This window comes from Erythrolamprus reginae, chromosome 1 (assembly GCF_031021105.1).
Source record: "Erythrolamprus reginae isolate rEryReg1 chromosome 1, rEryReg1.hap1, whole genome shotgun sequence".
Lineage (NCBI taxonomy): Eukaryota > Metazoa > Chordata > Lepidosauria > Squamata > Dipsadidae > Erythrolamprus > Erythrolamprus reginae.
In genome coordinates this window covers 141900230-141972318 of record NC_091950.1, presented here as the reverse complement: position 1 = coordinate 141972318, position 72089 = coordinate 141900230, and the positions used below count along the sequence as shown (strand labels likewise).

Genomic DNA, 72089 nt, shown 5'->3' with positions numbered 1-72089 from the left:
AGGCACTCTAGTGCACTTGTACTCGCTCCTTACTGACCTCTTAGGAATCTGGATAGGTCAACCGTGGATAATCTAAGGGTAAAGTGTTGGGGGTTGGGCGATGACACTATGGAGTCCGGTAATGAGTTCCACACTTCGACAACTCGGTTACTTTTACATTCAAGTTTGGAGCGGTTAATATTAAGTTTAAATCTGTTGTGTGCTCTTGTGTTGTTGTGGTTGAAGCTGAAGTAGTCGCCGACAGGCAGGACGTTGCAGCATATGATCTTGTGGGCAATACTTAGATCTTGTTTAAGGCGTCTTAGTTCTAGGCTTTCTAGGCCCAGGATTGAAAATCCTTGATGCGTACTGTGACTTCTTAGATTTGATCTGCCCTTCCACTGTTCAGTTTTGCTGATTTGACCCCAGATTTTCACTACTAGTATTAGCTACTATTGTTGGATGCATCAGAAAAGAGGATAAAATTGACAGTAAATAAATAGAGAGTACTAAATTGCATGGAATAAGTTACATTTCAATACCTCAACTTATTCAGGTTCATCTCATCATGCTTAATTAGGGGCAACATTTAGTAGATCCCGAGGTTAGCAGATCTCAAAAACTATCCAGAGTCTGATCTGGCTAATATTAGGATGTGACGGTGCAAAGAAAAAAAAGGGGAAGTTAAAACAATTTTATTTAGTCTTCAGAAAAACAACCAAGCTTAGAAAGCACTGAAATGCAAGCAGTTAAAAATTGCTGTGTTAGGAAAACAAAGTTCTTGAATAAAGCTTTCATTTTAGATTGAGAATGTCTTACCTAAGATTTAGAAAGATCAGTCATTTAAAACCTATAGACAGTCAATTATTTCTTGTATCTTACTGAAAATACTGTATGTTAATATGTATATATGCAGAGCAAATTAAATGAATGAATCCGATAAGTTATTTCAGACATTATTTCAGAAAGGAGACTTCTAGTCATTAGAATCAGATGTAATGTACAGCTCTGACAACAGCCATTTCATCAGGAACAGTAATAAATGTTTCCAAGCAGCATACATAATGCTTAAGATGGATTACTCAGTGATTATTTCTTAAAATATCATATGGGTGAGCGGAAAGGTCATTCAAACAGAAAGGAGGCAATTGAAAAAGTCAGCAATTGTGGGTTGCAACCAAGGAAGGGCCGCTCTTCTTTGGCACTACCGGTGTGGTCTCCGAGACTAGCGCGGGTGCGCATGTGTCCAGCAGGCATGCATGCGCCCGTCAGCGTGAGATTTGGCTTCTGTGCATGTACAGGAAATAAAATCTCACGTGAGGACCTGCACATGAGGGAGATTTCACCGATTTTCACAGATATTTTTGCTTCCGCGCATGCGCAGAAGCAAAAACCTGCCGAAATCTCCCTCATGTGCAGATCCTCATGTGAGATTTCACTTCCTGTACATGTGCAGAAGCCAAATTCCACAAGGGGACATGCATGTGTGTGTTGGGGCATAAATGTGCGCATCGGGGACTCACAGCTGTATACGCATCCTAGAATTTCCTACCGGGACGGAGCAGTGGACCATAGAAACATAGAAGATTGACGGCAGAAAAAGACCTCATGGCCCATCTAGTCTGCCCTTATACTATTTCCTGTATTTTATCTTAGGATGGATATATGTTTATTCCAGGCATGTTTAAATTCAGTGAATGTGACCATGTAAGCAACAGCCCATCACAGATTGTAACCAATAGTGGGTTGCTACTGGTAGGGATCAGGACGCCTCGCCAGCAGTGAAAATTGAGCTGTGCACATGGGTTCGTGTCCTCGGCATGCGTGCACATGCGTCTGAGTGAGATTTTGCTTCTGCTCATGCATAGGAAGCAAAATCTCATGAGGAGATATGCACATGCATGAGATTTCAGCAATTTTTTGCTTCTGCTCATGTGCAGAAGCAAAAAATTGCTGAAATCTCTCTCGTGCGCACGTGTCCCTCACGAAATTTTGCTTCCTATGCATGCTCAGAAACAAAACCTCGCTCGGGCATGCGTGTGTGCACACCAGAGATGTGAAGCTGTGTCTAGTGCACTGGTAGCAGCGGGAGTGGCAACCCCCACCTGGTTGTAATCTACTGCCATTTTTGTTGTTAGGTCTGCATGGGTACACACCCGGGGTGGGGTTCTCTTACCTTCCCTACTGGTTCAGAAGTGTGTGGGTTGCATCGGAAGTGCCCACTTTGCACGTGTCACATCCAGGCACTGACCCTCTGCATATGCGCAGGAGCATCAATCAATCAATCAATCAATCAATCTATCTATCTATCTATCTATCTATCTATCTATCATCTATCTATCTATCTATCTATCTATCTTTCTATCCATCATCTATCTATCTATTTATCTTTCTTTCTATCTATCTATCTATCATCTATCTATCTATCTATCTATCTATCTATAATCTATCTATCTATCTATCTATCTTTCTTTCTATCTATCCATCATCTATCTTTCTTTCTTTCTCTCTATCTATCATCTATCTATCTATCATCTATCTATCTATCATCTATCATCTATCTATCTATCTATCTATCTATCTATCTATCTTTCTTTCTATCTATCTATCCATCATCTATCTATCTATCTATCTTTCTTTCTTTCTTTCTTTCTATCTATCTATCTATCTATCTATCTATCTATCTAAATTTATAAATTTTTTGTAAGCCTAGGGGGAGGAGAATATCTCAGTTCTCCCATGCCTGACGACAGAGGTGGGTTTTAAGGGGCTTACGAAAGGCAAGGAGGGTGGGGGCAACTCTGATCTCTGGGGGGATTTGGTTCCAGAGGGTCGGGGCCGCCACAGAGAAGGCTCTTCCCCTGGGTCCCGCCAAATGGCATTGTTTAGTCAACGGAATCCAGAGAAGGCCCACTCTGTGGGACCTAACTGGTTGCTGGGATTTGTGCGGCAGAAGGTGGTCCTGGAGATATACTGGTCCGGTGCCATGAAGGGCTTTATAGGTCATAACCAACACTTTGAATTGTGACCAGAAACTGATCGGCAATCAATGCAGACTGCGGAGTGTTGGTGTAACATGGGCATATTTAGGAAAGCCCATGCCACACTTCTCCTTAGATTCAGGGCGGCTTACAACATGTTAGCAATAACACTTTTTTAACAGAGCCAGCATATTGCTCCCACAATCCGGGTCCTCATTTTACCCACCTCGGAAGTATAGGTGGCTGAGTCAACCTTGAGCCGGTGATGAGATTTGAACCGCTGACCTATAGATCTAGCAGTCAGCTTTAGTGGCCTGCAGTATAACACTCTACCTGCTGTACCATCCCGGCTCTTGGCACATGTCCAGAGGGTTATTTGCCAGCCACTTTCAAGCCGCAGTGACTGGGTTACCTCTTCGGGGGCGTGGCAAACTGGCCTTCACTACCGGTTCAGCAACCATGGCCAAATTTCTGCTACCAGTTCACGTGAACCAATCTGAACCAGTAGCAACCCACCGCTGGTTTGCACACACAATTTTTAAAATACAATGCAGTGACCTTTAGATTTTTCTCAATCAATTTGGTACCTTTGGGACCAGAGAAGGCAATCATCAGTTCGAAGAAATCAGTGAGTTTGGTTTTTCTCTGACAATGCTACAGTGAATAAATCACACTCAGTTTCCATAGCTTAAACTATGTATTTTGCTCTGAGGGGGGGAAACTTTTTTGCTTATCCGCTTCTCTGTTCCATGATTGTGATGGATAACTTCACGGCTCTTTTTTCTTCCATCTTATAATTCTTCATTTTCAAATTACACTTCAACCTGAAGGGGCTTCGAAGGCTGAATTCTTCTCTACAGAATAAGCTTCCTATAGCCAAAGCCAAATTATTCTGCTGCAACAATATTTTCGGGGGTGACCACCTTTTATAGTTCAGACCTGATGCGCCACCTGGTGTTGTGTACCATGATTACTAATGCTACAATGTGTGTGTGTTTGTGTGTGTGTGTGTTCCCGATCCTTCAGACAACAAAACAGGATCACACTGTCGGTTTCATTGCAAAGTGTGTAAACTACCCAGTTGTATCTGTTTAGGAGATAATCCTTAAGTTCTCAGCATGTGTAAATTTATATATATAAATATATATATATATAAAATATATATATATAAATATATATATATATAAATATATAAATATATATATAAAATACTTCATGTCTATTCTCTTCAATATGTATTGTGTATTGGAGAAGAATGGAGAGAGAATGAGAGAGAGTGAGAGCAACAGAGCAAGATAGAGAGAAAGTGAGAAAGAGAGAGAGAGAGAGAAAGAGGGGGGAGAGAAAGAGAGAGAACAAGAGAGAGAAAGAGTGAGAGAAAGAAAACAAGAGAGAAAGTGAGAGAGAGGGAGAGAGAGAGAGAAAGAGAGAGAAAGAAAGAGAGAGAGAAAGATGAGAGAGGAAGGAAGAGAGTGAGAGAGAGGAAGAAAGCAAGAGAGAGAGAGACAGACAGAGAAAGCAAGAGAGAGAGAGAAGAGTGGAAGGAAGTGTGAGAGAGAGAAATGATAGAAAAAAGGGGAGAAAAAAAGAGAAATGAGAAAATGATTGAGGCAGAGAGTGACAGGAAAGAGAGAGAAACAGAAAGAGAAGTGACTCTTGATTTAAAGCATATGGTAAAAGCACTTAAATAATAACAGAGAAAAAATACCCCAGTCCTCACCTGTTTTTATTAATACCGGTAGTTATGTTTTTGGTTTTGCTGGTTGTTTTAGTTTTAATAGTAATGGATTTTAGTTTTTTAAAATTATTAATTTCTTTTAATAAAAAAGAAGGGATTTTTTTTCTTATCTATCTATTTATTTATTCATGTATACTTCTATGCCGCCTAGTCCCAAGGGGACTGCCGCTCAGACACTATACTTTTCTGCCCACACTGAAAAAAAATTAGAGGGAACATTGCTCACCAGTATGGAATTCATACTGCATTATAGACATTAACACAATCGAAGGAGTCCAGAAATACTTCACAAGAAGAGTCCTACACTTTTCCTTACGTAACAAATTACCTTATTCCTCCAGACTTCAAATACTACGTTTAGAAAATTTACAACTACGTCGCCTCCGAACTGATTTAACTGTTGTTCATAAAATCATACATCATAATGTACTCCCTGTGAGTGACTACTTCACCTTTAACAACAACAACACACGAGCATGTAATAGATACAAACTAAATGTAAATCGTTCCAAACTAGACTGCAGAAAATTCAATTTCAGCAATAGAATGGTCAACACCTGGAACTCATTACCTGATTCTGTTGTTGTTTTCTCCAACCCCAAAATCTTCAATCTTATATTATCTACAATCGACTTCTCCTCTTTTCTAAGAGGCCTGTAGGGGGCGTGCATAAGTGCACTTTTGTGCCTACCATCCCTGTCCTATTGTCTTATTATCCTTTCTACCACTATGTTCTACTTATGTTATGTTATGTTATGTTATGTTAATACATACTATAATACTATACTTGTTTGACAAATAAATAAGAAGCAATACTAGACTCAGCAATTGTCTTAATCTCATCTTCTGCAAAGTTTACACTCAATTTATGGACTAAAAACAATAGAGCCCTTTTCCAGTGGTGACCATAGTATGACTGATTTTTGTCTCAATATATGTCCTTACAAAAACAACTACAATAAAAGTATAACCAATTACAATTTTTAAAAAGCCAACTATGATATCTTAGTTGCTGACCTTTCATCTCTTGATTGGCAAACATTATTTTCTGACTGTAATACTGCTGAAGAGTACTACAATATATTTTTGCTCAAAATGCAGAGTCATTAAATTATATGTAACACTAATTATCACCAAAACCAAGAAAAACAAATTACCATAAAAATAAGGAAGCTCAAATCCAAAAAAAAAAAAAAAATCCCTTTGGGGAGGTGGGACAACCCTGGCTACCGTTAACTTTAAAAGCAGCTACAAAGATTGAATGTATCAATTAAATGTATTAAAGATCGAATATATCAGTTATCACATCAATCAAGAAGAAAACTATGCACAAATTCCACACGCACCTTCTGCAACTTTGTAAACAACAAAGATCAAAGACTTGAGATCCATCCCACCTCTCAAAGGACCAAATGGTAAAGAATATAATCATAATTTTTTTATTTTTTCTCCAACACAAAGAATATAATGAGGAAGCTGTTAAAGCCAACCTCTTTAATACATTATTCAGCTCCATTTTTGTAAACAGCAATGACTCATGCCCAATATTTCCTAATTGCATCGCAAACAATTGCAACGATCTAACACAAATCGATTTTACAAAAGATAATGTCAGAAAAACATTACACAACCTAAAACCATCTCTATCCATTGGACCTGATGGTCTACGTGCATATTTCTTTAAAAAGCTCTCCACAACCATAGTGGAGAGCTTTTTAAAGCATCTAAGCATAATTTTTGAAAAATCCTTCAGGACTAGCCTCTTACTCACCTTATGGTCACTAGCCATCCCTATATTTAAAAAAGGATATCCAAGTAATGTTGAAAATTACAGGCCAATCCAGAGGGGGGTTCCTCCCAGGGCAATCTGGTACGCCCACTGGTGATGTCATAGTCGCGCTTGCAGTGCCAAAAAATCTTTAAAAAGAGGTGAAAACAATATGATGACACATGCGGAGTTCAGGAAACATGGCTTCTACACATCCACAAAAGATAAAAAACACGGGGGGAAATCCCCCCCTCCCACAAAAAAATTCCCCCAAAATGATGACGGCACCCATGGACCGGCACTGATAGAACTGGTTCTGTGATGCCACTGTAACATCACCAACCGGTCACTGCTGGTTCGAACAAACTGCTCTAACCTCAGCCTTCAGGAACAAATCAGCTTCACAATTATGGAGGAGAAGGCAACTCAATGTCCTTTATGGTTCTTATTTTCCAGAAGCAGAGAAAAATTGCGGACAATAAGTAATTGAACTTCAAAGGCAAGGAGAGTTAAAAGGTAGTCTGCACAAATCAATAATCTTAGAACTTCATACAAAAAGGCGTTAGTCACCAGCCGCAGATTATCTGCTGTGAGAAAGCAACTCAGACACTCTGATTTTTAATGGAACTATAGTACAGGCATGTAAATCTGTCATGGCTCCATCCAATCCCAGTTCCGAAGAGGAGTTGGAGTTGAAACCTGGACCGTCCCATGGAGATGGCACCTCTCCCCTGGAATGTTTGGAGAGGCCAGGGGCTGAGCACAAGGCTGACTCAGGCCCCTCAGGCATTGTGGGAATTAGCAGTACAATAAAGGTCCCTAATGAAGCCTGCTTCTGCTTAGGCAATCTGGGTCATAACAAGACCTTTCATTGGCTTTTACTCTCCGGGGCTGCTCACAGGGCTTAGAGATTGGAGGCAATATGTTGCAATGATTTGCTGTTACTTGAAATGGTCATTCAACGGTTAAGATATGTGCTTTATAGTGAATCAGAGGTGAGTTCCTGCTGATTTCAACCAGTTCTATAGAACCGGTAGTGAGAATTTCCGCCTGCAATGGCTGATTGGACACACTCCAGAACCAGCTCTCTTGGTGGCGCCATAGGTCCCGCCATCTTGTTTTTTGCTTTTGCACAGAAGTTGGATATTTAGCACTGTGCATGCGCGCGGAGCGCATGAGGAAGCAAACTGGCAGCAAGGTAAGCTAAAATCCACCCTGCAGTGTATCATTACCCCAGATTGTCCATTACTGTTGGCACCACTCTTGTCTCTTGACAGAAGGGCCCATCTTGAAAGTCGCAATATTTTAGTATTATATAAAGTCTCAAGAGTCTCATATTTTTGTTTCGACAAAACATGAACCTAACAAATAAATGAACATATCATTATCAGAGAAGGAACACCTTACACGGATGTTCCCCAATGTCGTTTTTTTTAAAAGAAAGAAGTTTTTCACTTCCGTTATACCATTCATGTGACAGTTCAACAAAATGCAGATGTGTGGTTTCCTGAAAGAATCCTGGCTATGCAAATCTCTTTCAAACTAATCAGAAGGATGTGGAAACCCTGCCATATGATTGGCTTTTTGGAGGAAATTACTGCGTGACCACAGAATGTTTTGCAGAAGTCCTGTGTGCATTTGCTACTAGAATCTGCATTTCCCCCCTCTCTTCCAAGTAGGGGTCCTTGGAGAAAATGAGTAAAGGAGTACCTGGTGAAATTCTCCCTTTTGTACAGCAATTAAGGTAGCCGCATCTTGGGAGTAAGATGTTGCCAAACGGACCAAACATTCTATTGCAAATTACTTTCCATAATATTTTTATGGCGTCCCAGCAGGCTGGAATGTGTATTGAGATACTTCCTAATGTTGCCAACAAATGCATTCCTAGTAGGTCTTCCAGGGACCACTTTTGAAGACACATGTCTGGTGCTGCCAGTCTGGCTGCTGGCATTGCAGCTCCCAGACTGCCTCAGATGAAGCTTTCCTGGTTTTTTATGGTTTCAGAATCGCAATGTGTCTGTTCTGGGAGATCAATCTGACCAGTGGCTGTCAAAAATGAATGATTCACATGACTTATGAGGCAGCCCTCTGCTCCCATTGTACCGAAGAGCTGACTTTCATCATGCACATCCCTTTTTCCAGAGCTGAAAATGGCACCATATTTTTTAAAAATACTCCAACTGAAGGAATGCCTCTTAAAGTTAGAACATTGAAAATCCATGTCAAGGTTTTCATCTCTGAGAGAAGGATCAGAAAGGCTTCAGCTTGCAGGCCAAATGCCCAATACTGCCTTGATCATAAAGTTTTCTAAAAGAAAAAGCATGTGGTGTGAAAAGGTAGGTGGATTGGCTTTACGTGATGAAGACCTGCTGCTAGGAGATTCCCAGGTTGGTGGCAAATGCAAGCTGAAACAACGGGTGGAGTTAAATATCCACTGATACAGGTAGCTCAACTCCAAAGTGGGCATGAGCATGGTGTCCTTCAAGGTAGTGTTCTAGGACCAGCACTATTATTTCTGTAAATAAACAACCTTAGTGATCATATTATAAGTAACTGCATTCTCTTTGCTGACAATGTTAAACTTACAAGTACAAGTATACGAGGGTATGTCACAGAGAGGAGGGGATCACTTTATTCTTCAGGGCACCAGAGGACCGGACGAGGAACAACGGCTGGAAGCCGTTTCCAACTCTCTATAAAGAGGCGCTTGTGCACCCCCTCCTCAAGAAGTCCTCCCTGGACCCAGCCATACTTAATAACTATCGTCCAGTCTCCAACCTTCCCTTTATGGGGAAGGTTGTTGAGAAGGTGGTGGCGCTCCAGCTCCAACGGTCCTTGGAAGAAGCCAATTATCTAGGTCCCCAGCAGTCGGGTTTCAGACCCGGTTACAGCACGGAAACTGCTTTGGTCACGTTGATGGATGATCTCTGGCGGGCCCGGGTGAGATCATCCGAGGGCATGGGGTGAGGTATCATCAGTACGCTGATGATACCCAGCTTTACATCTCCACCCCATGTCCAGTCAACGAAGCAGCGGAAGTGATGTGCCGGTGTCTGGAGGCTGTTGGGGCCTGGATGGGTGTCAACAGACTCAAACTCAACCCGGATAAGACGGAGTGGCTGTGGGTCCTGCCTCCCAAGGACAATTCCATCTGTCCGTCCATTACCCTGGGGGCGGAATTATTGACCCCCTCGGAGAAGGTCCGCAACTTGGGCGTCCTCCTCGATCCACAGCTCACATTAGAGAACCATCTTTCAGCTGTGGCGAGGGGGGCGTTTGCCCAGGTTCGCCTGGTGCACCAGTTGCGGCCCTATCTGGACCATGACTCATTGCTCACAGTCACTCATGCCCTCATCACCTCGAGGTTCGACTACTGTAATGCTCTCTACATGGGGCTACCTTTGAAAAGTGTTCGGAAACTTCAGATCGTGCAGAATGCAGCTGCGAGAGCAGTCATGGGCTTACCTAGGTATGCCCATGTTTCGCCATCACTCCGCAGTCTGCATTGGTTGCCGATCAATTTCCGGTCACAATTCAAAGTGTTGGTTCTGACCTTTAAAGCCCTTCATGGCATTGGACCAGAATATCTCCGAGACCGCCTGCTGCCGCACGAATCCCAGCGACCGATTAGGTCCCACAGAGTGGGCCTTCTCTGGGTCCCGTCAACTAAACAATGTTGGTTGGCGGGCCCCAGGGGAAGAGCCTTCTCTGTGGTGGCCCCGGCCCTCTGGAACCAACTCCCCCTGGAGATTAGAACTGCCCCTACTCTCCTTGCCTTTCGTAAGCTCCTTAAGACCCACCTGTGTCATCAGGCATGGGGAACGAAGACATCTCCCCCGGGCATATACAATTTATAAATGGTATGTGTGTATGTATGTGTGTTTAGAAAATGGGTTTTTTTAAATGTTTTTAGTAGAAATTTAGATTTGTTGTAAATTTTTTTCACTTTGTTGTGATTCGCCCCGAGTCTGAGGAGAGGGGCGGCATACAAATCTAAATAAACATAAACATAAACATCTCTGTGCTAGTGTCCTATTATCCAAATTTATCTATACCTACTTGCTTTCGTTTATGTTTATGCCATACCTATTATCTTTTGATAAACAAACAAACAAATAAAAGAATGTTTATCATAAAGAACTATAAGTGTTGTGTTCCTATGTAAATATTCAGTATGTAAATATCTTATGTTAATATGGTATATTAATCTACCTCGTTGACATACCAGCCGCAGATTGGTTAAACCTCGGCCGGGAAATTCGAGTGGCTGTCAAAGCTGTGCCTACGGGGGAAAAATACTTTAAAAATGCAAACCTGAGCTGCGCGCTTTGTCTTTTGCCGCAAACTTCAACAGTATACTTTGTTGCTTGTTTTGTTACACACGAGCCAATTCCTAATAAAGAGGAATCAGGCAACCATTTGTCTTGCAAGTTTTTCCGAACTTAACAATACATTTAGAGAAAATTTCTTGAATTGTTTAGATCAGGGTGGTCGAACCTTACCAACTTTAGGACTTGTGATTTCAACTCCCAGAATTCTGCTGGGAAGGAAATGCAGAATTCATGCTGACTGGAGAATTCATGGAAGTGAAATCCACAATTCAAGTTGGCCAAGCTGGACACCCTTAATCCATATCATAAATGGCAACTGTGCTGTAGTTGCACAAAGTCCAGGAAACACTGATTGAAAACATTCAGAGAAACTCCACCTTAATTAACTCTGTAAAACATGAGCCTGGGGTTCCTCTTTGATAAACAAACAAATATCTTCGGGACCGCCTCCTGCCGCACGAATCCCAGTGACCGGTTAGGTCCCACAGAGTTGGCCTTCTCCGGGTCCCGTCGACTAAACAATGTCGTCTGGCATTGGGGAAGAGCCTTCTCTGTGGGGGCCCCGACCCTCTTGAACCAGCTCCCCCCTGAGATTAGGATTGCCCCCACCCTCCCTGCCTTTCGTAAACTCCTTAAGACCCACCTTTGCCGTCAGGCATGGGGGAACTAAAACACCTCCCCCTTGCCCATGTTGTTTTGTTGATTGATTGACTGTGTGCCTGTTTTTTATATATACTGTTTTTTATGAGATTATTAATTTAAATTGGAACTGGATGGGTGGGCATTGGATTTGGTATTGTGTACTGTACTGTTTTTTATTATTGTTGTGAGCTGCCCCGAGTTTGCGGAGAGGGGCGGCATATAAATCCAATAAACCTAACCTAACCTCTTGCAGTTGCCAAGATATTGCCCTTTGCGCCTAAAAATCTTTGTTGACTTCCACATGATCCTTACCCACTTAATTAGGCCAGATACTATGAAGCTTGGCAGTGCCCTTCTGAGGGCCAGTCTCCTTATGCTCAAGCCAAACAGCTGAAGTATTTTTCCAATTTTGTTTTGTTTTCTGGCAGCTCAGGGTCAATATTAACTTTTTATTTATATATTGTCCTGGGAATATTGATTTTCTGGAAAATAGAGAGAGATCAATATTGCCTTAACAAAAAATAACCTGTAGTTTTTGTAGTTGTCATACTGAAATCCCCAAGAAATATCTTTGGGGCTTTGATGCTCCTTCTAGTAGCAAATGCACACTGGACTTCTGCAAAACATTCTCTGGTCATACAGTAACTTCCTCCAAAAAACCAATCACATGGCAGGGTTTCCACGTCCTTTTGACTAGTTTGAAAGAGATTTGCATACCCAGGATTCTTTCAGGAAACCACACATCTGCATTTTGTTGAGCTGTCACATGAATGGTATAACAGAAGTGACAATCTTTCTGTGAAAAAAAGAAGACATTGTGGAACATTCGTATAATATGTTCCTTCTCTGATAATGATATGTTCATTTATTTGTTAGGTTCATGTTTTGTTGCAACAAAAATGACTGTTGAGATTTTATATAATACTAAAATATTGTGACTCTCAAGATGTGCTCTTCTGTCAAGAGACAAGAGTGGTGTCAACAGTGATGGACAACCTGGGGTAATGATACACTGCAGGGGTGGGAATTGCCGGTTCTGGAGTATGTCCAATCAGCCATTGCTGCTGGTTTGGCAAGCAGGTGGAAATTCCCTCTACCTGTTCTATAGAACTGGTCCAGATAGGCAGGAACTCACCTCTGATTCACTATAAAGCACCTATCTTAACCGTTGAATGACCTTTTCAAGTACTGTAACAGCAAATCATTGCAACATATTGCCTCCAATCTCTAAGCCCTGTGAGCAACCCTGGAGAATAAAAGCCAATGAAAGGTCTTGTTATGACTCAGATTGCCTAGGCAGAGGCAGGCTTCATTAGAGACCTTTACTGTACTGTTAATGCCCACAATGCCTGAGGGGCCTGGGACAGCCTTGTGCTCAGCCCCTGGCCTCTCCAAACATTCCAGGGGAGAGGTGCCATCTCCATGGGACGGTCCAGGTTTCAGCTCCACCTCCTCTTCGGAACTGGGATCGGATAGGGCCATGACAGATTTACATGCCTGTACTACTGCAATGGAAACTGCAGTTTAATGTTTCCAAATGTAAAATAATGCACTTGGGGAAAAGGAATCCTCAATCTGAGTATTGCATTGGCAGTTCTGTGTTAGCAAAAACTTCAGAAGGATTTAGGGGCAGTGATTTCTGACAGTCTCAAAATGGGTGAACAGTGCAGTCAGGCGGTAGGGAAAGCAAGTAGGATGCTTGGCTGCATAGCTAGAGGTATAACAAGCAGGAAGAGGGAGATTGTGATCCCGCTATATAGAGCGCTGGTGAGACCACATTTGGAATACAGTGATCCCCCGAGTTTCGCGATCCCGATCATTGCGAATCGCTATATCGCGATTTTTCCACCCGATGATGTCACTCCCTTCCTTTCTCATCTTTCTTTCTCTCTCTCTTTCTCTATCTTGCTTCTTCCTCTCTCACACTCTCTTCCTCCCTCTCTCATCTCTTTCTTTCATTCTCTCTCTTTCTCTATCTCTCCCCCTCTTGCTCTCGAGCGGCAAGCGAGCAGCCGGGCGGGCGAACGGGCAAGCGGCAAGCGAGCAGCCGGGCGGGCGGGTGAACGGGCAAGCGGCAAGCGAGCAGCCGGGCGGGCGGGCGAACGGGCAAGCGGCAAGCGGCAAGCGGCAAGCGAGCGGCCGGGCGAGCGGGGTGACGGGCAAGCGGCAAGCGGCAAGCGATCTTGGGGTTTCCCCTTTGCCTGGGCGGCGGGAAGATCCAGGGAAGGTTCCTTCGGCCGCCCAACAGCTGATCTGCTCTGCAGCGCGGCAGCAGCGAGGAGCCGAAAATGGAGTTTCCCCGTTGCCTGGGCAACGGGGAAACCCCATCTTCGGCTCCTCGCTGCTGCCGCGCTGCGGAGCAGATCAGCTGTTGGGCGGCCGAAGGGTCTTCCCCGCCGCCCACACGCAAACTCCACCATCTGCGCATGTGTGGCCATGGAAAAAGGGGCGCGCATGCGCAGATGGTGTTTTTACTTCCGTGCCGCTACATCACGAGTTATCGATTATCGCGAGGGGTCTTGGAACAGAACCCTCGCGATAATCGGGGGATCACTGTACTGTGTTCAGTTCTGGAGACCTCACCTACAAAAAGATATTGACAAAATTGAACGGGTCCAAAGACTGGCTACAAAAAGGGTGGAAGGTTTTAAGCATAAAACTTATCAGGAAAGACTTAATGAACTCAGTCTGTATAGTCTGGAGGACAGAAGGAAAAGGGGGGACATGATCGAAACATTAAAATATGTTAAAGGGTTAAATAAGGTTCAGGAGGGAAGTGTTTTTAATAGGAAAGTGAACACAAGAACAAGGGGACACAATCTGAAGTTAGTTGGGGGAAAGATCAAAAGAAACGTGAGAAAATATTATTTTACTGAAAGAGTAGTAGATCCTTGCAACAAACTTCCAGCAGACGTGGTTGGTAAAGCCACAGTAATTGAATTGAAACATGCCTGGGATAAACATATATCCATCCTAAGATAAAATACAGGAAATAGTATAAGGACAGTCTAGATGGACCATGAGGTCTTTTTCTGCCGTCAGTCTTCTATGTTTCTACTGTTCCATTAAAAATCAGAAAGGGCGTCTGAGTTCCTTTCTCACAGCAGATAATCTGCAGCTGGTGACTAACGCCTTTTTGTATGAAGTTCTAAGATTATTGATTTGTGCAGACTACCTTTTAACTCTCCTTGCCTTTGAAGTAACTTTGAAGTTCTATTACTTTAAAAACAATAAAATATAATCTTTATTGAAGATAAATGGGGGAGGGGATACAAAAGGCAAAAGGACTATTAGTACATATTAGTACAAACGTATATGAATTTAGAGTATACAGTTATAAAACAAAATGCACGCTTACACGGGGGAAGAAAATAAAGAGGAAAAGCTAAAGAGAGAGAAAGAAAAAGAGAGAAAAGGGGGAGGAAAAGAGAAGAGGAAAGTTAAAAATAAAAAAAGAAAGAAAGAAGAAACCTTTTAACTCTCCTTGCCTTTGAAGTAGCTTTGAAGTTCAATTACCTTTTGTCTGCAATCATTCATTTTTCTCTGCTTCTGGGAAATAATAAAGGACCTTGGGTTTCCTTCTCCATTATTGTGCAGCTGATTTGTTCCTGAAGGCTGAAATTAGAGCAGAGGTGGGTTTCTCCCGTTTTGCATCAGTTTGCTCGAGCCAGTAGCGACCCACTGGTGATGTTACAGTGACATCACAGAACCAGTTCTGTCGGTGCTGGTCCGTGAGTGCTACCATTATTCTTTTGGATTTTTTTTTTTTTTTTTGCGGGGGAGGAGGTGTTTCTGGGTCTTTTTATTCTGTGCATGTGCAGAAGCCAAGTTTTCCTGCCCTGCGGTGTAGCCCCTGAGCGCAAAGGTTTTAATCTCCCTTATTTGGACCAGTGTTAAAGTAACAACTCCATACATCTCCATCTAAAGACCATTCAAACATGTTCTGGAGCTTGGGTGGAGATTCAAAATCGGCAAGATGGCAGATGGCTTCATGATGCCCTGTCTATGTGGTATTTGTATCCCAATCCTCCACCCACCACCTTGCTGATTCTGAACTCCCCATGTGGAGTCACTCTAGGCAAGTGATGGTGAACCTATGGCACAGGTGCCACAGGTGGCACGTGGAGCCATATCTGCTGGCATGCGAGCCGTTCCCCTAGCTCAGCTCCAACATGCATGTGTGTGTCAGCCAGCTGATTTTTGCCTCCCACAGAGGCTCTGGGAGGATGTTTTTACCTTCCAGAGAGCCTCCAGGGGGATGGAGGAGGGCGTATTTACCCTCCCCTGATTCCAGGGAAGCCTTTGGAGCCTGGGGAGGGTGAAATACGAGACTACTGGGCCCACCAGAAGTTGGGAAACAGGCCATTTCCAGTCTCCAGAGGGCCTCCGGGGAGTAGGGGAAGCTGTTTTTGCCCTCCCCAAGCATTGAATTATGAGAGTGGGCTACGATAGTGCTCACGCATGCTCTTTCGGCACCCGAGAAAAAAAAGGTTCGCCATCACTGATCTATGCAATGATGAGTCAAATTTACAAAAATAAAATTAAGCATTCTTTTTTGGATAATTTATTGCAAAAGCTGTCCATGTGCTTCACAGAAAAATATGGAGAGACTGGCAGTGGCCCATGCATCATGATTTTTCTCTACTTATTTATCAAATGTATATGCTGGCTGTCTCACTATTCAAAGCAACTTGGAGTGTTCAAAGAGCTTTCTTGTGTTAGACGGCAAGATGCAATTGGAATCTGTGTCATGACATGCCGGTGTGTTAATGTCATTCTGACATGATTTCTATTTTGCTGTATGAATTTATCAAACGTTTACTAGAACTTGGCAAAAACTGTCATTATCACATATGTAAATGCAAATATGTAAATGTATGTAAATATTTATATAAATATATTTTATGTAAATATGGACATAAAATATTTACAGACACCTCACATACTGGACACAAAACTGTTTCAATTCCTACCCTCAAAACAACAGAGCACTGCACACAGTGTAGGGCTGCAAAAATTTTAACTACCACACTGTGGGTGTGGCTTATTTTGTGGGTGTGGCCTATTTTGTGGGTGTGGGTTGCCGGCCACGTGACCAGACAGGAGTAGCTTGATCATCATGTGACCGGGGGTAGCTTAAAGGTCATGTGACTGGCTTAAAGGTGGCCAACTTGACGTCACTCACGCCAAGGGTTTGAGTTAGGGTTAGGATGTCTGGCCTCTCCTCACCTCAAAGAGATACAATTTCCCTATCTATTTACTATTAATGAACATCAAAAATATACTCTTTAATTCTATGTATATATGCCATATGTGTACATACATATTACACACAGGCACACAAAGAAATACATTATCTACTATATAAACTGTATGTGTATGTACACACACACACACAGAGAACTCTTCTAGAATTAAAATTCAACCTCATTTACTGCAATAGGAAAAACATACCCAGAGCCCAGAAGGGGAAAAAAAAGGAAAAAATTCAAAATTTTTCTACCGGTTTTGTGTACCTGGCCGTACCCGTAGGAGCCCATCGCTGACTGCAAACCAGAACAACTAGAAACAAGAACAATTTTTCCCAAACAACATCACTCAGCTAAACGAAACAAATAATTCTCTCAACACTGTCAAACTATTTCCTAAATCTGCACTACTGTTAATCTTCCCACGGTTCCCATCACCCGTCTCCTCCCACAAATGACTGTAACTCTGTTGCTTGTATCCTTACAATTTATCTTGACTGGTTCCTAATGTGATTTGATTGCTTATTTGTATCCGGACTATTATTAAGTGTTGTACCTTGACAAACCTATCTTTTCTTTTATGCACACTGGGAGCATGTGCACCAAGACAAATTCCTTGTGTGTCCAATCACACTTGGACAATAAAGAATTCTATTCTACAAAGAAGACCAAGGTCTGGACTCTGATTTATTTCTCGGATGTTAATTGGAACGCTGACTGCAAGAACCCTTCCACCTCTGTTAAAGCTGAAAATACGTAAAGCTTTTTTTCTTCTTCAATGCTGTAACTTTGAAGAGCTTGTGGCTAGTTCATTCTCTCAGTATAAGAGTGGAATGAATAGTCGCTGTCATAATAGTAGAAACATTTATTTTTACTTGCCTCCTGGCACTTGAGTTTTGAGCTTTCAAAGGTAAATGTGTGGTTGTGTGAACCAGGTGTCTGGTGGTTGGTGGAGAGTTATACTGTTCTGTCTGGGTCCGTCCAGACGCCAACACCAACTAAAAAGAGTAGCCAGACACACTGGTAAAAAGCAAAGGCAGTTTATATATTTGAAAGCAAACACAGGTAACAAAAACTGTTCTTACAGACAGGAACGTTATGAAGCTTCACAGAGGTTTCACGACAGCCAGGCAATAAAACAGGATTCTTGCTGGCAAAAACAACACTGGAGGTAATAAAACCCACGCCTCCCCCAAGTCTTCAGCCTTCGAAGCCACAAGCCAGGATCAGAGATGCCAAGAATCAAAGCAAGGTCACAGGACTCCCAATTGATAACTCTCCACAATACAGTAAGGGCGGGCCTGCCTTTTCAACCCTGCTGAGGACAACCACACCCAAACCCAGCTGTTACCAATTCAGGGATGGAAATACCTTGCTAATTGGCCCCTTCTTTGGGCTGCCCGTCTCTGCCTCATATCTATGATAGCCTGGGCGTCTTCATCTAATGAATCCAGGCTACTCGCTGGGGAGAGCCCTCCCCCCAGGGGGTCTCAGGCTGCTCTCCCTCCTCCTCTTCCTCTTCTGCCTGGTGCTCCCCCTCCTGTTCATCGTCCTCCCCCTCTGAGCATGGATCCGGCAGAGTTCCAGCCGTTCCCTGAGGAGCCTCAGGCTGAATCACAACACCTATAAGCAACTATATTTTATTTAGCTATGGCAAATGCTAGACGGGCTCATCTAACAAGAAGTAAGGAAATGGAGGGAGGTTTTGAAACGATTCTTTTCCCCCTTCCTTTTTGTGAGGGGTGGAATGACTGATTCCACCCCACCACCCTCTTTTTTTTAAAAGAACCTGTGGCAATTTGTGGTTCTAAAAAGAATGTTTGATGTTCTTTATTCATTGCTCCCAGTCTTTTGAACCTAGCAGGAGTAAAAATAATTGTAGATAATCTCAAAACTGCTTTTGAAGGATGGAAGGGGTAGAACTAGTACTGCAATGTTCTCACAATCATAGAGTTGATCACTGGAATATCTTAGCTAAGATAAATCCTATGTATGCATATTATGCATATATACGTACTTATGTATGTACGTTCATTTGTCAGGATCCGAATGAAGTTCTGGCCACAAAGTGCACTGGTGTGCCTTTCGTCCCCTGTCCAATTGTCTTTTCTTTCTCTCACTTATCATATATATATTCTTTCTTTCACATATCCTTTCCTCTAAGTTCACTTTACCCTTACGTATATTACTACATGTCTATTTTTCTTCCTATGTATTTGTGTATTGGACGAATGAATGAATGAATGAATAAATAAAAGTGCAGACTGAGACATCAGAGGGAGCAAACTTGGGTATTGATTCCTAATTCAATAGACCTCAAGGTCTATTTCACTTAATCACATTTTAATAATTAACATGCCACTTCAAAGTTTTACTTTTACTAATTTGAATGCAGTATTGCGGGCTAACACTGCCAATAGCCAAGGATTCGATCCTGAGTGGCTCAATCTTTCTGAGGTCAGTAAAATGAGGACCCAGATAGTTAGGGTCAATATGCTGACTCTGTAAACCTCTTAGAGAAGGCTGTGAAGCACTATGGGCCAATGTATAAGTCTAAGTGCTATTGCTATTTACGTTGGCATCTCGGTTATCAGTCTTTTCTAGCGTGCTGCTTTCAATATCAGGAAAGAAAACTCCTGAGAGCAAACAGTCCTATGTGCCTTTTGTCTCAACATGCTTCAAAATTTATGATGGTAGGTTGCATGTGTGTGTGATTATCATATTATTTTATTACCTTTTGTTTGCATCACTTTTAATCATTTTTATTGCCAGACTGCAATAAACCTGCTCATTTTCCCTGCAAAGGGTTGGACAGCGGGCTTGGTTAATGAGTGGGAATTAAGCCCTGAGGATTTTCTCATAATTAATGTGCACCGTGATTTATGAGTCATAATGTGCTCTAAACTTGGTCTGATTCTGACAATTCCAAAAATGTAGGTAGCACATTTTAATCCTAGCCTGCAGTTCTGAACAACCGCTGCTTGAGGACGTACAACATGCTCACTACATTCCTGAAGCCTTTTTGCTAGAATTCCTTTTCAGTTTCATTTCTCACTTGGTTTAAGCATCCATGTGTTTAATGTTCTAAGATTTTGCCCTTGGCTTCATGTACTGCCTTCTGAGTTGCTTCAGAGAAGAGGTGCAAGTCTTCCTTTACTCTTGAGCAGGTGTCCATGAAAACCCATCATCTGGCCAGTTTACCAACAAAGTCAGCTTTTTTTAAAAAAAGCTAATACTTGCCAATATAGTGCAATGAGTATCTACCTTTTTTTGCTTGCATGGGCCACACTGAGTAGAATTACTTTGGGTTGCTTATTTATATATATATATGTCACATGTTTTGGGGGTTTGTTTTGCTAAATTTGAAAATTAAGGGAGACTAGGATAGATCTATTTCGGCATTATTTTGGCTTCATCAGCTAGCCATACCCTCACTGGGACTTGAACCTGCAACCTTTGCCTTATAAGGCAGAGAATTAACCTCTAGGCTACAGTATCCAATCCCTTCAGCTCTGCACCAGGGAAGAGTTACATATTTTTATGTCGAATCACCCTGGTGTATTGAAGGAGTCTTCGGAGAGGGGCGGCATACAAATCCAAATAATAAAATAAAATCACAGCTCCTTTTTTGCCTCTCGGCCCAACCTAGAGTCATGTATATATTTTATTTTTTTAATTTTATTTAGTTTGTTAAACATGTATGAGATAAACATGGATACGAGCACATGAAATGAGTACAAATACATGGGGACACTATGACAGGGACAGTAGGCACGCTGGTGCGCTTATGCACGCTCCCTTATAGATCTCTTGGGAATGGGGTGAGGTCCAGAGTAGAGAGTTTCTGGATTAAAATTGAACTGACTGGTGGTAGTTCCAGGAGATAAAATTACGATAAGGAGGCAGCACGAGATAAAATATATATATCAAAAGTTAATATATTGCATAAGAGATTTTGAAAAAAGAAGAACAAGTATGAGGGTTAAGAGCCAGAGAAACATTTTAATCTGTTATGTATGATAATAGAAATATCCACTTAGGGAAGGATTTAGAGGGTGGATGGAAAGTAGTAAGGAAGGAGAGAAAGGGAAGATAGTAGAGAAAGAGTAGAAAGAAGGAGGAAGGAGAAGGGAAGTTTAGTAGTAGAAAGAGGGAGAAGTAGTAAGAAAGTAGGTAGTAGAAGTGGAATGGTCACCTAAGATAGGAGGGAAGTGCATTGAAGAAAGTTGGATATAGATGAAATAATATACAACTAATCTGGAATGTGATTAAGCCTACTGTATTTGAATAATGATATATGTATACTAAGATGTATTGAAGGTATATTAAGTTGTATGTTGAATGTAGAGAAATTTTAAAAATATTTTTTTTTTAAAAAAGAATTACTAAGGGAGGCAAGAGAAATGTTTTCAGCCTTCTTTTAGATCTCATGAAGATGTTGGTGTATTGTGGAGTTGTATGTGTGTGTCCACAGATGTACCAATAACATGCAAGTATAAATTATTGCCAAAGAAGTTGCAGTGATGGGAGAGCTAACATTGTGAAATATGTCAGACACACATATTATGAAAACAAATAAATCAGCATTTGGGAGGCAGAACTCATTGAGAAAGCTATTGCTGGAATGAAGTGACACCAGGGTCTATATGGTATACTTCCTACCACAGTAACCACCAAGAATAAGTGAAGAAAGATATTGAATGCTGCCGCAGAAGTATTCCAAAAGGTACTTATCATATGATCATTTATGTTGGTCTTGCTCAGTGGCAAGAAGATATTGGAATACGATTAGGATTTGGATAAAAGAAATGACAAACTGTGAAATAGAATTAAGACCAGAGACATATTTACTAGGGATTGTTAGAGGGCAACATACTAAGGCAAACCAATATTTGATTATACACATTTTAACTGCGGCTGGATTAACTTTTGCACAGACCTAGAAGGATGGAAATCCCCCAACAGAGAGTATGATAATTAATAAAATGATGCATTGCGCCAAAATGACAAGACTTACTTTAGAATTACAGAATCGTCGAGAGAGAAAAAAAATTATTGTGTGGGAAAAATTCTATAATTGGCTAGAAATAATAATAAAAAAGTAATCTTATAAAATTGTAAACTTTGAGATCAATATAATTTAATAATGTGATAGATTGATATATATGCATACCAATTTTATGCTGATGACACAGAAATGTAAAATGTAATTATGCTTGTGTGTTTCGGTCTTGGTTTTTTTTCTTATTGTTTTTTTTTTAAATGAATGAAAATTATTATTTTTTTAAAAAAAGATGAACTTTGGTTATAACATTTATTTGCTGCCCATCTCATATCCAATAATTCTGGGCATTGGAAGACAGCTTGGGTAAAATCATACTAGAGGGAAAATGCCACAGTCCACATCAGATGCGTGTCAGGGTTCCAAGTTGTAAATCCATTGTAAGCAAAACTCCGAGGCAGATGAATTCCTCACAGAACAGCTTTACTGGAAGTATCACATTAGCACCTATCAGTTGAAAATCAACTCTGAGGGGCCCCTTGGTTTTCACCTAAATAAAAGTTTTTCCCCGAGCCCCCAACAATCAGTTACATGGACTGATCACTGCACTGTCTGCTAGTCAGGTGACTGTCACGCTGTGTATTGACAGCCTTCAAAGACATCTAGAAACATTCAGTAGTTAAATAGTTAACTCTTGTTTGTTACTGTAGCTCCTCCCTTTCTATGATGTATCCCTGCTTTCCTCACTTCCTTTTCTGTACAGGAAGAGAAGGCAGCCACCATCTTATTCTTCTTTCTAGTCTTTACAATGTGAAGACATGCTTTTTGCCTCCTTCAGGCATTATTATCATTTTATACTTTTCTAATAAAAATAACTTCGTTTAGAAGGTCTCCTCACAGCTCATTTCCATCGCCTCCGTGGTTAGTCTCATTTCAGCTCACGCGGGCTGATCCCACATGAGTCTTTTCCACGACAGTGACATCACTCCTCCTTTTCTCAGGCAGGTGTGAAAATGTCCTTGATTCCCAAGAGCATTTTATTTTGACTCCACAACCCCAGCTGTCTCTAAACCCCACCCTCCCTATCCCTTGCTCCAGTGTCGCAACACTGAAGCTCCAAGATGGCTTCACCCAGGTCAGCTTTAGGGTTGACAATGGGAATTATTTTGCCATATTTATTTAATTTTATTTATTTAATATCATCTCTCAGGGGATCAAGAATCTTTCCATCATTGGTGAGATAAGAACATGAGAAGAGCCATGCTAAATCGGGCCAAAGCCCATCGAGTCCAACATTCTGTGTCACACACCAATTGTCCACGGGGATCTTGATCAGAAAGAGAAGGCAAAACCCTCCCTTTCCCTTGACCCCCAACAAATGGTACCCAAAGGAACCCTGCCAGCCTTAACCAAAATAGAGGCGGCACCTGGACATCTGTTTCAATAATCACAGATACACTAGGCATCCATGAATCTGTCTAATCCTGTCTCGAAGCTATCCAGGCTGACAACTGTCACGACCTCTTCTGGAAGTGAATTCCATAAACCAATGACCCTCTGGGTGAAGAAATATTTCCCTTTATTTGTCCTTTCTTACCTATGAGCTTTAGGGAGTGCCCCTTCATCCTAGTATTGTGCGATAGAGAAAAGAATTTTTGATGATTCAGAAGGGGAAAAAGGAGAAACCCAACTTTGTTTCATGTCTATTTAGCAAACCAGGAACACTGAAAAACGTGAAGGAAGTAGTTGATGGAATTTTATGCTATGCCCGTACACTTGATTTTGTATTAAATTGAGAAACATCACAGCACCAAGTAAGGCCTGAGTTGTTGCAGGAGCTAGGTGGTGAACAACTCACAAAAGTAAAGCCACTAGGTTTGGAGAAACAGACCACCACATTGGACATCTTGTAACGAGTTGCTAAAAAAATGGCAACATGAAGTTAAAATGATGCTGCCTTTTAAGTCAATAGTGAAGAATACTGAGACTGTCAGTTTCTTTAAAGTTGCTTTATTCTCGGCAGCACCAGATAAAAATGAACTTGTGACTTCAGCTCTTGGAAGGACTGACTGAAACAGTGTCAGCTTGCCCTTTATACTCTCACTTTCTCGCTTAAACGCAACTGTCACTTTCTCAAAATTCCTGGTCAAATTTTTAAACCGATCACAATCCACAATTCAGTTACCAACTATTTACATTGACTTAATGCATATTCAACAAATAGGATTTGATGGCAGTCATGAACTCTATAAAATCTGCAACCTTTATCTTCCCATTATACCAGAAATGAGTGCAGATGATCAGTAGTGGGTTTGATCAGAGTAGCACTTATTCATTACTCCAGGCAATGCTCCTCTGCTCCAGTCTCTGGACAACCTTGTCTGGTGCACTTCAGCTACTTTTTTTACTGTAAAGAGTGAAAAACAAGAACACTGTGCTTGTCATCTATCAGAATTACACAATAGCTGATTGATGGCTCAATTAACTGTTCTCTAAATATTTGAACATATATCCTTCCTGCTTTAGCTGAAATAATGGAAAAGTGTGGTGTAGCAAGAGAATGTTGCAAAAATGACCTCAATCTGATCATAATCTATAATGATATTATCACTGAATTGAATTTATGTAGATTTTTTTTTTTAAGTCAGGCTTTTAGATTTAGAAAGTCATGACCTGAAGTTTGAATGATGTGAATATTTATGGCATGATAAAGCTAAAATTAATATGGATTTTAAAAGTCATTTTATTAGATAAAATGTGCCATAGTGACAGTATGCAATATATATAAACCCATGTTATGCCCAAAATCACCCTTATGGATCTTAGTTCAAGAAACATGTCATAGAAGAGAAATAGCAGGCAAGGACAAATGGTTGCTATAACAGGAATTATTGGAAAATCAACAAACAGAATTTGAAATGAAATCAAGAGAACAATTAATATTAGAAGGATATATGATTTTCCCATTTACAATTATCAGAAACATTCAAAATGGTCATACTAAATAGAGTATTTTGGTTTGCGTCAAAGTAAGACATAATTTGAAATGCAATTCTGCATTGAAGATGAATCAGTAATTGCTAGAAGGTATAAAGTTTGTTGATGTTTGAAATGGCAGAATTTTAAGTACAGTTCTGCATTGAAGATGAATCAGTAATGGCGCAGTGGTTAGAGTGCCATACTGCAGGCTACTTCTGTTGACAGATTGGCAGATCAAATCTCATCAGACTCAAGGTTGACTCAGCCTTGCATCCTACTGAGGTGGGTAAAATGAGGATCCAGATTGTTGGAGGCAATATGCTGACTCTGTAAACCGCTTAGAGAGTGCTGTAAAGCCCTATGAAGAGGTATATACTGTGTTTTTCGGAATATAAGAGGCACTAGAGTATAAGAGGCACCTTAGTTTTGGAGGAGGAAAATAGGGGGGGAAATCTACCTACCAGGTATTCATCTGGCTAGTGTCCTTAGTCTGTTCAGCTTCATGACATTATTTTATCCCCTGGGTAGGGCTGAAAAAGCCTTTTTCAGAGGGAGAAGGAATGAAAACAAGCCTGCAAAGACTTAGGGAAGGAAAGGAAGTAGGAATAAAAAAGAATGCTGCAACCCAGGAAGATCATTAGCACCGTGTTAGGGCTAAAGAAGCCTTTTTCAGAGGGAGTAGGATCGAAAACATCCGGCAAAGACTTAGGGCTGGAAAAAAACCCCTTCTTCGGAGGGATAGGAAGCAGGAAGATCATTAGCACCTAGTTAGGGCTGGGGGGGAAAACTTTGAAAAAGCTACATTTGGAGTATAAGATGGACCCAAAATGTCAGACTCTTTAAGGGAGGGAAAAGGTGCATCTTATACTCTGAAAAATACAGCATGTCTAAGTACTATTGCTATTTATTGGTGAACGGAAACCTCCTATGGATTTTGTGGATAAAAATAAAGAAAGGAACTTCTGATAATATGTCTTTGATGATTAGCTAGGGTGGATTATAGAAAGAAGAGCATTATGATGCAACTTTAGAGAGAGTAATTCTACTTACAACTACTGTGAAGAATGTCAGAAGTTAATTTTTAATTTTTTTTCTTTTTTTCTGTCGGTCTTCAACTTTAGAGAGGAATGTTTTGTACTTTTGACTTGATGGGAAGTATTGTGTGCTCAGATTTCTTTTCCAGACAAGGAAGAAGATTTTCAACTAAGATATTGGGTACACTTGCCCATGTTTCACAATTTTTGCAAATTAGTTGTGAAATGTTATTATTTACATACTGTTCTTCTCCCATAAATATAAGGGGAAACTTCAGCTCTTCAGCCACTCTCCTGTTCATCTGCTGACTGACCGCTTGGGCTGATTCTGCTCAATGAGAATGTGGACCTGGTTATTTATCTGCACCTTTCTGGGCATCACTTTCATGCATGGTGAGTTCATACCTACTTCAAAGGAGAAAAGAGAAAATTAAGAATATGGGAACTTCTGTTAATGTTAGTTAGTAATGTTAGTAACAGTAGTAGCGATACCAGCAGTAGTAGCATTCGGCAGGCTGCAAGGGAAAATAGAAGCAACAAAGGATAAAAATAGGAAGTAGAAAGGGAGCTGATATCTATGTTGCAGTTTATTTTTATGCATTCCTATCCACAGGTATGGGCCACAAGGTTCAGGCAGTGGTGTGACTTTGGAGGAAGAATGCCTGGGATTGCAGTCTTTAAGAGTTTGTAGTATCTCCTGGACTGTGCCTCCTTTTAATTATTACAAAACCCCAAAGTCTATAGGGTATATATGTGTACAGGTATTGATGGTATGACCTTGGGTCGTAAGTGTTAACCAGTTGCCAAGCGTTTGAGTTTTGATCACGATTATGGGGATGCTACACATTTCTTGTGTGTGAAAAATGGTCATAAGTCACTTTTTTTCTGTACCGTTGTAACTTTGAACAGCCATGAAATGATCTGATGTACATCGAGAACTGAATGGGGTTGCTCTGACTCTTTTATAGATAAAGGCTGCAGGATTAAACAGCAATTCTTGGTTGGTTGGATATAATTTATTCCAGTGATGGCGAACCTTTTTTTCCATGGGTACCAAAAGAGCGTGCACGAGTGCTATTGCACATGTACGAGTGCCCACACCCATAATTCAATCCCTGGGGAGGGCAAAAAGAAGCTTCGCCTGCCCCCTGGAGGTTCTCTGGAGGCCGAAAAAGCCTGTCTCCCAACTTCTGGTGGGCCCAGTAGGCTGGTGTTTCGCCCTCCCCAGGCTCCAAGGCTTCCCTAGAGCCAGGAGAGGGTAAAATGCCCTCCCTCAACCTCCTAGAGCCTCTGTGTGAGCCAAAAATCAGCTGGCTGGCACACAAGCTCACGTTCCAACAGATATGGCTCCACGTGCCACCAGTGGCACATATGCCATAGGTTCGCCATCACTGATTTATTCCATGGAGGATTTCTAAGAAACAATAAACTGGGTTGTTTTAATCATATCATAAGGCTCCCTGGGAGTAACACTGAGTAGGACATAACAGAATAAAAGAGCATAGAAATACACAATTTCTGTAACAGACACTTCACATACCTCCTCTTCCCCATATTACTGGTAGATTGATTCCACTTGGATTATATAAGTGGGGATAAATAGAAGGAGCTGAAGTACGTAGTGACCAAATCCTTGTTTTTACTTCTCTTTGGATCAGATGTCTCTGCCCAGACCTGTCTTTGTGCCCAGGGTTCGTGTGCAAGTGGCTGGGTGCAGTATAAGTCTGCCTGCTACAAGGCTGTGAAGCAGCCAAATACCTGGACTGAAGCTGAGGTAAGTGATGGGGATGTGGGGGCAAAGCTGACATTGGGGGCAAGAACATCTGCGACCAAGTCTATGGGAGATTCCCCCCCCCCACACTCCTACATATGAATTGCTTATTGTAAATCAACCTGAGTGACAACAAGGGGACGACTCAGTCAGGAGTTTCTTGTGGCCCAGAAAACCAAATGTAATTTTTTAATACATTTAGTTGTATAGTTTTAAACAGGTGTGGGTTCCACTTACCTTCCCTACTGGTTTGCATTGCGACGGAAGTGCGTGTTTTGTGCCATGTCGAGGAAATGACCCTCTGCGCATGCACAGGAGCCTTTGCACATGCACAGAGGGTTCTTTGCCAGTCACTTTCCAGAAGCGGCGACTGAAGAACTGGTTTGGGGGCGTGAACTGCCAGTCATCACTGCCAGTTCGGCGAGCGGTTAGAAATTTCCGCCACTATTTCGGGTGAACCGGTCCTAACAGGCAGCAACTCACCACTGGTTCTAATATGATTTTGTGCACTGTTTTAACTTTTCATTGGGAGTTATTTGTTTGTTTGTTTGTTTGTTTGTTTGTTTGTTTGTTTGTTTGTTTGTTTATTTATTTATTTATTTATTTGATTTGTATGCCGCCCCTTTCCGTAGACTCGAGGCAGCTCACAACACAATAAAACAATTCATGACAAATCTAATAATTTACAATTTAAAATTTAAAATAGTTAAGAAAACCCCATTTTTAAGCAGACATACCTACAAACATACCATACATAAATTATATAGGACCGGGGGAGATATCTCAGTACCCCCATGCCTGACGACAAAGGTGGGTTTTGAGGAGTTTACGAAAGGCAAGGAGGGTGGGGGCCGTTCTAATCTCTGGGGGGAGCTGGTTACAGAGAGTCAGGGCCGCCACAGAGAAGGCTCTTCCCTTGGGGCCCGCCAACCGACATTATGCAAAGTTGGTTAGAAGATAAGTGGCTACATGTTTATGTAGCTCCACCTAATTAATTAATTAGTAGTCATTTATCTTGTCTCAGAGCTAGTATGCTGAGGGACAATAATAATGTCACCCAGATGGTTTTTTAAAAATCCAATTTCACATGGTAATTTCCATAGTACTGTACTTCCTTTTTTCCTTGTCTTGCCTTTGATTTAAAAAATTATCTGCCTTCCCTTTTTAAGCAACTCTGGGTAGTTCACAACAACATTGTCTTTTGGAGCACAACATGCCTTGCAATATAGTGGGCCAAAAGTCTATAAGCTTTGATTTGGCCTTTGCTCCCACCTGTTTAGCCAAGTATCAAAACTTTACTGGGATTCCAGTATATAGAACAAAATTTTATTGGCCAAGTATGATTGGACACACAAGGAATTTGTCTTGGTGCACGTATGCACTATGGTATATTATTTTTGGGCATGTTAATAAAATTGTTTTGTGTCCTCAAAATGATTTAGTTTCTTTAAGTGAGCTAGATTTTGACCATGACAACTGCCAAAACCCACAGACATGCGTCTAACTCTCTTCAGGTATCTTGCCAACAATAGTTAAATGCTTTTCCTACAGTAATGCAAATTAGGTAATCTACCATCTATGTCCCCATCTTCTCAAAGATGCAAAGTGCCACAGTGCCACAGTGTGGTTAGCTTTACCTAGATATGTACAAGTCAATATATTTGCATGTTGCGTTTTCTTTGAGATCATTGTCCTCTTCCTAGAGTCTAGTCTTATGCTAGCTATATTGCTTTTGGGAATAAATAGTGGCACCCTATAGCCAGCTTAGGAACTCTGGGAGTTGAAGTCCACAAGTCTTGAAGTTGCCAAGGTTGGAGACCTCTGTCCTGTTCAACACTTTAGATTTAGTGAGCTTATAGCAACCTCCTCTTTTCTCCTTGATATGATAGGAAATGATATTTGCTTCAAGATATATTAAGCCAACAAGTCTGCCTATTGCATTTGGTAGCAGCTCCTGCTTGTTCTAGTACAGTGATGGCGAACCTATGGCACGGATGCAACAGGTTGCACACAGAGCCATATCTGCTGGCATGCAAGCCGTTACCCTAGCTCAGTTCCAACGTGCATGTGCGTTCCAGCCAGCTGAGTTTTGGTTCACCGGGAGCCCTGGGAGGCATTTTTAGCTTCTGGAGAGTCTCTGGGGGGGTGGGGGAGGGCAAAAAATGAGCCTACCAGGCCCACCAGAGGTTAGGAAATGGCCTGTTTCAGATCTCCAGAGGGCCTCCAGGGGGCGATGGAGGCTATTTTCACCATCCCCACACATTGAATTATGGGTGTGGGTACTCGCGCATGCACGATAGCAGAGTCAAAAACAGGGCCATTAAGGAGCTGTCAACAGCTGGGGACAGATAGGCATCAAAAATATTAAGAATAATCTGGGAAACATACAAGGAGTCTAGAATAAGATTAAAAGGTGTATCAGTTAGTTTCTGAAAGGCCAAAATGGAAGCGGCCAATTCTGCATGTTGAGCAGAGGATTGGGCTGGGATGTGGTGTATAACCCATTGGCCATTTCTTTGAAAAACACAGGCTCCCCTGGTTTTTGTCCTGTCAGCAAAAACAGTTAATGCCTGCGGGATGGGTTTGTCCTGCAGACGAGTGTTACAACGGACGGGGACCAACTGAATTAATTGAATGCGAGTGTCTGCAGGTAGATGGTATAAAACCCGACCAGGCCAATCCACAAGAGCCATTTGGAGGTCAGTACATTGAGAAAATAAAGATTCCCACATGGGAAAGGGAACATAAAGCGAATCAGGCTCAAGACCTATAAGCGTTAGACAGTGGCAGAGGCCGCGAACAATTAAAAGAGAAAACAAGGAAAAACAAGAAGAAATAGTTTTCCGGGTGTGTGTGCGGAAGATGAATCCATTCAATGATTAAGACTGATGAGGGCAATACTTGTATAATACAAGTGGTAGGAATAGAGGGAGTGGTAAGCAAAAGAAGAGACAGTGGGGTGTTTTCCTGGCATCTATCCACCCACTTAACGTGCAGTGCATGATTGACCTCAGCCAACGTGTCCAATTGCTCAGGGGTGGGGATGGATAAGATCCGAGGGTGAGGAAGCCCCTGCCAATGCGGAAAAGAGAGGGGTCAACTGAGAAGTAGTGAGTCCCTTGTAAGGGTGGGCCCAGTTCAGCGATCCCAAGTATTGTTGGAGTTGTACAAGGGTTACAGAGGAAGACAAAGTCAAAGAGGGAAGAACAGGGGAGGAACGAGACTGGGAAAGTTTATGACCCAGATACAAAAACGGTTCTGTTTGTTGGACCTTCTCAGGAGCTATGGTCATACCATTAATGGCCAAGTGTTCAATGAGAAGGTGAAGAATCTATTGAAAGGACAGGTGAGGCATATCAGCGGCAAGCAAGATATCATCCATGTAGTGATACAAGAGAACGTTTGCATGGGAGCGGCAGAAGGGCTCCAACAGTAAATGCACCACATACTGACACATAGTGGGACTGTTTAACATGCCTTGAGGCAAAACTTTCCACTGATAGCGAGAAGTAGGACAGCTATTATTAAAAACAGGGAGAGTAAAAGCAAACAACAAGCGGTCTTGGGGTTGCAAGGGGATGGAAAAGAAAGCATCTTTCAAATCAATTACAGTCAGTTTAAAGTTTCGTGGAATAAGATTAGGGTTGGGCAATCCACATTGTAAGGAACCCATGGGGCGGATCACTCTGTTAACGGCTCGGAGATCCTGCAAAAAACGGCAACAGCCATTTTTCTTTTTTATTACAAATACGGGAGTTTTGTAAGGACTGTCGGAGGGTTCCAAGCGATCGAGACTAATTTGTTCCTCCACTAGCGCCTTAAGGGTTTTCAATTTTCCTAGTGGAAGTGGCCATTGATCAATCCAGACAGGGGAGGGATCGAGCAGTTGGAGGGAAAGCAGGGGATCAGACATAGTTAGTCGAGGATAAGGGAAGCGTTAAACTGAGAGAGAAGATCGCACCCCCAGAGATTGATATGTAAGGGCAAAACAACAGGGCGGATATGTGCCTTAATCTTGGAAAAGGGGGTGGTAGCCTCTATCCACGAGGTGCTGATCTGTGCACTCTGAATGCCGCTGCCACCCCTTACGGCTGGTGAAGACTGCAAGGGCCAGTCCTTGGGCCAAAGAAAAGACTGAATAACAGTGATATCGGCCCCAGTATCTAAAATACCAGAAAAGGGGAATCCATTTAAAAAGACGATCAGTATAGGTTTTGAAGAAGAGACAGAAGAAGTGAGGAGATTATTCCAAGGCTGTTCCTCGTGAGTGGAAAGAGAAGCATCCTTATAGGGATCAAGTTCTAGCGGAATGGGCACAACAATGGCAGCATCAGAGCCTTGTTGCACCACAATGGGAGAGTCAGGGATACAGACAAGAGCCAAGGAGGTTACTTCATGAGCGGAGAGTAAAAAGGGGGAAGCAAGCCCTCCTTTAGAAATAAGATCACAATGGGGGTACAACATAAGCGGTGCAAAGGGGGCAATAGAAAGATCCTGAATGTTTAAGGGAAGAAAATAAACAAGACCGGGGGTCTGCAGAGACACAATTTCCATGGCTTGAACAATCATAGATTGAACCAAAGTGGTAGACTTACTGGGATTTATCACCCCAGTTGGTGATGTGAGGATGGCAATAGGCTGGGGATCCTTGGGGTGCTCTGTGCCCAAATGGATGGAGTCCCATTCAGGGGGTAAGGATAAAGCAAAGTGAGAAGTGGCCTTGAGAGCAGGGCTAGCCACATGCCCGAACCTAGTTTCCCGAAATTGGTTGGTCATTGCTAGGGGAGGGATTAGGAATAGGGTTATAGTTGACACGGCATTCACGTGTCCAGTGACCAAGATGGCCACATCAAGGGCACGGAGTTCATGGTCGCGCGCCCATAGTTTGAAGGGCGGCACCACCGCCCAGGGCGCAGCACTGGCTCCGGAAGTGCCCAGGCTTCCTGAAGTTGAAGCAAGTACCTGCACTAAGGCGGGAAGAAGTAACCTGCAGGGTAGAAAGGTGAAGGGCAGCAAGAATGGCCTTCCATGTTAAGAGAATTGATGCAAGAGCACGAGGCTCCTGATGAAGGTACATACCTATTTTGATCCAGACGGCGGGCCTAAAAGAGCCGTTAGGAGGATAGGAGGGACAATGTTGCCAAATATAAGTTAAGAGTTGGTACAACTTGCATTTAGTAGGGAAAAGAAAGTTTTTTGTTAATTGAGTTTTAAAAGCTCTGAGAATTTGCCCAAGTTCCTTTACATGAGCGACCTGCTCCTTGGACAAATCTGCCCCCATACTTGTGAAAAATCGTCCGTTTCCACCGACGGGCGATGGGTGCGCAGGTAAGCGATGGGGTTCTGAGGCATGTGACGAGGGCTCCGGCACGTCGAGGTAACAGGATAAAACTGCCCGCATCCTCCACCACCTGAGGTGCTGCAAAGTCCCTGAGGTGAACGATGTCTCAGAGGGACTTAGAGCAACCCCGGCCAGGTGGGTCACTCACGAACGCCAATCCTAGAAAGAAGACTTGGACACATTTCTCTCTGGGTGATGTGACACACTATTGAGCTGTGCACCTCCTTTTATTGGGAGCATATGCAGATGGGAATGATTACACGTACATGTCAACTGATATGCAAACATCTAATACAGCTTTCAAGTCCTTCCTATCACTATATGTCACTAAACAATTTACTTGAATAGTTTCCTTTGAGCAAATGTTTCTCACAACTAATTTCCTTGAGCAACTGTCCTTTCAAGTAATGTCCTTTCATGTAGCTAATTTCCTTGAACCATTTGTCTTTATCACAGCCAATCTCTGTTTACCATGGGCAAATGTCCTTTCATCACAGTCTCATTCTGTTGTCTTCAAGCAATGTATATTGCATAGCTTTCATCTTTGAGTGATGCATTCTTGTTATCAGGGGGATGTTGTTGAACCGTGTTATGGCCAGATATTTCCTTTAGTAGATTTCCACCAGAGGTGCAGACTATGTGAAATACGTGTAGTCCTGGCCTGGCTATAATGAAATCAAAAATGGAATCCTAACATGCATGCTACATCGGTCGGCTACACACCATCACTGTTCTAGTCAATGAAAGCATGGCAGTGGCATTTAGGGTTCTAAATAATCCGTTAAATGGATCTACTGAATAATTTGCTTTTGTATCAAAAACAATAATTAAAATTAGACCTGCCTGCAGAACACAGTAGCAAAGAGTTTAAGATTTTTTGTAGCTCTTTCTATCCTTCAGATTTTGCAGTCTGGATATGGTAGTTTTATTGAAAGATGTTTTTTCAACCTGTTCCGCTTTATGAATGAAGAAGGGGTTTTCACTAAAGAAAAAAAGTAAAAATAAAAGGCAGGCTTCTGTAGTATCTTCAAATGTTTGATTGAATCTCTGCATCTGGTTTCAAGCAGTTATCTTGACCTTGTAACACAGTTTTTGAGTGTTCTAGTGGTACACAAACTTCTGCAAAGCTCAGTTCAAATACTACAAAAACATATGTAATTACATTGATTTGAAAAGCTGGAGTGAAGTATTTGATGAGGACGTTTGCATAAGGTTCTTGTGAAACTGATATTCTGGCATAGAGAAAAAGTGCATATGCTTCACTGTGAATTCTTTTTAGATATCTTGTCAGAGATCAACTCCGAACTCCCACTTGGCCTCCATCCATAGCGTGGAAGAAAACGATTTCATTTTTCATTTGATGGACAAACCAGTGGACTACACCCAAGGACAGGCCTACTGGATTGGTGCACATGACACCTTCAAGGTAATATTTCTGTATCTTAAATAAGGACAGTACTAATGCTTTATAACTGATCTGGACAAGGAACCAACTTTATCCCCCCACTCTCTTTAGTCCTGCCTTAGGATAGACAACTCTTAACATGGAAAACTGATTATCTTTGCACATCCCTCTCCCAACTGACTTTTCCCATGCATTGTCTTCAACCAATGGCCACTCTGATTATGGGAACTGAATCAGGGGTGGGTTCCCTTTACCTTTTCCTACCCAGTGCGCATCACAATGTTTCATGCATCCCCTTGCATGATTTCACTTCCACGCATGCTCAGTGGGACCATTTCACTTCCGCGCATGCTCAGTGGGATGATTTCACTTCCACGCATGCTCAGTGGGACGAACTCACTTCTGCGCATGCTCAGAGCTGAAAAATCATAAAAAATTACAAAAACAATATGGCAGCACGTATAGATCGGCACGGGCAACACCGGAGCCGTTGCACCACAACTGTGTCGAAAGGCCACTACCAGAGCACCCACACTGGACTGTAAGGGTAGGAACCCACCCCTGGAACTGATGTCCAGCACATTTCAAGGGTACAAGATTAAAGAAAGTTGGCCCTGCACAAAACATAAATCATGTCTGCAGTGAAGGGATACCAAAATGTTTACTACCACACTGTGGGCGTGGCTTATGCAGGACGCCCTGCATTTTCTTCCAACATCTTTCAGTGCAAATTGGATGCTCTGGGGTGGAGCTCCATTTTTATTTATTTAATTTATTTATTTTTATTTATTTATTAATTTGTATGCCGCCCCTCTCCATAGACTCAGAGTGGCTCACAGCAATAATAAAAACAGTGTACAATAACAAATCTAATATTTAAAAATATCTAAAACCCCATTATTTAAAAAAGACATACACACAAACATACCATACATAAACTATATAGGCCTGGGGGAGATGTCTCAATTCCCCCATGCCTGACGACAGAGGTGGGTTTTAAGGAGCTTACAAAAGTCAAGGAGGGTGGGGGCGATCCTAATCTTCAGGGGGAGCTAGTTCCAGAGGGTCAGGGCCGCCACAGAGAAGGCTCTTCCCCTGGGTCCTGCCAGACGACATTGTTTAGTCGACGGGACCCAGAGAATGCCAACTCTGTGGGACCTAACTGGTCGCTGGGATTCGTGCGGCGGAAGGCGGTCCCGGAGATATTCTGGTCCAATGCCATGAAGGGCTTTATAAGTCATAACCAACACTTTGAATTGTGACCGGAAACTGATCGGCAACCAATGCAGACTGTGGAGTGTTGGTGTAACATGGGCATACCTAAGGAAGCCCATGATTGCTCTCACAGCTGCATTCTGCACGATTTTTGCTACACCACTGCGTTCCTCCCCACTATCCGGGCAGTAGCCCACCTCTGCATGTTTGTGTTGTTTGAAGAACATGGTAATCCTTTATTCCAGTACACTTATTTTAACAAACTCTGTGAAATTTCCTCAGGAGGGAACCTTTGTGTGGACAGACGGTTCAAGATTTGATTACAACTCATTTCCTTCTGAACAACCTGATGGATTGTCAGGAGAACACTATCTTGGCTCGTGGCATATACGCAACGGTAAATTTCACATATTTATTACCCACTATATAACGAGACTTATACTTATGAAGCGTTTGTCTCATGCTTAGCTTTTAGAAGGGGAGAATTTTGCAATATGACTAAGAAGGAGAATTCATGTATGATACATTGAATTTTTAATGAAAGGGGAGAAGGGCATTGTATTCATCTGAAAATGAGACAATTCTGAATTTTAGACCCCCCCCCCATTCATTCTTTTACCCATTCTTTTATCACTGGTCATACTCTCAGTGACTGTAAGGCATCCATTCTATTTTAAAGGGGAAAAATAATTTCAAGTTAATAACTATAGCACTTAGACTTAAAGACTGCCTTACAGTGCTTTGCAGCCCTCTCTAAACAGTTTACAGAGTCAGCCTATTGGCCCCAACAATCTGGGTCCTCATTTTACCCACCTCGGAAGGATGGAAGGCTGAGTCAACCTGGAGCCAGTGGTGAGATTTGAATTGCCAAATTGCAGGCAATTGACAGCACGCAGAAGTAGCCTCAGTACTGCACTATAATCACTGCGCCACCAGGGCTGTAATGCAATAAAAAAGTCTCATCTGACATTATGGTTCACTGTAAGATCACCATGAGTTTCTATGCAGCAAACCATGGTTTTTGGCTAGAGACCATGATACGGTTATATGCAGGAAGTCCTTGTCTTATGGACAGACTTTCTATTGTTAAGCAAGGCAGTTAAGTGATTGCACGTGATTTTATGACTTTTTTTTGCCATGGTTGTTAAGTGAATACCAAGGTTGTTAAGTGAACCCAGCTTCCCTCATTGAGTTTGCTTATTGGAAACTGGCTGAGAACGGTTGCAAATGTAAATTCCATGACTTTGGGACATTACAACCACTGTAAATACATGTCAGTGGCCAACCACCCAAATTTTGATCAAATGATTGTGGAGATGCTACAGTGGTTGCAAGTCATAAGACACTTTTTTTCAATATCTTGTAACTTTGCATGGTCACTAAACAAATGGCTCTAAGTTGAGGACCACCTATAATAAGGCTGTGCATCTGGACGGCCAAGATGCATTGGTATAAAATACCTGAAGCTCTCATGACTCAGTGTGGCTGCTTTGAGTGTGTACAGGGGTGGCTCTGAATGCAATGGCTTGTACCACTACTTCACTGCACTGGCAGTCCCACCAGAAGTGTTGCACATCTATGAACTGGAAAAGCTTTCAAAGCAAGCATGCATTGCCCAAAACATAGCTACTTCAAGAATACTTCATTCATGCCAATAAGCTTTATAAAATCTGGGACAGAATGGGCGGGTGGGTGTGGAAGGATCATCTTCACGTCTCTTGGTTTTCCCACGGCCTACACAGCACACCGGGATCACCTCTCCCCCTCCGCACCTCTGCCTTCATCTGCTGCCAGTGCCGCCATGTGAAATGACCCTCCCACGGCTGGTCACTTGCTCCAGCCCACTGACGATCGGCTTTCCCGTGTCCTGTGTGGTGTGTATGGATTGCATGCCTCACCCCTGCCTCTGCCTGCTGCTTGGACAGGGAATCAACTCACCTGTGTTGCAGACTGTGGCGGGTGCTGGACACTGTCGGCCCCCCGCCCCCTTGCTGCCTTCAGTGCTAGCCAGACCCCTCCACAGATGCTAACCTTAACTAGAGCTTATTTTTGGGATGGGGCTTATTTTAGGAGAAGCGTTAGAGAGAGAGGCCTTTTGTGAATAGGCAGGTCTCAACAATAGCCTTTTTGTGCATTGTGTTCCTCATTCCTGTTGGAAAGCAAAGGGGCAACTGCTTTTTGTTTAAGCAGAGCATTTTCAAAAAAGGGATAAAAACCCAGAAAATAAATAGGGAGAAAGGAACTTGGCAGGAACCTTGGGAAGAATAGCTGCTGAGCCCTGGTAAGTTTGTGGGGTGAGTTTCTTGTTTAGCTGATAGTTCAGCTTTTTTAAGCAGCCTCCACCCCTTTTCTAAGTTTGCCCTCAGCACGTTTGGAGGGGGTGGAGCTTCATGTGGCACCTCCCCTGCTGACTCATCCCTGCTAGCTGGGAAGAGATAGCTCATTTCTGTTTCGGAAGCAGAGGGGCAACTGCTTTTAAGAAGAGCATTTTCAAAAAAGGGAAAAAAACAGAAAATAAAAAGGAAGCTCATAGGTAAGAAAGTGAGGACAAATAAAGGGAGATATTTCTTCACCCAGAGGGTCATTGGTTTATGGAATTCACTTCCAGAAGAGGTTGTGACAGCTGTCAGCCTGGATAGCTTCAAGGCAGGATTAGACAGATTCATGGATGCCAAGTGTATCGGTGGTTATTGAAACGGGTGTCCAAATGCTGCCTCTATGTTGGTTGAGGCAGGCTGGATTTACTTGGGTACCATTTGTTAGGGGTCAAGGTAAAGGGAGGGTTTTGCCTTCTCTTTCTGCTTAAGATCCCCATGCACAATTGGTGGGCCACCGTGTGACACAGAATGCTGGACTCGATGGTCTTAGAAGCATAGAAACATAGAAGACTGACGGCAGAAAAAGACCTCCGGGTCCATCTAGTCTGCCCTTATACTATTTACTGTATTTTATCTTAGGATGGATATATGTTTATCCCTGGCATGTTTTAATTCAGTTACTGTGGTTTTACCAACCACATCTGCTAGAGATTTGTTCCAAGCATCTACTACTTTTTCAGTAATATATTTTCTGACGTTGCTTCTGATCTTTCCCCCAACTAATCTCACATTGTGCCCCCTTGTTCTTGTGTTCACTTTAATATTAAAAACACTTCCCTCCTGAACCTTATTTAACCCTTTAACATATTTAAATGTTTCGATCATGTCCCCCCTTTCCCTTCTGTCCTCCAGACCAGTGATTTTCAACCTTTTTTGAGCCGCGGCCCATTTTTTACATTTACAAAATCCTGGGGCACACCACCAACCAAAATGACACAAATAAATAAATAAATAAATAAATAAATAAATAAATACATACATACATACATACATACATACATACATACATACATACATACATACATACATAAATAACCCCCTCGTATATACAATCCCATGTAACATGCCCTTATAAATACAGTCAATCGTCAATCATCCCTACTCAAATTTATATCTCATTTCTGGGTACTTCTCCTGTCTTTCCCCCTTTTCTCTCTCATGTTTGTCATTTCTCTCTCTTCCTCCCTTTTTCCCTCATTCCTTTTCCCTCTCACTTCTCCTCTTTTTCCATCCCTGTCTCTCTCCCCCCCCTTATGTGTGTGTGTGTATACACACTGGAACCATTTCCAAAACCAGTTGAGGGCTGGGGTTTTTTCTCTTTTATTCTTTTCAAAAACAGGTGTGGGCTGGGGGGTGTTTCTTATTATTTGGGTGCTTTTTACCATATGCTTCAAGAATCACCCCCCTCTCTCTCTCTTGTTTCTCTCTCCTGTCATTCTCTGCCTCAATCATTTTCTAATTTCTCCTTTTTTCTCCCCTTTTTGTTCTCATTTCTCTCTCCTTTCCTCTCCCTATCTGTCTCTCTTGCTTTCTCTCTCTCTTGCTATCTCTTTTTCTCTCTTGCTTTCCTTCTCTCTCTCTCTCTCGTTCTCTCTCTTATTTTCTCTCTCTTTTTCTTTCTCTCTCATGCTTTCTCTCTCTTGTTCTCTCTCTCTCTGTTGCTCTCTCTTTCGTTCTCTCTCTTATTTTCTTTCTCTCTCTCTCATGCTTTCTCTCTTATTTTCTTTCTCTCTCTGTTGCTCTCTCGTTCTCTTATTTTCTTTCTCTCTCTCTCTTGTTCTCTTATTTTCTTTCTCTCTCTCTTGTTCTTTCTCACTCTTTCTCTCCCTCCCTCTTTCTCTCTCTTTTTCTCACTTTCTCTCTTGTTTTCTCTCTCTTGCTTTCTCTCTCTCTCTCTCTTGTTTTCTTTCTCACTCTTTCTCTCTCTTGTTCTCTCTCTTGCTATCTCTTTCTCTCCCCGCTTTCTCTCTCTCTCTCTTTCTCACTTTCTCTCTATCTTGCTGTCTGTTGCTCTCACTCACTCTCGTTCTCTCTCCGTTCTTCTCAGCGGAGGCTGGCGAAGGTGATATTCAATGTCGGGAGCGCGTGGGCGGTTGCGCGCGCTCCCTATCTCCCTGCTAGCCCGCTTGGAATATTCAAAATAAGAAAAGCCTTCACCGGCGAAGGTTTTTCTTATTTTGAATATTCCGAGTGGCTAGCAGGGGGGTAGGGAGCGCGCGCAACCGCCCACGCGCTCCCGACATTGAATATCATCTTCGCTGGCCTCCGCTGAGAGAACGCTTGCCCCGTCTCTCCTGCAACCCCCTTGCTGAGAGCCCGTGACGAAAGTGCTCTCGGCAAAGGTGAGACGGGCAGGGCGTGCGTTCCGGGTGCGGGAGGAGCCACGCCGAAAGGCAGGAGACAGCGGAATAGGAGAGGGGGCGGGCGGGGGGCAGCGCCGAAAGGCCGAGGGTGCCGGAGGCACCGTGCGGAGGCAGGGGCGGCCGCGGCTCCCTTCCCTTCCGCTGCGGCGCCTCCCCGCCCCCCCGCGGGCTGGCAGGGGGATGAGGAGCGCGCGGCCATGAAAAAGGGTGCACGCGGGGGTATTTTGGGGGGGGTGCGCGCACACATGCGCAGCTTTCGGGGAAGCGACGAGAAGCCATGGGCGCGAGGGGGCCGACTTTCAAAGCAACCTTTGCCGGCCTCCCGCGGGAGGGTGCCAATAGCGGCGGTGGCGGGCAATAGGGGGGGCCCCGAGCCGCCTCGCGGCACACCTGACCATATCTCGCAGCACACTAGTGTGCCGCGGCACACCGGTTGAAAAACACTGCTCCAGACTATACAGATTGAGTTCATTAAATCTTCTCTGATAAGTTTTATGCTTAAGACCTTCCACCATTTTTGTAGCCTGTCTTTGGACCCGTTCGATTTTGTCAATATCTTTTTGTAGGTGAGGTCTCCAGAACTGAATACAGTATTCCAAATGTGGTCTCACTAGCGTTCTATACAGTGGGATCACAATCTCCCTCTTCCTGCTTGTTATACCTCTAGCTATGCAGCCATTCTACTTGCTTTCCCTACCGCCTGACCACACTGTTCACCCATTTTGGGACTGTCAGAAATAACTTCCCCTAAATCCGTCTCTTCTGAAGTTTTTGCTCTTTTTATCTTATGGCTCTTCTTATGTTCATATGCTCTCAAAATTTCAAAGGTATCTATCTCTGGCTTAAATTATGCCCATATTACTACTTCCATAGTTGTGTTGTTGTACCACAATCTCAGACAGAAATTGTAGGGCTATTTGCTGAACATTAGAAAGCAATTTCTGCGCAGTTTAACCCATGGTTTCTTTCTTTCTCCTTTAGGAAAGATTTCCTGGAATGATTATCGCAATTCATGGCAATTCTTCTCTGTTTGTAAATATTATCTAGCAAATAGGTAAGAGCTGAAATTATTCTTCTAAAAGCTGGATCTAATTCTTCCATCTTGCAATATACTATGGGTATTTTCCTCACGCTATATTTCCAGAAATTACTATGACCGTGAAAAATGGGAAAAAATTTTTTTTGCTATATTGCTTCAATTGTTTTAAACATGCTAACCAGGTAAAAGTTCAATCTGTAATCTATTTCATATCCTCAGATTCCCATTCCTAAATGCATTGGGTTAAATTTGCCAAAAGCCTGAACTTTCAGTGGCAGATCCTCATTTTTCAATGAGAACTTTGCAGGCAACTCTTTGCATAGAAAGAAAATCAGGTGTGCTAATGGGATGCAGATAGTTTCTCAAATTCTTAAGACTCGGTTTATACATTGCGTTGAGCCGCAGTTTAGAAACAACAGTGCCTGTGTTCACACAGCATGCTAGACCAACATTATGATATAGGAACTGGCTTGCAAGATACATATTAGAGTTTTGAAATCCAACCTTTATTGTTTCATAAGTAACTCAAGGTGGCATAACGCAGCATAAATCTCCCTTCCTACCTCCCCCATAAGAAGAGGTGGGTTGGACTGAGAGTGACTCGCCCGCAGCCATCTAGTTGGCTTTCATGCCTAAGGTGGGACTAGAACTCAGAGTTTCCTGATTTGTAGCCTGAAGCCTTTACTACTGGACCAGACAGCCCACACATTATGGTCATCTCCCTTCTTTCCCTGCCCTTCTCTCAAGCCAGCCAGTTATTCTCATTGAGGTTTAACTTAAGAGTTATGTGATAAGCCAGCTTCATAATCAACTCCAGATCAGCCAATCTCCATATCTTTTTTAATAAATTGCATCCTTTTTTTCTGCTGCAATACTAACCAGCAATATCACCATATTCACACTCGTTTGTTTGAAATGCTTTAGGTTTTGCACTTGAGAATCAGATTATTATTATTTATTATTATTATTTATTAGATTTGTATGCTGCCCCTCTCCGCAGACTCGGGGCAGCTCATTCTACACAATGGGACATATTAATCTAGGAGTCATTTGCTCAAATACAGGGAAAATTATTTCTAAGTATACAATTTGCATAGTAATATATTGCAGAAAAGCTGGTGTAACGTGTGTGCTTGTGGTTTGACTTTCAACTTTTGTTCTTTCTTAAAACAGAGGATGCTCTTCTTGTGAGGGGAAATGAGAGATATACATTGACAAGGTGCAGAAGGCTTATTTCTACCCTGGAGTATACTTCTGTAAAACTTTGCTTTTCTATAACAACTTTCCAGAGAAACTTGTTTCAGTGGAGATCAAGCTATTTGTCCTATTCTGTAGGAGCAACTGGATTTTGCCACTAAAGATTCTTTTTGAAATCATTTTTATTGAAATGCAAATAAAAATTGGGGTGGTTTTTTTGCTACTTTTATGGCTTTTCATGTTATTATTTAATCCAGGAATTTACAACAACTTTATACTGTGCACTACTGATAATCCTATTGAACATTAAAGTGTAAAATTACCCAAGGATTTAATGGCACCAACAGAATATGAAATAATAGCCATAGATACTAATTTCATCCTTTTTAATAAATAAGTAGTATCAAATATCAGATGATTGGATTCCAGTGAACTCATTAAAACTACTTCTATGGCAATTTATATAAACTAATAAGTATCTAAATGAGCAAATTAACAATTGTTCTGTTTATTTCACAATCCATTCCATTCTATTATTCCTGAAATCCTTGATGGATGACAAATACCTTTATTTCATGTGCAAAAAATTCAGGTAGCTTTTTATGTGTGAAGGCAACAGTGGAATCAAGAAAATTCTGAAGAAAATGATTAGTACATTATTACATTGCCAACATCTTTCAGATGAAGTTTGACTCATAGCAGTCCATCCACTTGTACCCAGAACTCAGCATTACTTTTGAGAATTTCTCTGTGTTATTCTCTTCCTGGTTGGGGAAGGTTGGAGTATGGGACAGGAGTAAGAAGGCTACGGAAGCCTCTGCTTAGAAATAAGCCCTTCAGGGAACTGCCAGACCTGGAATTCCTCATGGAAAGGGATGCCACTTGCACAAATGACAAGGTCTCGGAATCAGCTCTGAAGGGCGACGTATATCAAAGCAGGAAACTCAGAATTTCAGAGGTTTTGTTCATCTGCCGCACAGGATGATTCGGGAAATGCTTTCTTCCTGCAGTTTGTGATATATTTGTTTGCTCAGCTTTAAAATGCAATTGGTTTCTTTGTTTCCTCTGGATTTGAAAAAAGGCAACATTTTTCTTTCCAAAAGCAGAGAGACACAGAGAGGGGGAGAGACAGGGAAAGAGAGGTGGGGGGGAGAGAGAAAGAGAGACAGACTGAGGGAGGGAAGAAGAGGGAGAGGGAGAGACAGAAGGAGGGAGAAGGGGAAGAGAGTGACAGGGAGGGAGGGAGGGAGGGGGAAGAAAGAGATAGACTTAGGGAGAGAAAGAGACAGGAGGAGGGAGTGGGAGAGAAGAGAGAGACAAGGCGGGAGGGAAGGAGGGGGAAGAAAGAGAGACAAACTGAGGGAGAGAAAGGGAGGGTGGGACAGAAAGGGAGGGAGAAAGAGAAGAAAGACATGGAGGGAGAGAGAGAGACTGAGGGAGAGAAGAGAGAGACAGGGAGGGAGGGAAAAAGAGAGACTGAGAGATGGAGAGAAATAGGGAGAGGTAGGGATGGAGAGAAAGAAAGACGGAAGGAGAGGGGGGGGGAGAGACAGACAGGGAGGGATGGAGGGAAAGACGGGAGAGAATATAAGAGAGGGAGGGAGAGAGGGAAGGGGAGATAGACTGGGAGAGAGAAAGAGAGGGAGGGAGAGAAAGAGGACGAGGTAAGGATGGAGAGAAAGAAAGATGGAAGGAGAGGGGGAGAGAGAAGAGAGAAAGAAAGAGGGAGAAAGGGGCAGAGACAGAAGGAGGAAAGAGAAGAAAGACAGGGAGGGAGGGAAAGAGGGAGGGGGAGACAGACAGTCTGAGGGGGAGAGAGAAAGAGAGGGAGGGTGTTAGAGGGGGAAAAGATTCCGAATTTATGGAAATGGGATATTGTGACCAACAAAGCTATTCAGATAACCCAGAAGCACTAATCCAAAGCGTCGTCATTAATCAAATCCACTCGACGATATCTAACGCCTTCAAAACGCCCAGTTGGCACCCACTGCCTTCGTGCAGACGTGCGGCCTTAGGAAGAAGGGGGCATTAAAAAAAAACCACTACCAGAAGTGGGGCTCGAACCCACGCAGACTCACGTCTATTGGAACTTAAGTCCAACGCCTTAACCACTCGGCCATTCTGGTCATCCCGAAGACGGAGCTGGAAGGCTTGGGAACAAACTGGCATCGGAGTAACATTTCCCGCCGAGCCGCTTGAAGCAGCGGCCCCAAACCCCCTCCCTCCCTCCCCCCACAGCTGCGCTAGGCCCGAGACCCTCCGACGCGCGCGACCTACGCTGCTGCCGTTTCGCTTTAGGCCAAAGACTTCACCAGCTTGGCAAATTGGCCCCGCCTAAAATGAGGAGCCAATCCCGTCGCACCTGGAATCGTCAGCCAATAACGCTCTGCGCTTCCCGAGTGGGTCTTCCCCTTCTCTGGGGGATGAAGGAGACACTCTCTTGGGGCGCCACCTCTCATTTGCCACGAGAGTGGGCAAGAGGCAAACGGGGCCTTCCGTTTCCCTCTCTCCCGGACTAGGGGATCCTGTCTTGCCCCGCAAGTCCACACAAACAATTTCATTCCGGTCCCCTCGCATCCTGGACACAAACTGTTTCAAAGGGGCGTACATAAGTGCACTAGCCTGCCTTTCGTCCCCTGTCCAATTGCCTCTCCTTATCTCATATCTCATATATCTTTTCTTCCTTCATATATCTTCTCTATTTTTATATCTTCTCTTTATATATAATACTTCATGTCTATTCTCTTCAATATGCATTGTGTATTGGACAAAATAAATAAATAAATAATAAATAAATAAATAAACTCCTACCCTCAAAACAACACCATAGATCACTGCACACCAAGACAACTAGACACAAGAACAGTTATTTCCCCGAACGCCCTCACTCTGCTAAACAAATAATTCCCTCACCACTGTCAAACTATTCACTAAGGCTGCATTGCTGTTACTATTACTCTTCTCAACGTTCCTATCACCCATTTCCTCCCACTTAAGACTTGTTGCTTCTATCCTTACAATTTCTATTGATAGTTTTCTGGTTGCTTATTGTACCCTATGAAAATCATTAATTGTTGTACCACATGATTCTTGACAAATTATTTTTTCTTTTATGTACACTGAGAGCATATGCACCAAGACAAATTCCTTGTGTGCAATCACACTTGGCCAATAAAATATTCTATTCTGTTCTGTTCTATTCTTATTCTGTTTATTCTATTGTATTCGCATTCGCTGGCTGGGGAATTCTGGGAGTTGAAGTCCAGATATCTTCAAGTTGCCAAGGTTGGGAAACACTGCACTAGAGCACAGCACACCAAGACAACTATGAAGTAGACCCAGAGGCAGAGTTCAAGCAATCGGTACTTTTATTCAGCTCAGAGAACAAGTGACAGCTCAGCAAAGGCAAGTGACAATTCAGCGAGTACCGACTGATTCTGCCTGGAGAAACCGCTCCTTTTATACATTTGCGGTTCCCGCCAAAGCTAGAGCCGGCCGCGTCTGAGCCAATCAGGAGACACTTCCTGCTTCGGCTCAGACAGCGCTGGAAAGAGGAACAAACTATTTACAGGAATTACAAGGTAGCCATTTCAGGATACAACACCCCTCCCCTCATAGTTGGACACATCCATCAGGAAAGCCATGTGACAAAGTCGTCCAATCGGTGGGGCCTCCGTGGAGCTCGCGCTGACCTGCGCAGTTCAATTTCTCCTTCGACACTGACTGTGGAGGATGGCTCGCCGCTGTTCTCCCGGCGCGGCGGACTTGGCCTGGCGGGCCACACGAAGGCTTCGGAGGATGAGGATGGCTCGGCGTCGCTTGATGGTTCCCCCTGGCCCGATAAGTCTCTTTGCGTGTTTCTTAACTCGGGCAATGTGCTAAAGTCTGTTGAAGGGGGAGAGTCCATGTCAGCGGTTTGTGGCAATTGATTTTCTGTTCGCTTCCGAATGTGGTCTAGTTTTACAATATAAGTCTTTGGTGCATTTTGCTTAACAACAATTCCTTTCATCCAGTTTACATTTCCATCAAAACTTTTTACATATACATTTTGTCCCAAATACATTTCTCTTTCAGGTTTTACACACATTTGGTTATTATTAACACAGAACCTTGGGTTTAACCTGTCTAGTGGTGACCTCAACTTCCTTCCCATCAATAACTCTGCAGGGCTTACATGTGTGTGCGAGTTAGGGGTAATGTGTTGGGTGAGTAAGAATTGGTCCAAGTTTTGTTGCACATCCCCAGGGCCTGACCTGCGCAATGCCTCCTTTGCCACCCGAACGTAGCGTTCTGCCAATCCGTTAGCCCAGGGCGAATAAGGCGAGATGAGGGCATGCCTGACCCCTAGGCCATCTAAGAACAATTCGAATTGCCTGGCTGTTAGCTGTGGCCCATTGTCAGACACTAAGATATCTGGGCAACCATGGGATGCAAACAGTCTACTTAATACCTTGATGGTGGCACTTGTGGTTATGTTGTTCATTGCTATTATTTCCACCCATTTGGAGAAAGCATCAACCACTATTAAGAAATACTGGGGCCCCACTGGGCCAGCAAAATCAATGTGGATTCTAGACCAAGGACCAGCAGGCTGTTCCCACTCAGCCGGAGTTGTTTTGGGGGGACTAGGCCGTGACTCTTGGCACGGTTCACACTTTGAAACCCAACTTTCAATATCAGCATCCAGCCCTGGCCACCATAAATGCCCCCTTGCCAGGCTCTTCATCCTGACAATCCCAGGATGACCCACATGTAACATTTTGAGTACCTTTTCCCTTAGGCTTTTGGGGATGATCACTCTATCTCCCCACAGCAGACAACCCTTTACATACGATAACTCAAGTCTTTTGTTTTTAAAATCACACAAATCAGGTTTCACAACATCATTTTGCCATCCCTTTAGAACACAGTTCACCACTTGTTTAAGGATTTGATCTTGCTGCGTGTGTGCAGCTACCTCTTTGGCCGTGGTTAGTGGGTTATCCTCGAGTTCTATCATTAACACATCTGTGGAAGGAACAGGGTCTTCCACCAAGTCTGTTATGGGGCACTTGCTGAGGCCGTCTGCGTGATTGATTTCCTTCCCCCCCTTGTGGGTGAGCTCATACTGGTACCCTGAGAGGAAAAGAGCCCATCTGATTAGTCTTGGAGACATAAAAGGTGGAGTGGGCTTGTTGGGGGCTAGCAGACCTAGTAGGGGCTTGTGGTCAGTGACTAGTTCAAAACTTCTTCCAAAAATATAATTGTGAAACTTCTTTACCCCTGCCACTAATGCTAGAGCCTCCTTGTCTAACTGGCTATAATTTCTCTCTGTGCTGGTCATGGTTCTTGAGAAAAATGCTATTGGGGCCTCTGTCTTATTAGGTAGAACGTGAGCTAGGACTCCTCCTATGCCGTACGGCGAAGCGTCGCACGTGAGCCTAATGGGTAGTGAAGCACTATATTGGACTACTACACTTTTAGAAGTTAATAAATTCTTTATTTGAGAAAAAGCTTCACGTTCAGTTTTCCCCCATGTCCAGCGGGCTTCCTTCTGGAGTAAACGATGGAGAGGCTCTGCTACTGTTGCCTTCTGCTTTAAAAAAATGGAATAAAAATTAAGGAGGCCTAAAAATGCCTGTAGCTCATTCTTATCTCGTGGTTCTGGGGCTTCTCTAATTGCTCTCAGCTTTTCTGTTGTGGGGTGGATGCCTTCTTTATCTATTTTATATCCTAGGAATTCTATACTGTTGGTTCCCCAGACACATTTATCAGGCTTGATTCTTAACCCTTTGTCCTGTAACCTCTTAAGTACTTCCCTTATTCTTTTGTTTACTTGTTCCTGGTTTTCCCCTGCAATTAAGATGTCATCAAAGTATGGAATGGCCCCATTTACCCCTGACAATAGGCGTTCCATAATGCTCTGGAATATTCCTGGGGCTATGCTTACCCCAAACTGTAACCTCGTGCATTTGAAAGCCCCCCTGTGCGTTACAATTGTTTGAGCGTTTGCTGTTTGTTCATCGACCGGAAGTTGCTGGTAAGCTTGCGCCAGGTCGATCTTTGCGAACCTTTTCCCCTCCCCCAGGGAGTGTAGAAGTTGTTGTACAACCGGGATGGGGTAGGGGTGGTGTTGGAGTGCCTTATTCAGGGTCGATTTGTAATCAGCGCAAACTCTTAAAGAACCATCTGGCTTCAGAGGTGTAACTATGGGGGTTTCCCATGGCCCCTGTTCCACAGGGACCAAAATACCTTGGCTAATGAGTTTATCCAGCTGTATGTCTAGTTTGGGGAGAAGCGGCAGGGGGACCCTGCGAGGTTTTAGTCTGATCGGTGGGACCTTGGGGTCAATAGAGAATGATATAGGGGGCCCCTTATACAATCCCAAGGTGGGGCTGAACACTTCAGGGAACTCTTTCACAAAGTTAGGCATATTATCACAGTTTACATTACACACACCCGAAATCTCGATCCCCAACGGTTCCATCCACGCTAAACCCAGAAGAGAGTGCTTGGCCCTTGTTACAATAAGCATGGGAAGGGTACATTTAACATTCTTGAATGCAATAGGTACATTTGCTGTTCCCAGGACCGAGATTACTCCCCCTTGAAAGTCTCTGATCACCAAAGAGGTTTGATTTAGGTCAGCCTTAGACACATTAGGCATATACAGTTTAAACTTTTCCCAGGGCATGATGGTATATCTAGAGCCCGTATCCAGCTCCATTGAGCAAGGTTGGTTATTTAGTAACAGTGAGATAACAATTTTAGCCCCCTTTTTGGTTGCCGTGTTATTCACGGAAAATTGAGAGTTACCTCTATAGTAGTCGCGGTTAGCGGTTGAGTAGTTCCTTTGACCCGAGTTGCGGAACGGTCTCCTTTCTCGCGATTGGGGGGTCTGGTTTTGTGGTCGCTGGTATTGCGGTGTGGCGAATGTTTCTTCTGGTGCCGTTGCTCTGCAAGCGATGGCGATGTGGCCTCTACGGTTACAGCGGCGGCATGTAGCGTCTCGGAAAGGGCATCGATGGCGCTGGTGATTTCCCCGGCAGCCCGCGCAGGGGGCTGGGTGAGTATCTCTAAGGTGTCTCGGCTGGTCTTGCACCAGGAGGCAGTTGTCCCCGCTGTGAGTTGGTTGGCTGAGGTCGTCTGATTCCACGGCGCTGGGAGACGTGGAGTCAATTTTGGCAATGAGTTCTCGCCTTCCGTGCTCTTTCAATTCTCTAGCCGCTGCGTCGGCTGCTTCTGCGGTTTGCGCTAGTTTAATCACGGTTTGTAGAGTCGGCTCTTCTTCGGTGAGGAGTTTATTTCTCACTGTGGTGCTTTTCATGCCGAAAACCAAGGCGTCGGTGAGGCGAGCTTCCGGGTCTTTAAACTTGCATTGAGCAAGTACCGTTCGAAGCCGCGTTGTAAACTGGTTGATTGACTCGGTTTCCTTCTGAGCCATCATGGAAAATTGATGCCGAAAAACCATGGCCGGTTTGGTCGGTTTGAAGTGGCTCGCTAGCTTTTCCTGTAGGACGTCCCACGCTACGGTTCTTGCTTGCTGCGGTTCGGTGAGAGTTTGGGCCAGTCCACGGATTTCTGGGCCGCAGTAATTAAGGAAAATAGCCCGTCTGCGATCGGCTTCGGCGTCCTGTATTCCCGCCGCCTCGAGGAAGATCTCGAAGGTGGCCATGTATTCGTCCCAGGTCGTTTTCTCGGGATCGAAGAGTTCCGGAGCCTGGCCGATCTGGACTTTGTTCATGTTGCACGCGATGTTTCTTCCGTCCGTTCGTCGCCAGTGAAGTAGACCCAGAGGCAGAGTTCAAGCAATCGGTACTTTTATTCAGCTCAGAGAACAAGTGACAGCTCAGCAAAGGCAAGTGACAATTCAGCGAGTACCGACTGATTCTGCCTGGAGAAACCGCTCCTTTTATACATTTGCGGTTCCCGCCAAAGCTAGAGCCGGCCGCGTCTGAGCCAATCAGGAGACACTTCCTGCTTCGGCTCAGACAGCGCTGGAAAGAGGAACAAACTATTTACAGGAATTACAAGGTAGCCATTTCAGGATACAACAAACTAGACACAAGAACATTTTTTTCCTGAACGCCATCACTTTACTAAACAAATAATTCTATGTTAAACTGTTTACTAAGTCTGCACTATTATTACTAGTTTTTTCCCATCATTCCTGTCACCAATATCTCCTACTTATGACTGTATGACTGTAACCTGTTGCTTTTATCCTTAAGATTTTTATTAATATTGTTTCCTCATTGCCTATTTGAACCCTATGACAATCATTAAGTGTTGTACCTCATGATTTTTGACAAATGTGTATTTTTCTTTTATGTACAGTGAGAGCATATGCACCAAAGACAAATTCCTTGTGTGTCCAATAAAGAATTCGATTCAATTCAATTCAATTCTACTCTACCCTACCCTACACACATCCTATCATTTCACCTCGACCAATAAGCTTCTGGGCCCCCTAAACCTGATCCTTTTTTACCGCGTACTTGTACCCATTCTGACAGCCAAGCCTGTTGTGTGCAGGTTAACGACAAGTTGCCATAGGGATGTCGAGATAGTTGAAGTCAAGGCCACTTGCTGATGATCATCATGATAATTCTGGTAGGGAGCCGCTGACACTGTTTGCACCCCGGGATCGGCCCCGTCCAAAGCATTGGTAAGAGGGAACGCGGTGGCTTCAGCTTTAAAGTTACTAGAATGGTGGTATGATTTTGGTTTCTGATCAATGCAAAACATTGATTTAGGATAAAATAAATAAAAAGATAATTTTATAGTCTCATTCTTAACTTTACTTTGGGATTTTTATTTATTTATTTATTAATGATTTTATTTTGCTGACGACTGCTTCATTTCAGATGTAACTGCAGTTCATAGCTCAAAGTAACTGCTTTGGTGTTTCTGTTTCCTTTTTGCATTCCAGTAAAGATGTAGGAAGTTATACATTTCAGAGACAAAGAAGGGAAAGAAGAACTTGCTGGGCTTTGTGGCAGATTTCTGAAGAACACCCAGATTTCAAGTACATGTTTTGAGTTTCACCAGAAGCTTTTTTTCCTTGTGAATGACAAACATGTAATGAATTTCAGTTATAATAATGTAATGATTAATAACCCCAACACAGATTGCTTTGGAAGTAATCTTTCCACTTTGTTTTTTTAATATTTTGGTATAAATGGGAGTATTTTTTCTGTGTCAGTGAGGTTAGTAATTGGCCTGAGGTTCCAGAAGGGTCCCTATGGTCACTCCATATTTTGCTTCTGACTTTCAGACCGTATTGCTATCTTGAACCGTGGCCAGTGTTCCCTCTAATTTTTTTTCGGGTGAGCGGAAAAGTATAGTGTCTGAGCGGCAGTCCCTTTGGCACTGGGCGGCATATAAGTATAAATAAATAAAGTAAGTAAGTAAGTAAGTAAGTAAGTAAGTAAGTAAGTAAGTAAGTAAGTAAGTGTGGGCGTGAGCTATCACACATGAGCAAGTTCTTGCATCCATAATTCTATCCTTTCTATGTCTTCCTCCCTCTTTCCTCCCTCCCACTTTCCTTTCTATCTCTCCCGCCCTCTTTTCTTTCTATCTTTCCCTCCCTCTTTCCTTTCTATCTCTCCCTCCCTCTTTCCTTTCTATCTTTCTTTCCCCCTTTCTCCAAGCCCTTCCTTTTCCCTCTCCCTAACTACCCCTTCTCCCTCCTTTCTATCTCTCCCTCCCCCTTTCTCTCTCCCTTCCTTCATCTTTCATTCCCTCTCTCTCCATCCCTCTTCCTTTCTCTCTTCCTTCCTCTCTTTTTTGTTCTTTCTCTCTCCCTCCTTCCCTCCCTCTATGTCTTTCCCTCCCCCTCCTTCCCCCCTCTCTTTCTCTCTTGCTTTCTTTCCCTGTCTTTCTCTCTTGCTTGCTTTCTCGCTTTCTTTCTCATTCTCTCTCCCCTCCTTTCTCTCTCTCTCTCTTTCTCTCTCATTCACCACGCCGGCAACAGAGAGAAAAAGAGAGAGAGAGATGGAGAGAGAGTGGAGGGCGCCGTTGTCTTCGCCTCTGACTGGCGGCTCTGCAGCGAAGAGGAAGCAGCCGCGCACCGCCTCCCGGGAGCCTGGCCGACTTTTGGAGCCGTTTTGTTTTCGGACGGGTGGAGGCGGCGCGTGGAGGCGAAGACATGGCGCCCGGCCAAGCTCCGCCTCTCGGGAGCCCGGCCGACTTTTGGAGCTGTTTTGTTTTCAGCTGGGCTCCCGGGAGGCGGAGCGTGGCCGGGCACCGTGTCGCCTCCGCGCGCCGCCTCTGCCCGGCCGAAAACAAAACGGCTCCAAAAGTCGGCCGGGTGCCATGTCTTCGCCTCCGTGCGGCTCTGCTGGGCTCCCGGGAGGAGCGTGGCCGGGCGCCGTGTTGCAGCGGAGGAGAGAGGCGGAGCGGGCAGCGAGCGGCGGGCGGGCGGCCAGGTGTTCGGGGGGCAGCCGGCGCGCGCTCCCCAAATCTCCCTGCCAGCCCACCTGCCCGGAACATTCAAAATAAGAAAACCCTTCGCTCTTACTTTGAATGTTCCGGGCGGGCGCGCAGGCAGGGAGATGGGAAGAGCGCGTGCCGGCCCGCGCGCCCGCCAGCCTCCGGAGAACGCCTGCCCCTCCCCCCTCTCTTGCAGCGGAGGAGAAAGAGAGGCCGGGAGGGTGGGGGGCAGGGCCGAGAGGCCAGGAGTGCGAGGGGGCCGGAGGCACCATGGAGAGGCAGGTGTGGCCACGGCTCCCTTCTACTGCCCGTGCCTCCCCGCCCGCCCCCCCCCCCGCCCCCCCGCGGGCTGGCAGGGGGATGGGGACTGCACGCCCAAGGAAAAAGGTGCGCGCGGGGGTATTTTGGAGCGCGCGCACGCGCACGTGCGCAGCTTACAGGAAACAGTGACCGTGGCAGTTCAATCTTCTCTTAAAAATGTCCAGAGTGTTGGAGTTCACAACGTCCGCTGGTAGGTTGTTCCATTGGTTGATCGTTCTGACCGTTGGGAAGTTCCTCCTTATCTCCATGTTGAATCTTCCAGGGCATGAAAGCTCACGAAAACCAGGAAGCTCTCCGAGGTTGCGAAGGAGCCCACGATCAGTCTCGGCTGCGGGCGGGAGGAAAGCGAATGTCACGGGGCTGGGCTCGGCTCCCCCCCTTACCAGCCCTGCCGCGGAAGGCTCCATTCTGTTCCCTGCCGGCCCGATTGAGCGGCCGGCGGTCTCCATTCAGGGAACAGAATGGAGCCTTCCGCGGCGGGGCTGGTAAGGGGGGGAGCCGAGCCCAGCCCGATGGCATTCGCTTTCCTCCCGCCCGCAGTTGACTGATCGTGGGCTCCTTCGCAACCTCGGAGAGCTTCCTGGTTTTCGTGAGCTTTCATGCCCTGGAAGCTCTCCGAGGTTGCGAAGGAGCCCACGATCAGTCTCGGCTGCGGGCGGGAGGAAAGCGAATGTCACGGGGCTGGGCTCGGGAAGGGGCAGCGAAGTCGGTGCCGAGGCACCCTAAGCCCACCGGTGACCGCCAAAGGGTTGGCGAAGGGAGGGTGCTGCGGCGACCCGACCAAGCCTATGGACGCGCCTCCCGCCGCTCTGCCCAATCGCAAAGCCAAAGGAGGGGCTTGCGTCTGACTCGGGGCTTGCGGCGCCTGACGCAGCGGGGAACAACAGCGTGGGAGGCAGGAGAGGACCAGGCAACCGGAGCAGCATTGCAGCTGCTCCCGACTTGGCTTCCCTGGCCACCTTGGCTTCCCTGGCCGCCTTGGCTTCCCTGGCCGCCTGGCGCTGCGATCTTCCAATCTTCCCTTGGCGATCTTCTGATCTTCCCTGGCTTCCCTGGCCGCCTGGTGCTGCGATCAGAAGATCGCAGCGCCAGGCGGCCAGGGAAGTGGCCAGGGAAGTGGCCAGGGAAGCGGCCAGGGAAGCCAAGGGAACATCGGAAGATCGCAGCGCCAGGCGGCCAGGGAAGCCAAGGGAAGATCGCCAAGGAAAATGCCCAGCCCCCCCCCGCTCTGCCCAATCGCAAAGCCAAAGGAGGCACGGGAGGCGGTGAATGTCATGTCCTCTGGCCAGTCACGGGGGCTGGGCTGGGCGTTTTCCTGGAAGGAATGCCATCCACCACCGAGCTTTTCGTAATCTGTTTAAATTTCCTTCACTCCCCCAACATTCCCCGCCTTGCCTCGCTTGACTGGCCAGAGGACATGACATTCACCGCCTCCCGTGCCTCCTTTGGCTTTGCGATTGGGCAGAGCGGCGGGAGGCGCGTCCAATCGCAAAGCCAAAGGAGGCACGGGAGGCGGTGAATGTCATGTCCTCTGGCCAGTCAAGCGAGGCAAGGCGGGGAATGTTGGGGGAGTGAAGGAAATTTAAACAGATTACGAAAAGCTCGGTGGTGGATGGCATTCCTTCCAGGAAAACGCCCAGCCCAGTCCCCGTGACTGGCCAGAGGACATGACATTCACCGCCTCCCGTGCCTCCTTTGGCTTTGCGATTGGGCAGAGCGGGGGGGGGGCTGGGCATTTTCCTTGGCGATCTTCCCTTGGCTTCCCTGGCCGCCTGGCGCTGCGATCTTCCGATGTTCCCTTGGCTTCCCTGGCCGCTTCCCTGGCCACTTCCCTGGCCACTTCCCTGGCCACCTGGCGCTGCGATCTTCTGATCGCAGCACCAGGCGGCCAGGGAAGCCAGGGAAGATCAGAAGATCGCCAAGGGAAGATTGGAAGATCGCAGCGCCAGGCGGCCAGGGAAGCCAAGGCGGCCAGGGAAGCCAAGGTGGCCAGGGAAGCCAAGTCGGGAGCAGCTGCAATGCTGCTCCGGTTGCCTGGTCCTCTCCTGCCTCCCACGCTGTTGTTCCCCGCTGCGTCAGGCGCCGCAAGCCCCGAGTCAGACGCACCCTCGCTGCCCGCCCCGTCCTAGCCAGAGCCTGAGCCGGCCCACTCGGTCGCGCCTCCTCGCCCGCAGCCAGCCCACCCGCCCAGGATGCAGACCTGCTGCCTCTCCCGTGCCCGCTGCCGGCCTGATCCTGCGCCTCCTGCTTTCCCCCCCAGCCAAAAATACAAAGGCGGTCTGCCGCCGCCCGCGGAGCAATGGGAAACTGAAGCTGCTGGCTGTTTCAGACTCCCTTTGTTCCACGCTGCTCCGCCCTGCCTGTCATGCGATGGCAGACCGTCTTTGTGTTTTTCGCTGAGGGGGGGAGCAGGAGGACCTTCCTGACTCCCTCCCCCAGCGTCGGACCTCCTGCCCTCCCTCCCAGCCAAAAACCCAAAGCGGCCTCCTGAACGTTTTCCGTCTTACGTACCTGCCGCTGCCGCCGAGAAGCCCCGCAGCCCGGCTGTCACATTTTAAAACAGCCGGGTGGCTTCCCAGCAGCCTCTCCAAGCCGAACGCCAAACCCGAACTTCCGGGTTTGGCTCCGGGAGGCAACTGGGAAGCCCCTTGGCTGTTTTAAAAGGTGACAGCCAGGCTGCGGGGCTTCCCAGCAGCCTCCGGAATGCCAAACCCGGAAGTTCGGGTTTGCCGTTCGTAACATGAAAAAAGTTCGTAAGAAGAGGCAAAATTTTTCTGAACCCCGGGTTCGTATCTCGGGTTGTTCGTAAGACGAGGGGTTCGTATCTTGAGGTACCACTGTATAGGATATGATGTGAATATGGGTGTGATCAAGAGGGAAGGCACACATTAACTCTTTAGTTACTGAATGTCTCTGTGGCTGGCAATTTCCAGCGTGACCACCAGAACTGAATACAGTACTCCAGGTGTGGTCGGACCAGGGCGTAGTAGAGTGGTATTAAGACTTCCCTGGTCTTGGAGTGTATTCCCCTATTAATGCAGCTTAGGATTGTGTTGGCTTTTTTAGCTGCTGCTGCACATTGTTGGCTCATGTTTAGTTGATTATTCACCAAGACTCTGAGGTCTCTTTCGCAGTCGCTACTGCTAAGAGGGGTTTCTCCCAGGTTGTATGTGTGTCCAGGGTTTTTTCTGCCTAGGTGAAGGACTTTGCTCTTGTCAATGTTAAACATCATTTTGTTGGTATGGGCCCACTGTGTTAGTCTGTCTAGGTCTTTCTGTAATTTTAGCCTGTCTTCTAGGGTATTGGCTACCCCTGCCAGCTTGGTGTCATCTGCGAATTTGATCAGTTGCCCTTCTATTCCCTCATCCAAGTCGTTGATGAAAATGTTGAAGAGCACAGGGTCCAGGACAGAACCCTGTGGTACCCCACTGCCTACGTTCTTCCATGTGGATTTGGAACCGTTGAGGACAACTCATTGGGTGCGGTTGGTCAGCCAACTATTAATCCATCTGCAAGTGTTGTAGTCTACTCCGCTTTTTTTTAATTTGTTGATTAGGAGATAGTGGTCGACTTTGTCAAAAGCTTTGCTGAAGTCTAAGTAAATGAGGTCCACCAGGTTGCGCTGGTCTACTGATTTGGTTATGGTGTTGAAAAAAGGATATGAGATTGGTTTGGCATGATTTGTTTCTGACAAACCCGTGTTGGCTGTTAGATATTATCTTGTTTGTTTCCAGGTAGTGGCAAAGCTGTTCTTTTATTATTTTCTCCAGTATTTTTCCAGGTATTGAAGTCAGGCTGATAGGTCTGTAGTTGCTTGGATCCGTCTTTTTACCTTTTTTGTGGATGCGAACTACGTCTGCTCGTTTCCAGTCATCTGGTAGGTCTCCTGTGGCCCAAGATTTTTGGTAGATGAGGAGAAGAGGTTCCACTATGGTGTCTGCCAGTTCTTTTAGGACTCTGGGGTGGAGTCCGTCAGGTCCCGGTGATTTGAACTCGTTGAGCTCCCGCAGGTAGTCCCTAATGGTTGCTTTGTCTGCATTGAGTTCGGTTCCGGGACTGTTAGTTGCAGTTAGGTTGTAGGTTGGTTGGTTGGTGGTTCCTTTACGTGTGAAGACTGATGTAAAGTAGGCATTGAGCAGCTGTGCTTTGTCTCTGTTGTCGGTGATTTCGTTACCATTTTTGTTTTTTAGTATGGTGACTGTTTCCTTAATTTTTTTCTTGTTGTTTATGTGGTGGAAGAAGCTTTTTTTATTGTCGTTAATTTTCATTGCGAGGTGCTGTTCGTGTTGAGCTTTTGCTGTTCTTATGTTTTGCTTGCAGGTTCTGGCTGTTTGCTGATATTCTATCTTGGTTATGAGTCCTTCTTTCCATTTATTGTATTTGGCTTTTTTTTCTTTTACGTTGTCTGCGAGGTCCTTGTTTAGCCATGCTGGTTTCATTTGAGTTTTTCTGCTTTTCTTTTTCGTGGGGATTGAATTGTTTTGGGCCTCAGTGATAGTGTTCTTTAGGGCTTCCCAGGCATCCTGTGTGGATTTACTCTTTAGAAGTTCCTTCCAGGGTTCCTTCCAGGGTTTATTCTTTATTCTCAGGTTTGCTCAGAGCTTGTTAAAGTCCGCTTTTCTGAAGTCTGGGACTGTAATTGAGTTGGGTGTTGTAGTTAGTGATTGCAAAATGTTGAATTTTAGGATGATATGGTCACTCTCACCTAGCGTCCCTTCTCCTTCTATTCCCTCTATCATTTCTTCCCTGTTTGTTAAAATTAGGTCTAGTATTGCAGTCCCTCTGGTTCCTGTTTCCACTTTTTGAGTTAGAAAGTTATCGGCGAGGCTGGTGAGAAAACTGTCAGACTTTCCACTTGTTGCTGAATTTATTTTCCAGTTAATGTCTGGGTAGTTAAAGTCCCCCATTATTATTCTGCTGTGCTTGTTGCGTATTGCTGATAGTTGGGTTTATTTATTTATTTATTTATTATTTAGATTTGTATGCCGCCCCTCTCCGAAGACTCGGGGCGGCTCAAGTTGTAAAGAGGTTGTCCATTGTATCTCCGAGTCCGCCTTCTGCCGCACAATTCCCAGTGACCAGTTAGGTCCCACAGAATTGGCCTTCTCCGGGTCCCGTCGACTAAACAATGTCAGCTGGTGGGACCCAGGGAAAGAGCCTTCTCTGTGGTGGCCCTGACCCTCTGGAACCAACTCCCCCCGGAGATTAGGATTGCCCCCACCCTCCTTGCCTTTCGCAAACTCCTTAAAACTCAGCTCTGCCATCAGGCATGGGGGAACTGATTCCCCTGGGCCATTCCGTTTAATGCATTGTATGTTTGGGATGTCTGACTGTTTTATATTAAGGGTTTTTAAACTGTTTTTTATAACTGGATTTGTACTGTGTTTTATTGTTATTAGCCGCTACAAGTCTTCGGAGAGGAGCAGCATACAAATCTAATAAATAATAATAATAATAATAATAATAATAATAATAATAATAATAATAATAGATTTTGAAAAAAGAAGAACGAGTATGAGGGGTAAGAGCCAGAGCAACATTTTAATCTGTTATGTATGATAATAGAAATATCCACTTAGGGAAGGATTTAGAGGGTGGATGGAAAGTAGTAAGGAAGGAGAGAAAGGGAAGATAGTAGAGAGAGAGTAGAAAGAAGGAGGAAGGAGAAGGGAAGGTTAGTAGTAGAAGGAGGGAGAAGTAGTAAGAAAGTAGGTAGTAGAAGCGGAATGGTCGCCTAAGATAGAAGTAGGGAAGTGCATTGAAGAAAGTTGGATATAGTTGTATGTTGAATGTAGAGAAAATTTAAAAATAAAAAATAAAAAAAAGAATTGCTAAGGCAGGCAAGAGAAATGTTTTCAGCCTTCTTTTAGATCTCATGAAGATGTTGGTGTATTGTGGAGTTGTATGTGTGTCCACAAATGTACCAATAACATGCAAATAAAACAAATAAATCAGCATTTGGGAGGCAGAACTCATTGAGAAAGCTACTGTTGGAATGAAGTGACACCAGGGTCTATATGGTATACTTCCTACCACAGTAACCACCAAGAATAAGTGAAGAAAGATATTGAATGCTGCCGCAGCATTATTCAAAAAGATACTTATCATACATGTTATAATTTATGTTGGTCTTGCTCAGTGGCAAGAAGATATTGGAATACGATTAGGACCTGGATAAAAGAAATGACAAACTGTGAAATAGAATTAAGACTAGGGACATATTTACTAGGGATTGTTAGAGGGCAACATACTAAGGTAAACCAATATTTTATTATACACATTTTAACTGCTGCTGGATTAACTTTTGCACAGACCTAGAAGGATGGAAATCCCCCAACAGAGAATATAATTAATAAAATGATGCATTGCGCCAAAATGACAAGACTTACTTTAGAATTACAGAATCGTCAAGAGAAAAAAAATTATTGTGTGGGAAAAATTCTATAATTGGCTAGAAATAATAATAAAAAAGTAATCTTATAAAATTATAAATTTGAGATCAATGTAATTTAATAATGTGATAGATTGATATACAGTGATACCTCATCTTACAAACGCCTCAACATACAAACTTTTCGAGATACAAACCCGGGGTTTAAGATTTTTTTGCCTCTTCTTACAAATTATTTTCACCTTACAAACCCACTGCCGCCACTGGGATGCCCCACCTCCTGACTTCCGTTGACAGCGAAGCACCAATTTTTGCGCTGCTGGGATTCCCCTAAGGCTCCCCTCCATGGGAAACCCCACCTCCAGACTTCTGTGTTTTTGCGATGCTGCGATTTCAATGATGCTCCCTTCACTGGGAAACCCCACCTCTGGACTTCCGTTGACAGCGAAGCGCTCATTTTTGCGATGCTGGGATTCCCCTGCCAAAGCCCATCGAGTCCAACATTCTGTGTCACACACCAATTGTCCATGGGGATCTTGAGCAGAAAGAGAAGGCAAAACCCTCCCTTTCCCTTTCCCTTGACAAATAGTACCCAAAGGAACCCTGCCAACCTTAACCAACATAGAGGCAGCACCTGGACATCTGTTTCAATAATCACAGATACACTTGGCATCCAGGAATCTGTCTAATCCTGCCTTGAAGCTATCCAGGCTGACAGCTGTCACAACCTCTTCTGGAAGTGAATTCCATAAACCAATGACCCTCTGGGTGAAGAAATATTTCCCTTTATTTGTCCTTTCTTACCTATGAGCTTTAGGGAGTGCCCCTTCATCCTAGTATTGTGCGATAGAGAAAAGAATTTTTGATGATTCAGAAGGGGGGGGAAAGGGGAAACCCAACTTTGTTTCATGTCTACTCAGCAAACCAGGAACACTGAAAAACGCGAAGGAAGTAGTTGATGGAATTTTATGCTATGCCCGTATACTTGATTTTGTATTAAATTGAGAAACATCACAGCACCAAGTAAGGCCTGAGGTGTTGCAGGAGCTAGGTGGTGAACAACTCACAAAGGTAAAGCCACTAGGTCTGGAGAAACACCACCACATTGGACAGCTAAAAAAATGGCAACATGAAGTTAAAATGGTGCTTAATATAATATAAATTTTAAGTCAATAGGATTTGATGGCAGTCATCAACTCTCACCAACGGAAGATAAGGGAGATTGACTGCCTGGGCTGTGTGCCAAGCCCTCCTCTGCCGAGTCACTCCCACCTTCTTCATCGTCCGAGGAAACTAAACTTTGAACTGATACTGTCGGCTATAACACAGGCCTGTGACATGTTGAATTTTCTCCTGCATCCACCTCCCCATTCCCCGGGGCAGGAGCTGGGCCAGAGCCAACCACAATAGTATAGATGAACCAATGGGAAAAAGTGGTTGAAAAGAGTTGAGATTTATATTGTATTAAGATCTGAAAAAGAGTTTTGATAAAATGATGTGATGATGTTAGTATATGATGCCAATTGCTCATATGGTATGGCCTATGAGAAATTCTCTAGAAAGTATCAAAGCACTTCAAATGTAAGTTGTAAATGTGAACAACATGAAGGGACATTTTATTATGCTTAGCAGACATGTCAAAAAGCTAAAAACAATGGACTGAAATATGAATACATATTTAATTGAAACCAAAACCTTTCCTTTTAGGACTAATCGATGAACAGTGAGAAAAAAGTCATGGAAGATTTTTTCAGGATGTGATTACTACAGCATTATATGCAGAGAAATAAAAATATTCAACACAAGCCACTATAGAGAAATGGTGAAATGACAGATCTTGTTGTGATGTATAGATTAACTTTGTTGATACCATTACCTTTTATCTTTACCGAGCTGTGGTGGCGCAGTGGTTAGAGTGCCATACTGCAGGCTACTTCTGTTGATAGATTGGCAGATCAAATCTCATCAGACTCAAGGTTGACTCAGCCTTTCATCCTACCAAGGTGGGTAAAATGAGGATCCAGATTGTTGGGGGCAATATGCTGACTCTGTAAACTGCTTAGAGAGTGCTGTAAAGCCCTATGAAGAGGTATATACTGTGTTTTTCAGAATATAAGTTTTGGAGGAGGAAAATAGGGGGGGAAATCTACCTACCAGGTATTCATCTGGCTAGTGTCCTTAGTCTGTTCAGCTTCAGGACATTATTTTATCCCCTGGGTAGGGCTGAAAAAGCCTTTTTCAGAGGGAGAAGGAATGAAAACAAGCCTGCAAAGACTTAGGGCAGGAAAGGAAGTAGGAATAAAAAAGAATGCTGCAACCCAGGAAGATCATTAGCACCGTGTTAGGGCTAAAAAAGCCTTTTTCAGAGGGAGTAGGATCGAAAACATCCGGCAAAGACTTAGGGCTGGAAAAAAAACCCCTTCTTCGGAGGGATAGGAAGCAGGAAGATCATTAGCGCCTAGTTAGGGCTGGGGGGGAAAACTTTGAAAAAGCTACATTTGGAGTATAAAATGCACCCAAAATGTCAGCCTCTTTAAGGGAGGGAAAAGGTGCATCTTATACTCTGAAAAATACAGCATGTCTAAGTACTATTGCTATTTATTGGTGAATGAAAACCTCCTATGGATTTTGTGGGTAAAAATAAAGAAAGGAACTTCTGATAATATGTCTTTGATGATTAGCTAGGGTGGATTATAGAAAGAAGAGCATTATGATGCAACTCTAGAGAGAGAAACCAAATTATAATTCTACTGACAACTGCTGTGAAGAATATCAGAAGTTAATTTTTAATTTTTTTCTCTTTTTTTTGTTGGTCTTCAACTTTAGAGAGGAATGTTTTGAATTTTTGACTTGATGGGAAGTATTGTGTGCTCAGATAACTTTTCCAGACAAGGAAGAAGATTTTCAAGTAAGATACACTTGTAAGCAACATGGGTACACTTGCCCATGTTTCGCAATTTTTGCAAATTAGTTGTGAAATGTTATTATTTACATACTGTTCCTCTCCCATAAATATAAGGGGAAACTTCAGCTCTTCAGCCACTCTCCTGTTCATCTGCTGACTGACCGCTTGGGCTGATTCTGCTCAATGAGAATGTGGTCCTGGTTATTTATCTGCACCTTTCTGGGCATCACTTCCATGCATGGTGAGTTCATACCTACTTCAAAGGAGAAAAGAGAAAAGTGAGAATATGGGAACTTCTGTTAACTGACAGGTAGCCATATTAGTAATAATAGTAGCGATACCAGCAGTAGTAGCATTTGGCAGACTGCAAGGGAAAAATAGAAGCAACAAAGGATAAAAATAGGAAGTAGAAAGGGAGCTGATATCTATGTTGCAGTTTATTTTTATGCATTCCTATCCACAGGTATGGACCACAAGGTTCAGGCACTGGTGTGACTTCGGAGGAAGAATGCCTGGGGTTGCAGTCTTTAAGAGTTTGTAGTATCTCCTGGACTGTATCAATGCCTCCTTTTAATTATTACAAAACCCCAAAGTCTATAGGGTATACATGTGTACAGGTATTGATGGCATGACCTTGGGTCGTAAGTGTGAACCAGTTGCCAAGCATTTGAGTTTTGATCACATGATTATGGGGATGCTACACATTTGTGTGTGAAAAATGGTCATAAGTCACTTTTTTCTGTACCGTTGTAACTTTGAACAGCCACTAAATGATCTGCTGTACATCGAGAACTGGATGGGGTTACTCTGACTCTTTTATAGATAAAGGCTGCAGGATTAAACAGCAATTCTTGGTTGGTTGGATATAATTTATTCCAGTGATGGTGAACCTTTTTTTCCTTGGGTACCAAAAGAGCGTGCTATTTCACATGTACGAGTGCCCACACCCATAATTCAATGCCTGGGGAGGGCAAAAAGAAGCTTCGCCTGCCCTCTGGAGGTTCTCTGGAGGCCGGAAAAGCCTGTCTCCCAACTTCTGGTGGGCCCAGTAGGCTGGTGTTTCACCCTCCCCAGGCTCCACTGGCTTCCATAGAGCCGGGAGAGGGTAAAATGCCCTCCCTCAACCTCCTGGGGGCTTTGTGTGAACCAAAAATCAGCTGGCTGGCACACAAGTGCATGTTGGAGCTAAACTAGGGCAATAGCTCACGTGCCAACAGATATGGCTCCACGTGCCACCAGTGGCACATATGCCATAGGTTCGCCATCACTGATTAATTCCATGGAGGATTTCTAAGAAAGAATAAACTGGGTTGTTTAAATGATGTCATAAGGCTCCCTGGGAGTAACACTGAGTAGGACATAACAGAATAAAAGAGCATAGAAATACACAATTTCTGTAACAGACACTTCACATTCCTCCTCTTCCCCATATTACTGGTAGATTGATTCCACTTGGATTATATAAGTGGGGATAAATAGAAGGAGCTGAAGTATGTAGTGACCAAATCCTTGTTTTTACTTCTCTTTGGATCAGATGTCTCTGCCCAGACCTGTCTTTGTGCCCAGGGTTCGTGTGCAAGTGGCTGGGTGCAGTATAAGTCTGCCTGCTACAAGGCTGTGAAGCAGCCAAATACCTGGACTGAAGCTGAGGTAAGTGATGGGGATGTGGGGGCAAAGCTGATACTGGGGGCAAGAACATCTATGGGAGATTCCCACCCCCACCGCTGCACACACACTCCTACATATGAATTGCTTATTGTAAATAATTGTAAGAGGACATTCACAGCCAGCTGAAATCAACCTGAGTGACAATAAGGGGACGACTCAGTCAGGAGTTTCTTGTGGCCCAGAAAACCAAATTTAATGTTTTAATACATTTAGTTGTATAGCTATAATCAGGTGTGCGTTCCACTTACCTTCCCTACTGGTTTGCATTGTGAGGGAAGTGCGTGTTTTGTGCCATGTCGGGGAAATGACCCTCTGCGCATGCACAGGAGCCTTTGCACATGCGCAGAGGGTTCTTTGCCAAACTGGTTTGGGGGCGTGAACTGCCAGCCATCATTACCAGTTTGGCAAGCGGGGAGAAATTTCCGCCATTATTTCGGGTGAACCGGTCTGAACAAGCAGCAACTCACCACTGGTTTTAATATGATTTTATGCACTGTTTTAACTTTTCATTGGGAGTTATGCAAAGTTGGTTAGAAGGTAAGTGGCTACATAAACATTTTAATTAATTAATTAATTGATTGATTGATTGATTGATTGATTGATTAATTAATTAAAATGTTTATGTAGCTCCGCGTAATTAATTAATTAGTAGTCATTTATCTTGTCTCAGAGCTAGTATGCTGAGGGAATACTTAGGGAGAAATACAATAATAATAATGTCACCCAGATGGTTTTTTAAAAATCCAGTTTCACACAGTAATTTCCATAGTACTTCCTTTTTTCCTTGTTTTGCCTTTGATTAAAAAAATTATCTGCCTTCCCTTTTTAAGCAACTCTGGGTAGTTCACAACAACACTGTCTTTTGGAGTACAACATGCCTTGCAATATAGTGGGCCAAAAGTCTATAAGCTTTGATTTGACCTTTGCTCCCAGCTGCTTAGCCAAGTATCAAAGCTTTACTGGGGTTCCAGTATATAGAACAGAATTTTATTGGCCAAGTATGATTGGACACACAAGGAATTTGTCTTAGTGCACGTATGCACTATGGTATATTATTTTTAGGCATGTTAATAAAATTGTTTTGTGTCCTCCAAATGATTTAGTTTCTTTAAGTGAGCTAGATTTTGACCATGACAACTGCCAAAACCCACAGACATGCGTCTAACTCTCTTCAGGTATCTTGCCAACAATAGTTAAATGCTTTTCCTACAGTAATGCAAATTAGGTAATCTACCATCTATGTTCCCATCTTCTCAAAGATGCAAAGTGCCATAGTGCCACAGTGTGGTTAGCTTTACCTAGATATGTACAAGTCAATATATTTGCATGTTGCGTTTTCTTTGAGATCATTGTCCTCTTCCTAGAGTCTAGTCTTATGCTAGCTATATTGCTTCTGGGAATAAATAGTGGCACCCTATAGGCAGCTGAGAAACTCTGGGAGTTGAAGTCCACAAGTCTTGAAGTTGCCAAGGTTGGAGACCTCTGTCCTGTACAACACTTTAGATTTAGTGAGCTTATAGCAACCTCCTCTTTTTTCCTTGATATGATAGGAAATGATATTTGCTTCAAGATATATTAAGCCAACAAGTCTGCCTATTGCATTTGGTAGCAGCTCCTGCTTGTTCTAGTACAGTGATGGCGAACCTATGGCACGGATGCAACAGGTGGCACACAGAGCCATATCTGCTGGCATGCAAGCTGTTACCCTAGCTCAGTTCCAACGTGCATGTGCGTTCTGGCCAGCTGGTTTTTGGTTCACCCGGAGGCCCTGGGAGGCATTTTTGGCTTCCAGAGAGTCTCTGGGGGGATGGGGGAGGGCATTTTTGTCATCCCCAGGCTCCAGAGAAGCCTATGGAGGCTGAGGAGGGCAAAAAAAAAGAGCCTACCAGGCCCACCAGAGGCTAGGAAATGGCCTGTTTCAGATCTCCAGAGGGCCTACGGGGGGGGCGATGGAGGCTATTTTCACCATCCCCACGCATTGAATTATGGGTGTGGGCACTCACACATGCACAATAGCATATATGCACACGCTTTCGGCTCCCAAGGAAAATAAGGTTCACCATCACTGTTCTAGTCAATGAAAGCATGGCAATGGCATTTAGGATTCTAAATAATCTGCTAAATGGATCTACTGAATAATTTGCTTTTGTATCAAAAACAATAATTAAAATTAGACCTGCCTGCAGAACTCAGTAGCAAAGAGTTTAAGATTTTTTGTAGCTCTTTCTATCCTTCAGATTTTGCAGTCTGGATATGGTAGCTTTATTGAAAGATGTTTTTTCAACCTGTCCCGCTTTATGAATGAAGAAGGGGTTTTCACTAAAGAAAAAAAGTAAAAATAAAAGGCAGGCTTCTGTAGTATCTTCAAATGTTTGATTGAATCTCTGCATCTGGTTTCAAGCAGTTATCTTGACCTTGTAACACAGTTTTTGAGTGTTCTAGTGGTACACGAACCTCTGAAAAGCTCAGTTCAAGTACTTCAAAAACATATGTAATTACATTGATTTGAAAAGCTGGAGTGAAGTATTTGATGAGGACGTTTGCATAAGGTTCTCGTATAACTGATATTGTGGCATAGAGGAAAAGTGCATATGCTTCACTGTGAATTCTTTTTAGATATCCTGTCAGAGATCAACTCCGAACTCCCACTTGGCCTCCATCCATAGCGTGGAAGAAAATGATTTCATTTTTCATTTGATGGACAAACCAGTGGACTACATCCGAGAACAGTCCTACTGGATTGGTGCACATGATGCCTTCAAGGTAATATTTCTGTATCTTAAATAAGGACAGTACTAATGCTTAATAACTGATCTGGACAAGGCACCAACTTTATCCCCCCACTCTCTTTAGTCCTGCCTCAGGATAGACAACTCTTAATATGGAAAACTGATTATCTTTGCACATCCCTCTCCCAACTGACTTTTCCCATGCATTGTCTTCAACCAATGGCCAATCTGATTATGGGAACTGAATCAGGGGTGGGTTCCCTTTACCTTTTCCTACCCAGTGCGCATCGCAATGTTTCATGCATCCCCTTGCGCGATTTCACTTCCATGCATGCTCAGTGGGACGATTTCACTTCCGCACATGCTCAGTGGGACAATTTCACTTCCGAGCATGCTCAGTGGGATGATTTCACTTCCGAGCATGCTCAGTGGGACAATTTCACTTCCGCGCATGCTCAGTGGGACAGTTTCACTTCTGCGCATGCTCAATGGGACGATTTCACTTCCGCGCATGCTCAGTGGGACAATTTCACTTCCGCGCATGCTCAGTGGGATGATTTCACTTCCGCGCATGCTCAGTGGGACGATTTCACTTCCGCGCATGCTCAGTGGGACGATTTCACTTCCGCGCATGCTCAGTGGGATGATTTCACTTCCGCGCATGCTCAGTGGGATGATTTCACTTCCGCGCATGCTCAGAGGGACGATTTCACTTCCGAGCATGCTCAGTGGGGCAATCTCACTTCCGCGCATGCTCAGTGGGATGATTTCACTTCTGCGCATGCTCAGTGGGACGACTTCACTTCCGCGCATGCTCAGTGGGACAATTTCACTTCCGCGCATGCTCAGTGGGATGATTTCACTTCCGTGCATGCTCAGTGGGACGATTTCACTTCCGTGCATGCTCAGTGGGACGATTTCACTTCTGCGCATGCTCAGTGGGACGATTTCACTTCCGCGCATGCTCAGTGGGATGATTTCACTTCCGCGCATGCTCAGAGGGACGATTTCACTTCCGAGCATGCTCAGTGGGGCAATCTCACTTCCGCGCATGCTCAGAGAGCTGAAAAATCACAAAAAATTACAAAAACAATATGGCAGCACGCATAGATTGGCATGGGTAACACCGGAGCCATTGAGCCACAAATGTGTCGAAAGGCCACTACCAGAGCACCCACCCTGGACTGTAAGGGTAGGAACCCACCCCTGGAACTGATGTCCAGCACATTTCAAGGGTACAAGATTAAAGAAAGTTGGCCCTGCACAAAACATAAATCATGTCTGCAGTGAAGGGCTACCAAAATATTTACTACCACACTGTGGGCGTGGCTTATGCAGGACGCCCTGCATTTTCTTCCAACATCTTTCAGTGCAAATTGGATGCTCTGGGGTGGAGCTCCATTTTCGCTACCCGCCTACGTTCCCTCCCCTGCATGTTTGTGCTGTTTGAAGAACATGGTAATCCTTTATTCCAGTACACTTATTTTAACAAACTCTTGTGAAATTTCCTCAGGAGGGAACCTTTGTGTGGACAGACGGTTCAAGATTTGATTACAACTTAATTCCTTCTGAACAACCTGATGGAATGTTAGAAGAATACTATGTTGCCTCGTGGCAAATACACAATGGTAACTTTCACATATTTATTACCCACTATATAACGAGAGCTATACTTATCAAGAGTTTGTCTCATGCTTAGCTTTTAGAAGGGCAGAATTTTGCAATATGACTAAGAATGAGAATTCATGTGTGATACATTGATTTTTTAATGAGAGGAGAGAAGGGCATTGTATTTCTTCACCCAGAGGGTCGTTGGTTTATGGAATTCACTTCCAGAAGAGATTGTGACAGCTGTCAGCCTGGATAGCTTCAAGGCAGGCTTAGACAGATTCACGAATGCCAAGTGTATCGGTGGTTATTGAAACGGGTGTCCAAATGCTGCCTCTATGTTGGTTGAGGCAGGCAGGATTTACTTGGGTACCATTTGTAAGGGGTCAAGGTAAAGGGAGGGTTTTGCCTTCTCTTTCTGCTCAAGATCCCCATGCACAATTGGTGGGCCACCGTGTGACACAGAATGCTGGACTCGATGGTCTTAGAAGCATAGAAGACTGACGGCAGAAAAAGACCTCAGGGTCCATCTAGTCTGCCCTTATACCGTTTCCTGTTTTTTATCTTAGGATGGATATATGTTTATCCCTGGCATGTTTTAATTCAGTTACTGTGGATTTAACAACCACATCTGCTAGAAGTTTGTTCCAAGCATCTACTACTCCTTCAGTAATATATTTTCTCACGTTGCTTCTGATCTTTCCAATTAACCTCAGATTGTGCCCCCCTGTTCTTTTGTTCACTTTAATATTAAAAACACTTCCCTCCTGAACCTTATTTAACCCTTTAACATATTTAAATGTTTTGATCATGTCCCCCCTTTCCCTTCTGTCCTCCAGACTATACAGATTGAGTTCATTAAGTCTTTCCTGATAAGTTTTATGCTTAAGACCTTCCACCATCATTATAGCCCGTCTTTGGACCCGTTCAATTTTGTCAATATCTTTTTGTAGGTGAGGTCTCCAGAACTGAACACAGTATTCCAAATGTGGTCTTACTAGTGCTCTATACAGTGGGATCACAATCTCCCTCTTCCTGCTTGTTATACCTCTAGCTATGTAGCCATTCTACTTGCTTTCCCTACTGCCATTTTGAGACTGTCAGAAATCACTACCCCTAAATCCTTCTCTTCTGAGGTTTTTGCTCTTCTTATCTTATGGCTCTTCTTATGTTATGTTCATATGCTCTCAAAATTTCAAAGGTATCTATCTCTGGCTTAAATTATGCCCATATTACTACTTCCATAGTTGTGTTATGTTGTACCACAATCTCAAAGACAGAAATTGTAGGGCTATTTGCTGAACATTCGAAAGTAATTTTTGCACAGTTTAACCCATGATTTCTTTCTTTCTCCTTTAGGAAAGATTTCCTGGAATATTTTTCACGAATCATGGGAATTCTTCTCTGTTTGTAAATATTATCTAGTAAATAGGTAAGAGCTGAAATTATTCTTCTAAAAGCTGGATCTAATTCTTCCATCTTGCAATATACTATGGGTATTTTCCGCACACTATATTTCCAGAAATTACTATGACCGTGAAAAATGAAAAAAAATTTTTTTTTTGCTATATTGCTTCAATTGTTTTAAACATGCTAACCAGGTAAAAGTTCAATCTTTAAGCTTTACATCCGTTTCATATCCTCATATTCCCATTCCTAAATGCATTGGGTTAAATTTGCCAAAAACCTGAACTTTCAGTGGCAGATCCTCATTTTTTCATGAGAACTTTGCAAGCAGCTCTTTGCTTAGAAAGAAAATCAGGTGTGCTAATGGGATGCAGATAGTTTCTCAAATTCTTAAGACTCGGTTTATACATTGCGTTGAGCCGCAGTTTAGAAACTTGGTGCCTATGTTCACACAGCATGCTAGACCAACATTATGACATAGGAACTGGCTTGCTTGCAAGCCGCCCCGAGTTCGCAGAGAGGGGCGGCATACAAATCTAAATAATAAATAAATAAATAAAGATACATATTAGAATTTTGAAATCCAACCTTTATTGTTTCATGAGTAACTCAATGTGGCATAACACAGCATAAATCTCCCTTCCTACCTTCCCTATGAGAAGAGGTGGGTTGGACTGAGAGTAACTCACCCGCAGCCTTCTAGTTGGCTTTCATGCCTAAGGTGGGACTAGAACTCAGTCTCCTGATTTGTAGCCTGAAGCCTTTACTACTGGACCAGACAGCCCACACATTATGGTCATCTCCCTTCTTCACCTGCCCTTCTCTCAAGCCAGCCAGTTATTCTCATTGAGGTTTAACTTAAGAGTTATGAGATAAGCCAGCTTCATATTCAGCTCCAGATCAGCCAATCTCCATATCTTTTTTAATAAATTGCATTCTTTTTTTCGGCTGCAATACTAGCCAGCAATATCACCATATTTCCACCCATTTGTGTAAAATGCTTTAAGTTTTTGCACTTGAGAATCAGATTATTATTATTTATTATTATTATTTATTAGATTTGTATGCTGCCCCTCTCCGCAGACTCGGGGCGGCTCATTCTGCACAATGGGACATATTAATCTAGGAGTCATTTGCTCAAATACAGGGAAAATTATTTCTAAGTACACAATTTGCATAGTAATATATTGCAGAAAAGCTAGTGTAACGTGTGTTTGTGGTTTGACTTTCAACTTTTGTTCTTTCTTAAAACAGAGGATGCTCTTCTTGTGAGAGGAAATGAGAGATACACATTGACAAGGTGCAGAAGGCTTATTTCTACCCTGGAGTATACTTCTGTAAAACTTTGCTTTTCTATAACAACTTTCCAGAGAAACTTGTTTCAGTGGAGATCAAGCTATTTGTCCTATTCTGAAGGAGCAACTGGATTTTGCCACTAAAGATTTATTTTGAAATCTTTTTTATTGAAATGCAAATAAAAATTGGGGGGCTTTTTTGCTACTTTTATGGCTTTTCATGTTATTATTTAATTTAGGAATTTACAACAACTTTATACTGTGCACTACTGATAATCCGATTGAAGATTAAAGTGTAAAATTACCCAAGGATTTAATGGCACCAACAGAATATGAAATAATAGCCATAGATACTAATTTCATCCTTTTTAATAAATAAGTAGTATCAAATATCAGATGATTGGATTCCAGTGAACTCATTAAAAGTACTTCTATGGCAATTTATATAAACTAATAAGTATCTAAATGAGCAAATTAACAATTGTTCTGTTTATTTCACAATCCATTCCATTCTATTATTCCTGAAATCCTTGATGGATGACAAATACCTTTATTTCATGTGCAAAAAATTCAGGTAGCTTTTTATGTGTGAAGGCAACAGTGGAATCAAGAAAATTCAGAAGAAAATGATTAGTACATTATTACATTGCCAAGAGGATTAACATCTTTCAGATGAAGTTTGACTCATAGCACTCCATCCACTTGTACCCAGAACTCAGCATTACTTTTGAGAATTTCTCTGTGTTATTCTCTTCCTAGTTGGGGAGGGTTGTAGTATGGGACAGGAGTAAGAAGGCTACGGAAGCCTCTGCTTAGAAATAAGCCCTTCAGGGAACTGCCAGACCTGGAATTCCTCGTGGAAAGGGATGCCACTTGCACAAACGACAAGGGCTCCGAATCAGCTCTGAAGGGCGACTTATATCAAAGCAGGAAACTCAGA

At 43.7% G+C, this 72089-nt stretch overlaps 1 protein-coding gene and 1 non-coding gene across 5 annotated transcripts; one reads left to right on the top strand and one right to left on the bottom strand.

Moving 5' to 3' along the window:
* The first annotated feature begins 25806 nt into the window (after nt 1–25806).
* On the top strand, nt 25807–71539 carry LOC139153319 (lectin-like). 4 transcript variants are annotated; one of them, XM_070727086.1, is made up of 7 exons: nt 25821–25884; nt 25970–26096; nt 27362–27477; nt 34095–34241; nt 35718–35832; nt 41158–41230; nt 42389–42837. In XM_070727086.1, exons 2-7 carry the CDS (start codon nt 26039–26041, stop codon nt 42414–42416), a joined length of 537 nt encoding a protein of 178 aa, XP_070583187.1. In that variant the 5' UTR covers nt 25821–25884; nt 25970–26038; the 3' UTR covers nt 42417–42837. The 4 variants fall into 4 exon arrangements, with proteins under 4 accessions (XP_070583180.1, XP_070583172.1, XP_070583187.1 ...); XM_070727079.1 differs by lacking the exon at nt 42389–42837 and adding an exon at nt 71109–71354 and having other exon boundaries at nt 25807–26096; XM_070727071.1 differs by having other exon boundaries at nt 25807–26096.
* Nucleotides 44456–44538, bottom strand: TRNAL-UAA (transfer RNA leucine (anticodon UAA)). Its single transcript has one exon. It is a non-coding gene; the product is annotated as a tRNA-Leu (tRNA).
* Nucleotides 71540–72089: the final 550 nt, after the last annotated feature.

What these genes read in the sequence shown, in the direction of transcription:
- LOC139153319 (XM_070727091.1), top strand. Translation starts at nt 62,626, where the DNA reads ATGAGAATGTGGTCCTGGTTATTTATCTGCACCTTTCTGGGCATCACT. An exon ending in GGGCATCACTTCCATGCATG is followed by an intron (nt 62,684 to 63,976) that starts GTGAGTTCATAC and finishes TCTTTGGATCAG; the next exon opens with ATGTCTCTGCCCAGACCTGT. An exon ending in AAATATTATCTAGTAAATAG is followed by an intron (nt 69,880 to 71,108) that starts GTAAGAGCTGAA and finishes TTCTTAAAACAG; the next exon opens with AGGATGCTCTTCTTGTGAGA.